Source organism: Hypanus sabinus, chromosome 10 (assembly GCF_030144855.1).
Source record: "Hypanus sabinus isolate sHypSab1 chromosome 10, sHypSab1.hap1, whole genome shotgun sequence".
Taxonomy (NCBI): Eukaryota; Metazoa; Chordata; class Chondrichthyes; order Myliobatiformes; family Dasyatidae; genus Hypanus; species Hypanus sabinus.
In genome coordinates this window covers 50,148,587-50,220,675 of record NC_082715.1, presented here as the reverse complement: position 1 = coordinate 50,220,675, position 72,089 = coordinate 50,148,587, and the positions used below count along the sequence as shown (strand labels likewise).

Genomic DNA, 72,089 nt, shown 5'->3' with positions numbered 1-72,089 from the left:
TGAACTGGACAGATTAATATTTATTTGAGATTAATATTTCTGCACAGAGTATGTGGGCCGAAGGATCCATTCCTGTGCTGTAGTGTTAGGCTATACGAGCATAAGATATTGAACAGAATTGGGTCATTTGGCCCATCAAGTCAGCTCCACCATTTTGTCTTGGTTGCTCCAATTTTCCTCTCAGCCCTAATCTCCTGCCTTCTCCCCATATTCCTCCATGCCCTGACCAATTATGAACATGCCAATCTCTGCTTAAAGTATACATAATGTTACATACCCCGTAACTGGGTGTCTGACCAGCAGAGAAAGAAGAATCCGTTGGAATCTGGTGGTACCAAACTAAAGGTGTTTATTAGTAAACTACACAATACAATATCAAAAATGCAAATATACATATAAAACAAGTTAGCAGTAATAAACCTAAAAGTGTAGGAATAATAATAATCAATAATTAACAAGCTCTATTGATGTCTAGGGGTAAATGAATTGTCATAGAAAAGTATAGAGTTCAGTTCATAAATGCTGAAGTAGTTATGGTTGTTTTATTGAAATCATTGGAGAGAGAGCGAGCGAGATGTAACAGCAACAGTTGTTGTAGGCAAACCTTTTTGTGGCTTTCTTAATCCGTCGTATCGTTGTGGTCATTCAGTTATGACCCCTCTGGTCTTCAGTTAGACCATTCTTCTGTGGTGGATTCGTCACTCTGGCATGAGTGGACACACACACAAGTCCCCACCGGCCCTGCTGTAACACTGTGAGCTTTGCTGACCAATCTCCTGGTTCGGTCTTCGAAGCCCCCAGCTTTCTGTGGGTTCCCAACACTCAGTCAGTGTCCACTGGTGTGTCTGAAGGGTATCTCTTCAGACCTGTCTTCTATTCCGACTCACGGGGTCTCAGCTAACCATCAACTCTGAATGACTGTGTCCATAAAATCAGGCCACTCCTGCTGTCTCCTGAGGAATGTTAACAAGCAAAGTAAAGTCCTTGCAGTGGAAGGTAAATAATCCAGGAAGAGTCATAATACAGTAAATCAACAGTCTCTCTCCCCCTCTTATCTGTAGCAGATGTTCTTGTCTGGGCTTTATCTCTCTCTCTCAATAGTAGCATAACTACAGCAATAGTTCATAGTTCTTGGGGGGGGGGGGAATGGTTAACTCTGCACCCCATTGACCATCAGGTCTGCTCATCACTCATAACAATAAAAACCTGGCCTCCACAGCTTTCTGTGATAAAGAATTCCACAGATTCACCGCTCACTCACCAGAGACTCAACATGCAAATTAACCTTTAGCGAATATTGCACAAGGACGATCAAATCCCTTTGCACCTCAGTTTTTTAATATATTTAAATAGTCAACCCTTTCATTTCTTCTACCAAAGTGAATAACCATACACTTCCGGACACTGCATTCCATCTGCCATTTCTTTGCCGTCCTCCAAATCTGTTGAAGTCCTTCTGTTGCCTCTCTACTTCCTCAAAACTACCCACCCCCCCACCTATCTTTACATCATCTGCAAACATTGCAACAAAGTCACCTATTCCATCATCCCTCTCATTGACAGATAACTTAAAAAGAATCAATCCCAACACAGACCCCTGAGGAAAACCACTACTCACCAGCAGCCAACCAGAAAAGTTTCCTTTTATTCCAACTCTGCTTCCTGCCAATTATTGACTACTTTATCCACGCTAGATTCTTTCCTGTAATACCATGGGCTCATAGCTTGTTAAGCAGCCTTATCAGTGGCACCTTGTCAAAGGCCTTCTGAAAAACCAAACACACAACCACAACCAATTCTTCTTTGTTTATCCTGCTTGTTATTTTTTTTCCAAAGCATTCCAACAGATTTGTTAGGCAAGATTTTCCCTTGAGCTGACTGCAGCCTATTTTATCATGTGACCCTGAGACCTCATCATTATAATTGACTCCAACATCTTCCCAACCACTAAGATCAGACTAACTGGCCTATAGTTTCCTTTCTTCTGCCTCTCTCCTTTCTTGAAGAGTGGAGTGATATTAGCAATTTTCCAGTTGTCTAGAACCATTCCAGAAACTAATGATTCTTGAAAGATCATTACCAATGCCTTCATAATCTCTTCAGCCATTACATTCAGAGCCCTGGGATGTACACCATCTAGTCCAGGTGACTTATTTACCTTCAGACCTTTCAGTTTCCCAAGGACCTTTTCTCTGGTTAGGGTAACTTCACACACATGCTTCATGCTCCCTGACACCTAGAACTTCCACCAAACTGCTGGTGACTTCCGTAGTGAAGACTGATGCAAAATATTTATTCAGTTCATCGGCTTTTTCATTGTCCCCCATTACTACCTCTCCAGCATCATTTTCCAGTGGTCCAATATCCACTCTCACCCCTCTTTTACACTTTATATGTCTGACAAAACTTTTGGTATCTGTTTAATATTATTGGCTGGCTTACTTTCATATTCCATCTTTACTTTCTTAATGACTTTTTTACTTCTGTTGGTTTTTAAAAGCTTCTGACGAACTTCCCACTAATTTTTGCTCTATTAAATGCCCTCTCTTAGGCTTTTATGTCGGCTTTGACTTCTCTTGTCAGCCACGATTGTGGCATCATGCCTTTAGAATAACTTTTCCTCTTTGGGATGTATAAATCCCATGCCTCCCAACTAGCTTCCAGAAATTCCAGTCATTGCTGCTCTGCCATCATCTCTGCCAGCATTCTTTTCCAATCAATTCTGGCCAACTCCTCTCATGCCTCTGTAATTCTCTTTATTCCATTGTATTACTGATACTTTAACATCAGAGTACTGTATCAGTACTTTAGGGAACTGAAGACTTTAGCTTCTTCTCAAATTTCAGACTGAACTTGATCATATTATGATCACTTGCCCCAAAGGATTCTTTTATCTTAAGCTCTCTAATCAACTTGGGTTCATTGCAAACAGCCAATCCAGAATAGTTGATCCTCTAGTGGGCTCAACTATGAGCTTCTCTAAAAAGCCATTTCATAGGTATTCTAGAAATACCCATCCTGTAATCTAGCACCAACCTATTTTCCCAATCTACATGCATATTGAAATACCCCATGACAATTGTAAAATTGCCCTTTTGGCATTCATTTTTTTATCCTTCATTGTAGTTTGTAGACCACATTTTTGCTACTGCTTGGGGATCTGTATACATCTCCCATCAATGTCTTTTTGCCTTTCTAGATCCTTAGCTCTATCCCTCAATGATTTGAACCTTTTGAACCCATGTCATCTTTTTCTAATGATTTGATTTAGTTTTTTACCAACAAAGTAACACCACTACCCCCCCACCCCCCAGCCTTCCTGCCTGTCCTTTCAATACAAAGTGTATCCTTGGACATTATGTTCCCATCTATAATCTTCTCTCAGCCATGATTCAGTAATGCCCACAATGTCATACCAGCCAATCCGCAACTGTGCTATGAGTTCATCTACCTTATTCCATATACATGCATTCAAATATAACATCTTGAGTCCTGTATTCACCTTCTGCAATTTTGTCCAGCTTTAATGTTGCAAGTCATCCTTTTGTCTGCATTTTGTCTGCAACGACCTCTCCTCACTACACAATCATCTACCTCATATTATCCACTATTATCTGCCTTTTCTACAATACTTCTTGCATTGAAATATGTGCAGCTCACCAGTCACACCATGCTTTTGATTCCTAGCTTTGAGGTCTTACCAACATCTACCTCCACAACCTCCTGAATGATTCAGAGTTCATCCAGTTCCAGCTCCAACTCCATAACATGGATTGTTAGAAGCTACAGCCAATGCACTTCTTGCAGTCGTAGTCGTCAGGGACACTGGAGGTCTCCCTACCTTCCTACAGCCCTCAAGAGGATCATTCTGCTATCCTGCCCAACATCTCTCCTGTCTTAGCTGAGCAGATGTAAAGAAAGAAAGGGAAAAAAATCTCCACTTTGAGCTTTTCTTTCTTTTCTCTGACTGAAGCCTTTCTTTGCAGAAGTCTCGTAGAGCTGAAGCCTCAAGATCACCATTCTGATTCTGTCCACTCAAACAATGGCCACTGCACTTTCCCCTGCCTTCCTTTAATTTGCTCTTGCTAATCAATCCCAAATGCCGATTGGTCACTGGTCAAAGCTCTTTCTCGCTGTAGCAACCTGCTGCTGCCTTTTGTACTTGGGCAGTGGACCTGATTGAAATCCCCACTAGGTTCTATGTTCTTTGACTTTTACCCGAAATCCTTGGAGCATTATTTCCCCATAAGGTCTGTATACCTAATTGAAAATCTACATCTTGGGGAATACATGGTATAAGTTGGCCAGTCATGCTTTTCCAAGACTTTAAATCGAGATTCTGCCTACTTAATGTAGAAACAAGGGTCCTGACATCTGCCCCAATTGATTGACATTGTTTCCCAAGTTAATTAAGAAAAAAAAAAGACCTTTAGAAGAACAGGTGAAGCATAATATTAAACTTGAAAGTTGATAAAGATTGTCACACCTTGTTCTGATACTTTAGAACCAGCATCTCTGTGGAAGATATTTTGACATTCTGCAAGTTACTATATGATTGCTATTCTCTTGAACCAGGTTACCTCATAATTTGCGCTGATGCTGTCTATAGATTTGCTGTGTTCCGTTCATCAGCACGTATAAATTGCTCAGATGGTCTGACTGGAATGAAAAAAAGAACGTGTAATGAAAATGGAAGGTTTGGAGAAGTGGAAGACTTTTGTGTTTCAGCTGAAGTCAACAAAATCCTGCAGGTAACATTGTAATTCAATCATTTATTTTCCCAGCAAGAAATAATCAACATGACCCCTGCAAGCTTTCTACTTGGGCAGAAAATACACAGGAACTCTTATAATTTTGCTGGTGCGGTTTCTGTATTGGGCTAATTTACCGACCCAAAATGAAATTACAATAACAAATAAAAGTCAAAATACATTTACTATCAAAATATGTATGCAGTATACAACCCTGAGATTCCACTTCCGGCAGGCAGTCAAGAAACAAAGTTTGAATTCCCTGGAAGTTAAGAAGCAATTATTTTGATGTCTTCAAAGTACACTGGGAAACTGGTCGGTCTAATTGGGAGGGTAAAACTTTCTCAGCCAGATGAAGGTTTTAAGGAAAAGAGATATTGTCTGAATATTTGAGACAGTCTAATAGAAAACATTTCAACACACAATGGGTGATAGAAGTTTGTAACAATCCTCCACACATGTCAAGTGTTGCCAAATCCAACTGTGACAGTACTCAGGAGATGAGAAGATATTTTATAGGGAAGTACACAATCAAGAGACAATTAAAGTAAGTATAAATAATTGTCCCATAATTTGAAGAGTTAAAGAGCCAAGGACACTGAAAGACTTGAAGAACACAGGAATATAGGAGCAGGGGTAGAACATCAGGTCAATCAACCCACTCCAGCATTTAACATGATCATAAACATAAGGAAATCGACAGATCCCCGAAATCCAACCTGTACACATAAAATGCTGGAGGAATTCAGCAGGCCAGGCCTCCTGCACTAAACCATTGACATTTTGGGACAAGACCCTTCATCAGGACTGGGAAAAAAAAGAGAAATCAGAGTAAGAAGGTGAGGGGAAGGGAACAAAAAAGTACGCGATAGGTGATAGGTGAGAGAGGGAGGGGGTGAAGTAAAGAGACGGTAGGTCGGTTGGTGAAAGAGATGGAGAAGGGGGAATCTGATAGGAAAGGATAGAAGTCCATGAGAGAAAGGGAATGGGGAGGAGCACCAGAGGGAAGCGATGGACAGGTAAGGAGATAAGGTGAGAGAGGGAAATTGGAATGGGGAATGGTCAATAAGCGGGGAGGGCCATTACCAGATGTTTCAGAAATCGATGTTCAGGACATCAGGAAGGAGCCTACCCAGACGGAATATAAGGTGTTGTTCCTCCAACCTGAGTGCAACAGTACAGGAGGCCATGGACTAGTACAGTCTTGACTGGCCTTCACTCCTCTCTCTGCCAGTTCGCTATACCTAACAATTTCTTGATCTATCAAATACTGATACACTTCTGTTTTAAACACTTCAGTGACACACTCTCTGCTGTGGCAGAGAACAATCCTGAAAATTCATCATCCCCTGAACAAAGAAATTACAAAATATCTCAGTTTAAAATGATCTGCCCCTTTTCTTCTAAACTCCTATCCCTCTATTTTCTATGACACTGCTGGTTTTTCCAATCCACTCTAACACACTTCCTCTGATATCATGGGCTTTTAATTTACAAACCAACCTCCCAAATTAAATTTTGTCAAGTGCCTTGCTCATTTCCAAATCCCTTTTAACAATGGAGGTGAATAAATGTTTGAAAATCTGGGGATGGAAAACTTTTTTATACAGCTTTGCTCTGAAATGCATTGCCAGGAGGTGAGGAGAACTCATATTTGGTTCCGGCTTTCAAAGAGGAATGGAGTAAGTATTTGAAGGTAAAAAAATTACAAAACAGAGGGGAAAGAGGAGATGGGAAAGCCTGGATTGCTGTAAAATGAACCAATGCAGTTTGATTAGGAGGGATGGTCACCTTCTGAGGTCCAATAATTGCCAGCCGTTACCCATTTAACTGAACAGAAGCGAGGGACTTACTGATTGCAGTTTGGTTATCAATAATCCTCTTGGATAGGGAGTCAAAACTTCCTTAGATTTTCCAGCACTTAGTCTGGGAAATCCATTTGATAGTACAAAGGAGCCCGATAAGGCATTTCCCCACTTCCCGGTCACTGTAATTTAGAAAGGATGCATAGGAAAGATCAATTAAAAGATTTCCAGAGGCAACATTTCTAGCCTGTCAACCTCTCTCCACTATGAATGGCTTAAGAAAATCACCTCATAATTTTCTGACCTCTGTAAGCCTATTTTAGTCAATCTTACCTCATATGGGCAACTGTCTCATCCCACAAAGCATATTATGTGGCACTGACTTCAAGGCAAGTGCATCGTCCCTTGGCTGTAAAGACAAAAATTGCAAAAGGATCTCCAGATATGATTTCACCAAAATCCAGAAAATTGCAGTAAGACTTCTCAATGTTTGCATTCCAATTACACCGCAATAACGCACAGTATACATGCAATATCTGCCACTCACGTTTTGCATTTCATACCAACACAACAGAATCCCTTTGAATACAAACATTCTCTGTTAATGTTTCAGGTCCAGAACCTCCAGAGGTGCTGCTTGAAGTGCTGAGCATCTCTGGCACTACTATCTGTCTTAAATCAGACATACATTCTCTGCATTTCATTTTCTTGTTTCCTAGCTTTTCACTGTGCTGACTTTTTCAGTTCTTTCTAAAAGCACACATAACCTGATATTTTCACATTATAGTCTTTCTGCCAACTTCTGAAGTGAATTGATACTGACATGAATTGTGAATAGTTGGGGATACAAGCATATGCATTTCATCAGTAATAGCCTGAAGAAGATTAACTTATTTCTGCATTTTGTCCCTTAGCAATCCTTTATGTTTCTGTTAGCCCATGTGAGTTTTTTGAAGCCTTACTTTATGTATAGCACATTGCCATATAGCTTTTGAAAATTCATGCAAATTACACAAGAATACCCTGAAAATAGGAGCTGGACTAGGTATCTCAACCCAGCTTTGATATTTAATATGATCATAGCTGATCTGCCTCTGTGCCAATTTCACATAAACTCAAATTACACAACTTTTCAGTGTATCAATTCCTTCTTTAAATGCTTCAGTAAAGTTGACTTCACAGCCCTCCAGAGTAGAGACTCATGGAGATTTACACTTGCAGCAAGATGAAACTACTACACATTTCAGTTTTAAATGGCATCCTCTTATTTGCAACTATGTACTCTTATACTAAACTCTCTACATGGTGGAATATCCACCCTGCCATGTTTCTGAATGCCAAAGAATGCAGATCCAACTTCTTTAAATGCTCGCAAACTGACAACCCTCTCATTCTGTAACATCATCTGTTTCCCACATCTATTCTGTTAGTTTTATCCCTAAAAACTGCTGATAAATTTGCCAAACAAGAATTCTCTTCATTAAGTCATGCTTGTACTGCCTCATCACATTACAATTATCTAGATGCCCTGTTAATGCACCTGTAAGTAAAGAATCTACAAGCAGGAACAGAAATAGTAATGTTGCATTTACAAAACAAACTGTCCAAATGTGATCCATAAAGTGGTGTTATGGGCTGAGATCCCTTTCAGAGTTTTCCAATTACTCTGATTACTCCTAAGTATTTTGCAATTGCAACACAAAAGGTATGGCAAATGAGCTGGAAAAGTATATGTTTATCACAGTTACAGTTTTTAAAACCTTCCATTTTCTGCCATAATGTGACATTATTGTCCTTCTAAATGTTTTTCTTGTGTATTCTAGTTAGCTCAAAATTCAACAGAAATTGCAAAGCAGCTTCCCACGTTGGTGAAATCGTTAGCCAACATTACAGAGAACGCAAACAATACAACACCTGGAAACCTGGCAGCCTCAATTAATATCCTCGAACTCTTTTCATCAACCACTGTAAAAAATGTGTCTGAATCTACAGTGGAGGTGAGAACTATGCATGGTAGAATTTAAGAGTCAAAGTAGACAAATGTAATCCAATTACTACAAAAACTTGCTAAAAAATGAAATAAGAATGGGTAAATGTCAAACTAATATGGAATATCCAAGTTTAAAAGAAAAATGTATAAACTACCATTATCTCTGCATATTACTTAGTCTGTTTCTGCAGTAACGAACCTCAAATATTAGCATTTGTTATTAATAATAGACAATAGACAATAGGTGCAGGAGTTGGCCATTCAGTCCTTCTAGCCAGCACTGCCATTCACTGTGATCATGGCTGAACATCCACAATCAGTACCCCGTTCCTGCCCTCTCCCCATATCCCTTGACCCCGCTATTTATAAAAGCTCTATCTAACTCTCACTTGAATACATCCAGAGACTTGGCCTCCACTGCCTTCTGGGGCAGAGCATTCCACATATCCACCACTCTCTGGGTGAAAAAGTTTTTCCGCATCTCTGTTCTAAATGGCCTACCCTTTATTCTTAAACTGTGGCCTCTAGTTCTGGACTCACCCATCAGCAGGAACATGCTTCCTGCCTCCAGCGTGTCCAATCCCTTAATATTCTTATATGTTTCAATCAGATCCCCTCTCATCCTTCTAAATTCCAGTGTATACAAGCCCAGTCGCTCCAATCTTTCAACATATGACAGTCCCGCCATTCCGGGAATTAACCTTGTGAACCTACGCTGCACTCCCTCAATAGCAAAAATGTCCTTCCTCAAATTTGGAGACCAAAACTGCACACAATACTCCAGGTGGGGTCTCACCAGGGCCCTGTACAGCTGCAGAAGGACCTCTTTACTCCTATACTCAATTCCTCTTGTTATAAAGGCCAGCATGCCATTAGCTTTCTTCACTGTCTGCTGTACCTGCATGCTTGCTTTCATTGACTGATGTACAAGAACACCTAGATCTCGTTGTACTTCCCCTTTTCCTAACTTGACTCTATTTAGATAGTAATCTGCCTCCCTGTTCTTGCCACCAAAGTGGATAACCTCACATTTATCCACATTTAACTGCATCTGCCATACATTTGCCCACTCACCCAACCTGTCCAAGCCACCCTACATTCTCATAACATCCTCCTGATATTTCACACTGCCACCCAGCTTTGTGTCATCAGCAAATTTGCTAATGTTACTTCTAATCCCTTCATCTAAATCATTAATGTATATTGTAAACAGCTGCGGTCCCAGCACCGAACCTTGCGGTACCCCACTGGTCACAGCCTGCCATTCCGAAAGGGACCCATTAATCGCTACACTTTGTTTCCTGTCAATTTTCAATCCATGTCAGTACTCTGCCCCCAATATCATGTGCCCTAATTTTGCCCACTAATCTCCTATGTGGGACTTTATCAAAATCTTTCTGGAAGTCCAGGTACACTACATCCACTGGCTCTCCCTTGTCCATTTTCATAATTACATTCTCAAAAAACTCCAGAAGATTAGTCAAGCATGATTTTCCCTTCATAAATCCATGCTGACTCGGACTGATCCTTCTACAGCTATCCAAATGTGTCGTAATTTCCTCTTTTATAATTGACTCCAGCATCTTTCCCACCACTGACGTCAGGCTGTTAATTCCCTGTTTTCTCTCTCCCTCCTTTCTTGAAAAGTGGGACAACATTAGCCACCCTCCAATCAGCAGGAACTGTTCCTGAATCTATAGAACATTGGAAAATGATTACCAATGCATCCACAATTTCTAGAGCCACCTCTTTAAGTACCCTGGGATGCAGACCATCAGGTCCCGGGGACATATAAGCCTTCAGACTCAACAGTCTATCCAACACCGTTTCTTGCCTAATATAAATTTCCTTCAGTTCATCCTTTACCCTACTTCCTTTGACCACTATTACATCTGGGAGATTGTTTGTGTCTTCCCTAGTGAAGACAGATCCAAAGTACTTGTTCAACTCATCTGCCATTTCCTTGTTCCCCATAATAAATTCACCAATTTCTGTCTTCAATAAAGAGAAAGCAAAACAAAATGGCAGCTGGAAATATTTCACCTCATTCATGTGCTTTTTAATCAATGCTCAGTGAGGTGGAAGTGGAAGTCAATAAATTAGGATTACTGAAAAATACACATTCAGAATGTTTGGCCATTGAAGTTCCTTACAACTGTCATTGAAGCAGAATGGCATGGTCTTGTTGGGACGAAAGGTCTTTTTCTATGCTGTAGTTTTTTTGACTCTAGGGATAGCATGGTTTGTTGAAAGGGGAATTCTTTAAGTAAGTAAAATAGGAGGACAGTTCTATTTGTCTTTCACATCTGGGAAGTAACTTGGGAAAATGGCTGACTTCTCTCATGTGCAATGCATGAAGAAACAATTGTACTTCTGAAAACATTCAGAGCAGGATTCCTACAGATATACTAGGGTTACAACTAAAAGTGGCACGAAGTATGCAAAGATATGTGAAGGATGAAAAATGAGGAAAGGAGCACCTGATACACAGTTGCCTAACCCATAAAAGCTGCATCCCTGACAATCGCCTTCTTCACTGAAACCAAAGGGTTTAAAGTGATTGGTGTCATGACCTACTCCTGAGATACAGCCTCTTTCTGCACCCCTTTATAAAGATGGCTCAAATGAATTTCTTAGATACACAGTCTACCATTCTCCAGACTTATTCAAGGCCCTATATAGGTGAAAGCAATAGTCAATATGATCATCTGGAAACTCTACATTTTACTTCAATTCTTCCATCTAATTTAAGGAATGGATGATGCGATATTACGTTGTGATCAAGGTACAATGATTCAGACTTTACTTCAAGCCATTCTGTCACATCTCCAGTAGACTTGTAGTTGGCCTAATGGCATAGATTTCTACACATCATTTATATCTCTATTTAGCACAAGTGGAATGGCAGTGGGGTAAGTAAATGTTAAGCCTGTCTGCAAAGAGAGAAACCGCATTAGCGGTGGACTAATCAATTCGAAGAGTGAAAGAGCTTTGCATAGGTTGGGAAGTAGAGTTTAATAAATGAATATCTTGCAGGGCTTGGCTCATTAGAATAGTGGGTATGACTGCGAGGCCAGTTTTCTGTACTGGGTGTCAGATGTGGGATGTCCGGGAGACTCCCAGCCTCCCTGATGGCCACACCTGCGCCAGGTACATCGAGCTGCAGCTCCTTACAGACCAAGTTGGGGAACTAGAGCTGCAGTTCAATGACCTTCAGTTTGTAAGGGAGAGGGAGGATGAGAGTGAAGAGGTGATAGACAGGAGCTGTAGGCAGGTAGTCACCCCGGGGCCACAGGAGACAGATAAGTGGGTGACTGTCAGGCAAGGGAAGGGAGGGTGTCAGGTAGTGGAGAGCACTCATGTGGCTGTCCCCCTTAACAATAAGTACTTCATTTTGGGTGCTGATGGGGGTGGATGACCTACCTGGGAGGAGCAATACTAGCACTGAGTCAGGCTCTGTGGCTCAGAAGGGTAGGGAACAGAAGAGGGCAGCAAAAACAAGAGACACTATTGTTAGGGGAACAGATAGGTGATTCTGTGGACATGAAAAAGAAACACGGATGGTAGTTTGCCTCCCAGGTGCCAGGGTTTGTGATGTTTCTGAGCGCCTCAACAATATCCTGAAATGGGAGGGTGAGCAGGCAGAGGTCGTGGTACATATTGCTACCAACGACATAGGTAGAAAAAGGGTGGATGTCCTGAAAACAGAATACAGGGAGTTAGGAAGGAAGCTGAGAAGTAGGATGTCAAAGGTTAGTAATTTTGGGTTTACTGCCTGTGCACACAACAGTGAGTACAGGAATAGAATGAGGTGGAGGATAAATGCATAACTGAGGGATTGGTGCAGGGGGCAAGGATTCAGATTTTTGTAACTTTGGGACCTCTTCTGGGGCAGGTGTGACCCGTACAAAAAGGATGGGTTACGCTTGAATCTGAGAGGGACCAATATCCTGGCGAGCAGGTTTCCTAACGCTATTGGGGAGAGTTTAAACTAGATTTGCAGGAGATTGAGAACCGGAGTGAAGAGGCATAGGATGCCGAGGTTGGAGCACAAGTACAGACGGCTTGTAGGGAGTTTGTGAGGAAGGATAGGCAGATGTTAGAGCAAAGATGCACTTAATCTGATGGTTTGAGATGTGCCTATTTTAATGCAAGGAATATCATAAACAAGGAAGATGAACTTAGAGCGTGGATCAATATGTGGAACTGTGACATTGTGGCCATTACAGAGACTTGGATGTCGCAGGAGCAGGAATGGCTGCTGAGTGTGCCAGGCTTTAGATGTTTCAAAAAAAAACAGAGAGGGATGCAAAAGAGGTGGGGGCATGGCATTGATAATTAGGGGTAGTGTCATGTCTGCAGAAAAGGAGTAAGTCATGGAGAGATTGTCTACTGAGTCAGTGTGGGTTGAAGTCAGAAACAGGAAAGGGGCAATAGATCTGCTGGTGTTTTTTATAGACCCCATCCCCACAATAGTAACAGAGATAATGAGGAACAGATAGGGAGGCAGATTCTAGAATGGTGCAATAATAACAAGGTTGTTGTGATGGGAGATTTTAACTTTCCTAACATTGATTTGCAACTCCTTAGCGAAAGATATCTAGATGGGGTGGAGTTTCTCAGGTGTGTTCAGGAAGGTTTCCTGATATAATACATAGATAAGCCAACTAGAGGAAAGGCTGTACTTGATCTGGTATTGGGAAATGAACCTGGTCAGGTGTCAGATCTCTTAGTGGGAGAGCATTTTGGAAATAGTGTTCACAATTCTGTCTCCTTCACCATAGCACTAGAGAGGGATAGGAGTGGACAATTTGGGAAAACATTTAATTGGGGTAGGGGGAAATAGGATGCTATTAGGCAGAAATGTGGGAGCATAAATAGGGAAATGCATGGCAGAAATGTGGCAAATGTTCTGGGAACATTTGCATGGAATTTTACATAGGTATGTTCCGTTGAGGCAGGAAAAGGATGGTAGGGTAAAAGAACCATGGTGTACAAAGAATGCAGAAAATCTAGTTAAGAAGAAAATAAGAGCTTATGAAAGATTCAAGAAACTAGGTACTGTTAGAGCTCTACAAAATTACAAGGTTACTAGGAAGGAGTTTAAGAATGGAATTAGGAGAGCCAGGAGGGGCCATAAAAAGGCCTTGGTCATGAGGATTAAGGAAAACCCCAAGGCATTCTACAAGAATGTGAAGAGCAAGAGGATGCTATGTGACGATAGGACCAATCAGGTGGGATAATGGAAATGTGTGCAAAGCATCAGAGGAGATAGTATATTGATTGGCTGCATCACAATCTGATATCAAAACACCAATTCCCTTGAATGGAAAATCCTACAAAAAGTAGTGGGTATGGACCAGTCCATCATGGGTAAAGCTCTCCCCACTACATAACACATCTGCATGGAGCACTGCTCCAGTACAGGAGAATCCATCATTAGAGATCTCCAGCACCCGGTCATGCCTTCTCCTCGTGATGCTATCAGGAAGAAGGTACAAGAGCCTTAGGACTCACACCAGCAGGTTCAGTAACAGTTAATACCCCTCAACCATCAGGCTCCTGAACCAAAGGGTATAATTTCACTCATCTTCACTTGCCCCATTATTGAAATGTTTCCACAATCTAGGGACTCACTTTTAAGCACTCTTCAACTCATGTTCTCAATAATTATCACTTTTATTTTTTATTATTTCTTCCTTTTTGTATTTGAACAGTTTGTTCCAGTATAGTTTGTTGTCTTTTGCATTCTGGTTGAATACACAATTTAGTCTGGTCTTTTGTTGATTGTTATTCTATTATGGATTTAATGCCTTCTCTCCATAATCTTTGATGTCTTGACTAATTAAGAAGCTATCAACCTCCGCTTCAAATGTGCTCAATGACTTGCCCTCCAGACCACCTGTGGCAATGAATTTTGCAGATTCATCACCCGCTGGCAAAGGAAATTCCTCATCTCTCTTCTAAATGGACATCCCTCTATTTAGAGGCTGTGCCTTCTGATCCTAGACTCATGCATTATGGGAAGCATCCTCTCCACATCCACTCTATCCAGATCTTTCTATATTAGATAGCTTTCAATGAGATTCCCCATCCCCATTGTTCTAAAATCCTGTGAGTGCAGGCCCAGAGCTAGAAAAGTCCCCATTTATTTCCACTCTTTGCCTCCCACCAGTTGTCCAATCTTTCATCCATGCTAGTATCTGTCCTGTAATATCATGGGCACTTATCTTGTTAAGCAGTCTCATGTGGTGCACCCTTTCAAAAGCCACCTGAAAATTCAAGTACACAACTTCCAACAATTCTCCTTCATCTGTCCTGCCTGCTTTTCCTCAAGGAATTTCAACAGATCTGTCAAACAAGATTTCCCCTTAAGAAAATAATGCTGACTTTGGTCCATTTTATCATGTGCCTTCAAGTCCCCCAAAACTTCATCCTTAATAATGGACACCACTATCTTCCCAACCACTGAAGTCAGGCTAACTGATCTTTAAATTGTCTTCTTGTGTCTCCCTTTCTTCTTAAAGAGTGAAATAATATTCACAATTTTCCATTCCTCTAGAACTATTCCAGAGGTAGTCCATCTACCTTCTGATCTTTCAGCTTCCCAAGCACTTTCTACTTAGTTATAGAAAGTACACTCATTTCTGCCCTGATGCTCTCAAATTTCTGGAATACTGCTAGTTTCTTCCACAGTGAAGACTGATGTAAAATACTTAATAAGTTCATTTGCCATTTCTTTGTTTCCCACATTACTACCTCCAGCATCATTTTCCTGAAGTCCAATATCCACTCTTGCCTCTCATTTACAATTTATAGTGTATTTGGGAAAAAAAAACCCTTTGGTATCCTCTTTTACATTATTTACTAGCTTACCTTCATATTTCATCTTTTCTCTCATTTGCCTTCTGTCGGCTTTTAAAAGCTTTTCAATCCTCTGACTTTAGTTTTATTAATTGCCCTCTCTTTTGCTTTTATACTCTCTGACTCCCCTTATCACCCATGGTTGCTGTATCCTCCCTTTAGAATACTTATTCTTCTTTGAGATGTATCTATCCTGCGCCTCCAAGTTGATGCCTGAAACTCCAGCTACTTCTGTTCTACCATCAATCCTGCTAGTGTCCCCTTCAAATCAGCTTTGGCCAGCTCCTCTCTCACACCTCTGTAATTCCCTTTACTCCACCGTAATACCAATACATCTGATTTTAGCTCCTCCTTCTCAAACTGCAGGGTGAATTCTATCAAAAGGTTCCTTTACCTTAAGCTCCCGAATGAAACCTGTGTCATTACATAACACCCAATCCAGAATTGTTCTTCACCTGGTGGGCTCAACCACAAGCTGCTCTAAATAGCTAACTCATAGGCTAACTCAAACAAGTTCCATCTGTCTGGATCTAGCATCAACGTGATTTTCTCAATCTACCTGCATATTGAAATTACCCACAGTTATCACAACATAGTCCTTTTTGCATGCCTTTTCTATTTATATCCCACAGCCTGGCTACTTTTCAGAGGCCTATATATAACTCCCATCAGAGTCTTATTACCTTTGCAATTTCTTAATCCTACCCACAAGATTTCTGCATCTTCCAATCCTATGCTATCTCTTTCTAAGCATTTGATTCCATTTTGCATCAACAGAGCCACTGCACCCCCTCTGCCACCTGCTTGTCCTTCCAAGATAATGTGGATCCTTGGATGTTCAGCTCCCAACTACAACCCTCTTTCAGCCACAACTCAGCAATGCTCATAACATCATACCTGCCAATTTCTAATTGCACTACGAGATCATCTACCTTATTCTGTATGCTGTGTGCATTGATATATAACACCTTCAGTCCAGCATTCATCAACCTTTTTGATTCTGTTCCTCTATTACACATCAATTCATCCCACCAACTCTCCCTATTATCCGCTTGTCCTTCCTCACAGTCTCACTACACATCACATCTACTTGTATACCGAACTCCCCCCATCTTCAGCCCTATCACTTCATTTCATATCCTCCTGCCACATTAGTTTAAATCTTCCCTGACAGCTCCAACAAACCTACCTGCAAGGATATTCATCTCCTTTGAGTTCAGGTGTAACCTATCCTATTTGTATAGGTCATACCTTCCTCAAAAGAAATCCCAGTGATCCAGAAATCTGAAACGCTGCCTCCTGATCCTCAGCAGTAGAATTATTTGTACTACCATCTTATTCCTGCCGTGACTAGCAAGTGGAACCTGGAGCCATCCAAAGATTGCTACCTTGGAGGTCCTGCTCTTCAGCTGCTTCTATAACCTGCTATTTTCACTGCACACTATTCACTATTCCCCTTTTCTACCTATGTCCATAAGACCACAAGATATAGGAGCAGAATTAGGCCATTTGACCCATCGACACTACTCCACTATTTCATCATGGCTGTTCCAATTTTCCTCTCAGCCCCAGTTTCCTACCATCTCCCCGTATCCCTTCATGCCCTGACCAATCAAGAATCTATCAACCTCTGCCTTAAATACACAAAAAGACCTGGCCTTCACAGCTGCCTGTGGCTAAGAATTCCACAAATTCATCACTCTCTGACAAAAGAAATTCCTCCTCATCTCCATTCTAAAAAGTACAGCCCTCTATTCTGAGGCCGTGTCCTCTGGTCTTTGACTTTCCAACCATCCACTCTATCGAGGCCTTTCACTATTCAAAAAGTTTCACTGAGGTCACCCCTCATTTTTCCAAATTCCAGTGAATACAGGCCCAGAGCCATCAAACACTCTTCATATGACAAGCCATTCAATCTTGGAATAATTTTTTTGAGCCTCCTTTGAGCCCCCTCCAGTTTCAGCACATTATTTCAAAGATAAGGGGCCCAAAATTGCTCACGATATTCCAAGTGAGGCCTTATTAGTGCTTTATAAAGTCTCAACGTTTCATCCTTGCTTTTACATAATAGTCTTCTTGCAGAGAATTATAACATTGCATTTGCCTTCCTCAGCACAGACTCAATCTGCAAAATCACTAGGAAATCCTTAACACGGACTCCTAAGTCCCTTCGCACCTCAGGTTTTTGTATTTTGTCTCCATTTAGAAAATAGCTAACCCTTCCATTTCTTCTGCCAAAGAGCATGACCATACACTTCCTGACATTGTACTCCATCTGTAATTTCTTTGCCCAATCTCTTAATCTGTCCTTTTATAGACGCTCTACTTCCTTAAAACTTCCTTATTTGCTCCTCCACCAATTTTTACTTTACTTTATTGTCACCAAACAATTGATACTAGAGCATACAATCATCACAGCGATACTTGATTTTCACATCATCTACAAACTTCACAACAAAGCCATAAATTTCACCATCCAAATTATTAATATATAATGTAAAAAGAATCGGAACCAACACAGATCCTTGTGGATCAGCACTAGTCACCAGCAGCCAACTAGAAAAGGTTCCCTTTATTCCCACACTTTGCCTCTTGCCAATCAGCCACTGCTTTATAAATGCTAGAATATTTCCTGAAATACCATGGGTTCGTAGCTTGTTAAGCAGCCACATGTGTAGCAACTTATCAAAGGCCTTCTTAAAATACAAGTACACAACATCAACCAATTCTCCTTTATCTATCCTGCTTGTTATTTCTTCAAATAATCCCTCCAGATTTGTCAGACAAGATTTTCCCTTGAAGAAACCATGCTGACCATGGACTATTTTATCACGTGCCTCCAAGTACTCTGAGACATCATCCTTAATAATCAACTCCCACATCTTCCCAGTCATTGAGTTCTCTCCCTTCTTGAAGAGGGGAGTGACATTTGTCATTTTCCACTCTTCAGGAATCATACCAGAATCTAGTGATTCTTGAAAGATCATTACTAATGCCTCTCCCATTACTTCAGCCACCTCCTTCAGAACCCTTGGGTGTACATCATCTGGTCCAGGTGATTTATCCACCCTCAGACCTTTCAGTTATCCAAGAACCTTCTCTCTAGTAATGGTAACTTCACATACATCATGACCCGTGACACTTGGAACATCCAGCATACTGTTGGTGTCTTCCACAGTGAAGACTGATGCAAAATACTTATACAGTTCATGGATCATTTCACTGCCCCCATTACTACCTCTCCAGCATCATTTTCCAGTGGTCTGATATCTACTCTAGCTGCTCTTTTACACTTTATGTATCTGTAGAAACTTTTGGTATCCTCTTTAATATTATTGGTTAGTTACTCTTGTATTCCACTTTACCTTCTTAATGACTTTTTTAGTTGTCTTCTGTTGGTTTTCAAATACTTCCCAATTACAAAACTTCCCACTAATATTTGCTCAATCATATGTCCCATTTTTGGCTTTTATGTTAGCTTTGACTTCTCATGTTAACCAGAGAAATATAGAAAACATAGAAAGAGAGGGTTGATTTTGCCATTGAATTCCTGTGACTAGTAGTATCCCATAGAAATATAGAAAACATAGAAAACCTACAGCACAATATAGGCCTTTCGGCCCACAAAGCTGTGCCGAATGTGTCCTTACCTTAGAACTACCTAGGCTTACCCATAGCCCTCTATTTTTCTAAGCTCCGTTTACATATCCAGGAGTCTCTTAAAAGACCTTATCATTTCCACCTCCATCACGGCTGCTGGCAGCCCATTCCATGCACTCACCATTGCATAAAACACTTAACTCTGACATCTTCTCTGTACCTACTTCCAAACACCTTAAAACTATGTCCTCTCGCACTGGCCATTTCAGCCCTGAAAAAAAGCCTATGACTATCCACATAATCAATACCTCTCATTATCTTGTACACCTCTATCAGGTCACCTCTCATCCTCTGTCACTCCCAGGAGAAAAGGCTGAGTTCATTCAACCTATTCTCATAAGGCATGCTCCCCAATCCAGGCATCCTTGTAAATCTCCTCTGCACCCTTTCCATGGTTTCCACGTCCTTCTTGTAGCGAGGCGACCAGAACTGAGCACAGTACTCCAAGTGGGGTCTGACCAGGGTCCTAAATAGCTGCAACATTACCTCTTGGCTCTTAAACTCAATCCCATGATTGATGAAGGCCAATGCACCATATGCCTTCTTAACCACAGAGAAAACCTGCGTAGCAGCCCTGAGTGTCCTTTGGACTTGGGCCCCAAGATCCCTCTGATTCTCCACACTGCCAAGAGTCTTACCATTAATACTATATTCTGCCATCATATTTGACCTACCAAAATGAACCACCTCACACATATCTGGGTTAAACTCCATCTGCCACTTCTCAGCCCAGTCTTGCATCCTATCAGTGTCCTGCTGTAACCTCTGACAGCCCTCCACTCTATCTACAACACCTCCAGCCTTTGTGTTATCAACAAATTTACTAACCCAACTCTCCACTTCCTCATCCAGGTCATTTATAAAATCACAAAGAGAAGGGGTCCCAGAACAGATCCCTGAGGCACACCACTGGTCACTGACCTCCATGCAGAGTATAACCCATCTACAACCACACTTTGCCTTCTGTGGGCAGGCCAGTTCTGGATCCACAAAGCAATGTCCCCTTGGATCCCAGCCTCCTTACTTTCTCAATAAGCCTTGCATGGGGTACCTTATCAAATGCCTTGCTGAAATCCATGCCCTCCTTCCTATATCAACTCCTTAGCTATGTATTAAGCTTATAATCTTCTAGTTCTGGCCTCACTAGCACATGGCATGGGTAGCAATCTTCAGATCAAATTCTGGAAGTCCTGCCTTTTAACTTAGCACCTAACTCCCTGAACTCCCAATACAGAATCTCGTCACTCGCCCTACTCATCCTAGACTCAGTGCTAGAGACCCGACCATTGTGATTTTCCTCTGATAGATCACCCCCCCCAACAATATCCAAAGTGATATACCTGTTGTTGAAGTGGATGGCCACAGTGATACTCTGCACTGGCTCCTTCACCCCTTTCCACTTCTTGACTATTACCCAGTTTCCTGTGTCCTGCGCCTTTGGTGTAACTACCTCTCTGTATGCCCTATCTATCACCCCTCAGCCTCCCAAATGATCCAGAGTTCATCCAGTTCCAGCTCCAACTCCTTAACGCGTTGAGGAGCTGGCTGAATTTCCTGCAATTATAGTCATCAGGGACAGTGGAGGTCTCCCTGCCTTCCCACATCCCACAAGAGGAGCATTCAGCTATCCTGCCTGGTATCTCTACTGTCCTGGCTGAGCAGATATAAAGAAGGGAAGGAGAAAACAAAAACTTAATTCTGAGCTTTTCCCTTCATTTGCTTTCCTTGACTGAAACCTCTATCCACTGGAGCCTCAAAGAGCGAAAGACTCAAGATCACCATTTTGACTCTGCCCATTCAGATGACAGCTACTACAATGAAGGCTGCTGTCCTTCACCCTGCCCTCCTTTAATTTGCTGTTGTTTATCAATCCCAAATGCTGACTGGTCACTGCTCAAAGCTCTTGTTCGCTGTAGCGACCTTTTTCTACTTGGGCAGTTGACCTGAGTGAAATCACCTCCTCTCAAAACTTCTGATGTCCAGACTGGCCGCTGGTCAAGGCTCTTATTGTCATTGTCATTGTCAGTGGTGCAACACACTATCCTGGCACCTTGCTCGTGCTTCCTAACTATCGAATTTCTGATCATTACCGCACCACCTCTTCCCTGCTGAGCCACAGTGCCGCTGGCCTGGCTGCTGCTGCTGTGCCCTAATAGGGTCATCCTCCCAGCAGTATCTAAAGGGTACATTTGTTGCTGAGTGAAATAGAATAGAAGGACGTATCTTTAGAACAGAGGTGAGGAAGAATTTCTTTAGCCAGAGGGGTCTGAATCTGTAGAATTCATTGCCACAGCTGTGGAGGCCAAGTCATTGGGTATATTTGAAGTGGAGGTTGATAGGTTTTTGATTAGTAAGGGCATCAAAGGTTGTGAGGAGAATGGAATGGCAGAGCTGACCCAATTGGGCAAATGATCTAATACTTCTCTTATGTTTTATGGCTTTATGATCATCCAAAACTGCATAGATTCTGGATAAAATCTGAGTACATGGTGATATATGCCATTAGCAAAGAAGCTGGAATCCATCATTTAGCAGTTTTAAAAAAGCAGATATTTAACCTTAGTACAATTAAACAGAATTGAAGTATTTTGTGAAAAGGGATTATGTTTGACTAATTCATTAGAGTACTTGGAGGATGAAAATAGCAGGAGGAATAGGCTAACTTGGGCAATACTGCAATTGGATATCCATTAAGCATTGACTGAGGTACAAAAGCTCCCCAGCACAAAATAGAGTTGGGGATAATACAATATCATGTTTTGTGTACCAAAGTGGATATCAACCTCCCTCTGGTGCTCCTTCTGCTTTCCTTTCTCCCATGGTCCAATGTCCTCTCCTATCAGATCCCTTCTTCTTCAGCTCTTTATTTCTTCCACTTAAGAGCACCCAACATATCACTTCATCCTCCCTCCCCCCACCCACCCACCTTTCCCCCATCTGGTTTCATGTGTTACCAGTCAGCTTGTACTCATTTCCCACTATTCTCCTTCTTATTCTGGCTTCTTCACACTTACAAGGTTCCACACGGTAAATTATTCAGAAGGTCAGAAGGCATGGGATCCAGGGAGGTTTGACCAGGTGGATTCAGAATTGGCTTGCCTGCAGAAGGCAGAGGGTCGTGGTGGAGGGAGTACATTCAGATTGGAGGGTTGTGACTAGTGGTGTCCCACAAGGATTAGTTCTGGGACCTCTACTTTTCATGATTTTTATTAACGACCTGGATGTGGGGGTAGGAGGGTGGGTTGGCAAGTTTGCAGACAACACAAAGGTTGGTGGTGTTGTGGATAGTGTAGAGGATTGTTGAAGGTTGCAGAGAGACATACATAGGATGCAGAAGTGGGCTGAGCAGTGGCAGATGGAGTTCAACCCGGAGAAGTGTGAGGTGGTACACTTTGGAAGGACAAACTCCAAGGCAGAGTACAAAGTAAATGGCAGGATACTTGGTAGTGTGGAGGAGCAGAGAGATCTGGGGATACATGTCCACAGATCCCTGAAAGTTGCCTCACAGGTAGATAGGGTAGTTAAGAAAGCTTATGGGGTGTTAGCTTTCATAAGTCGAGGGATAGAGTTTAAGAGTCGCAAGGTAATGATGCAGCTCTATAAAAGTGTGGTTAGGCCACACTTGGAGTACTGTGTCCAGTTCTGGTTGCCTCACTATAGGAAGAATGTGGAAGCATTGGAAAGGGTATACAGGAGATTTACTAGGATGCTGCCTGGTCTAGAGAGTATGCATTATGATCAGAGAATAAGGGAGCTAGGGCTTTTCTCTCTGGAGAGAAGGAGGATGAGAGGAGACATGACAGAGGTAGTATACAAGATATTAAGAGGAATAGATAGAGTGGACAGCCAGCAACTCTTCCCCAGGGCATCACTGCTCACTACAAGAGGACATGGCTTTAAGGTAAGGGGTGGGAAGTTCAAGGGGGATATTAGAGGAAGGTTTTTTACTCAGAGAGTGGTTGGTGTGTGGAATGCACTGCCTGAGTCAGTGGTGGAGGCAGATACACTAGCGAAGTTTAAGAGACTACTAGACAGGTATATGGAGGAATTTAAGGTGGAGGGTTATATGGGAGGCAGCATTTAAGGGTCTACACAACATTGTGGGCCGAAGGGCCTGTACTGTTCTATGTTCTTACTTTCCATTCCCGATGAAGGGTCTCAGGCTGAAACAGTGACTATGTTCCCCTCCATAGTTGCTGCCTGACCTGCTGAATTCATCCAGAATTTTGTGTGTGTTGCTCTCGATATATCAGCTCCTAAGACTACTTTGCCATTACAATGATGTAGATCATTCTTGTTTAACTGCAGTAACCTTTCACCACCTTGCTTATCAAGAATCTATCAACCTCTGCCTTAAAAATATTCAAAGGTTCTGCTTCCACTATCTGCCAAGGCAGAGAACTCTGAAGACAGATGACCCTCTGAAACAAAATGATGCCTTTCGTCTGCCTTGATAGGATGATCCCTGACCCTTGGTTCCAGTTTCTCCCACAAGAACAACTAATCTCTCTGATGCACCATCAATAACTCTCGGAGATAGGAGGTGAACGATAGGCTTTTATTAGCAGCAAAAGGGAGCACGGCATCTCAGAGACCGAGGGAGGAGCAGTGCCCCAATCGCCTTTATACAGGGGTCAGTGGGAGGAGCCACAGGAGCAGTCAGCAGAGGGGCGTGTCCAGACAGATATACATAGTTTACCATATTCACCACCCCCTTTGTTCTAAAAGAGAGTCCCCACGGGGCGAAGTTTCTTACAAGTATATTTACAGGTTAGGTCTATCAGGTGGTCGAATCTTTCACTGTGATCTACGTAGCACTGGCTGTGATTGCACAGGTGCCGGTGGTTGTGCTGGCTCCGGCCTGACTTGAGATGCCAGCCCGTTAGGCATCAGTGATCCCTCGTGTGTGCGAGGCGCCCGGTATGGGAGTGTCGTGAGGAGTCTGTGTAGGGCTTGGTGTGCACGGTGTCTCATGGGTATACACCTCGGTCGGTATGGGGTTCATAGTGTTCGGGGTAGGGGTCTGCTGCTCCTGCAGGCGCCAGGTCGCAGACAGAGACCGTGTCCTCCCACCCATCAGGTAAGACCACGTGGGCATACTGGGGGTTCGCATGAAGTAGGTGAATCCTCTCGACCAAAGGGGAGTATTTATTGTTCTTCGCATGTTTCCGGAGCAGCACTGGCCCTGGGGACGTCAGCCAAGCCAATAGGGTGGTCCCAGTGGCGGACTTCCTGGGAAAAGAAAAGTCACTCATGAGGGGTGGCATTGGTGGACGTGCATAACAGGGAGCGGATGGAGTGGAGAGTGTTGGGGAGGACCTCCTGCCACCGAGAGACCAGCAATCCCTTTGACCTAAGGGCTAAGAGTGTGGCCTTCCACACTGTGGCATTCTCCCTCTCCACCTGTCCATTCCCCCGGGGATTATAGCTCGTGGTCCTACTAGTAGCAATTCCCCTAGCCAGCAGGTACTGGCGCAGCTCGTCACTCATAAAGGAGGACCCTCTATCATTGTGGATATAGCAGGGATATCCGAACAGAGCAAAGAGCTGGCGCAGTGCTTTTATGGCAGTGGTATTGGGGCAGGGGATGGCAAAGGGGAACCACAAGTACTTGTCGATTATGTTGACAAAGTAGACATCATGGTCGGTGGAGGGAAGAGGGCCCTTAAAGTCGACACTCAGTCACTCAAAGGGGAAGGTGGCCTTGATAAGTTGCGCCTTTTCAGGACGGTAGAAGTGCGGTTTGCACTCAGCGCAGACTTGACAGTCCCTGGTCATCATCCTGATTTCCTCAAGGGAGTAAGGCAGGTTTCAGGCTTTCACGAAATGGAAAAGTCGGGTGACCCCCGGGTGGCAAAGATGTGCATGGAGGGCATATAGCCGGTCGAGCTGCGTGCTGGCACATGCTCCTTGGGATAGGGCATCTGGGGCTCATTGAGCCTTCCAGGCTGGTACAGGATGTCATAATTGTAGGTGGAAAGTTCTAATCTCCACCTCAAAATTTTATCATTTTTGATTTTGCCCCGCTGTTGGTTGCTGAACATGAACGCAACCGAGCGCTGGTCAGTCAGCAAGGTGAACCGTTTGCCGGTGAGATAGTGCCTCCAGTGCCTAATAGCTTCCACTATGGCCTGGGCTTCTTTCTCCACCGCGGAGTGCTGAATTTCAAGGCCTTGAAGGGTACGAGAGAAGAATGCTACCGGCCTTCCTGCCTGGTTGAGGGTAGCAGCCGGCGTGAAGTCGGTGGCGTCACTCTCTACTTGGAAGGGAATGGTCTCGTCCACCGCATGCATCGTTGCTTTGGCATTGTCCCCTTTAATGCGGCTGAAGGCTGCACGGGCCTTGGTTGAGAGTGGAAATGTGGTGGACTTGATCAGGGGGTGGGCCTTGTCTGTTTAGTGAGGGACCCATTGGGCGTAATAGGAAAAGAAGCCCAGGCACCATTTGAGGGCTCTGAGGATGGTGGGAAGAGGGAGATCCAACAGGGGGGCGCATACGGTCGGGATCAGGGCCAATGACGCCATTCTCCACGACATACTCAAGGATAGCAAGTCGGGTGGTTCCTAACACACACTTGTCCCTGTTATACGTAAGGTTAAGAGCTTTGGCCGCTTGGAAAAATCATTGGAGGTTGGTGTCATGATCCTGCCTGTCGTGACCACAGATGGTGATGTTATCCAGATATGGGAACGTGGCCTTCAATTGGCACTGGTCCACCATCCGGTCCATTTCCCTCTGGAAGGCAGAGACACCATTCGTGACACCGAAGGGGACGTGCAGGAAGTGATAGAGCCTGCCGCCCGCCTCGAAGGCGGTGTAGGGGCGGTCCTCCAGGTGGATGGGGAGCTGATGGTGTTATGTACCCCGTAACTGGGTCACTTACCAGCAAAGATAGAGAGGTCCATTGAAGTCTGATGGTACTATTTTTAACAGTACTTATTGATAAAAATACACAAAAATAATATCAATGCAAACATACAGATAATATACGCTGTCAATACTAAACGTAAAAGCGTGGGTATAATAATAATCAATAATGAATAGCTATCATTGTCTGATGGAAATATAAAAGTCACGTTAGTTCATTCAAGCTGCAGCTTTTTGGTTGGAGAGAAAGACGGATTAAAACTTGCCCATTCCTTTTATGATGTCAATCCTTCGAGAGTCGTTGGGAGTTGATTTCCCCATTGTTAGCTAAAAACTGTTCTTCCGTGGTAAAGGCCCACCGATTCCAGGGCAAATGGAAACGGATGCACGTGGCCTTCCCACCGGCTTTTGCTATTACGGGATCACTAGCGTTTCTTCTGGTGCGTCTGAGGGGCTGTTCCCACAGACCCTCTTTTATCCTGACTCACAGGGTCTCAGATGTCAATCAGGTTGGGGTGATGCAATCCCTCCACCAACCAGCCCACTTTGCCTGAGGGCTTCCACGAAGCACAGTATTTTAATACACAATTCCGTCTCCAAGAGACAATGGCCGTTTCCTGTAGCTTTATATCGCGGGGGGGGGGGGGGGGGGGTGGTCAAGACATTCCAAACGTCTCTCTCTCTATTTCCTGGGTCTCCTGACCCAAATCAATAGCGATCCTGTGATTCTCAAAAAGGAGGGGGCTACCCCGCACCCTTCGGCCCCTCATTTGTAACAATGGTAAGTGGATTTCAGGTCTATGTCGAGTACACCTTGTACTGAACTATCTGATTGACCATATCCGCGATGCGGGGTAGGGGGTACGCATCAAGCTGCGTGAACCTGTTGATGGTCAGGCTATAGTCCACGACCATTCTATTCTTCTGCCCTGTCCGAACAACGACCACCTGGGCCCTCCAAGGACTTGTGCTTGGCTCAATGATCCCCTCCCTGAGCAGCCGCTGCACCTCTGACTGAATGAAGGCCCTGTCCCCTGCGCTGTACCTCCTGCTTTTAGTTGCCACAGGTTTACAGTTGGGGGTCAGGTTGGCGAACAGCGGTGGGGGAGGGATCTTGAAGGTGGAGAGGCTGCAAGTGGTGTCAGTGGTGCGGCTGTTGGCATAGTGTTGGGTGGGATGTGCAAGTCTGTGTGTGTGTGGTCAGTAGTGGGGTATATGATGAAGTCCCACAGAACTGAGGATTTCTGACAGTGATTGGTGGGTGGGGCCCATCATACTCCATTGTCACACTTTTCAGGTGGCTCTGGAAGTTGAGCCCCAATAGCACAGGGGCACACAGCTGAGGCATGACCAGTAACACAAAGTTCCGATATTCTGTGCCCTGCACCACCAATGTCGCTACACAGCCCACCCGGATGTCTGTGGAATGCGACCGAGAAGTCACGGTGACCCTCTGGCTTACAGGCTGTGTCACAAGTCCGCAGCGTTGCACTGTGTCTGGGTGAATAAAACTCTCAGTGCTGCCCATGTCAAACAGGCAGCTAGTCCTGTGCCCCTCCACCAGGATGTCCATCATTGACCTTGCGAGCTGGTGTGGGGCGCTTTGGTCGAGGGTTACAGAGGCCAGAGTTGAATCGCCGTCTTGGTGCCCGGTAAGAACCCGTGGGTCGGAGGCAGGGCAAATTGGTGCCTACAAAGATGGCCGCCCCCATGCCTCGCACGTGGCACTGCTCGACCCCGCTCATGGTTTGGATTTACAGGCCTTGACAAAGTGGCCCTTCTTTCCGCAGCTGGAGCAGGTTGCTTCTCGGGCTGGGCAGCATTTTCGGGTGCATTTTGAGTTCGTAGAAGTAACACTGCGCGGACTTACGACTGGCAGCAGCCATGGTCGACTCACTGGCGGGTTGCAGGGACTTCACGGACCCGCAACTGCCGCAGTCGAGGTCAATTCGCAGGTGGGTTGCAGGGTCTGCAGCGTCCATGAGGCCGGCAGGAGATCGCACGCCTGGATAGCATCAGCGTTGTGCAGAGCGGCCTCCAGTGTGTCGGCCAGCTCGATCGCTGAATGTAAGGTAAGATCGGCGTGTTCCAGCAGCTGCTGGCGCACGTACACTGACCTGATCCCCGAAACGAAGGCATCTCTTACTAGGAGCTCCACATGCCGCTCCGCCGTCAGTCCCCTGCAGTTGCAGGCCCGCACGAGTGTCTGTAGGGCCCGGACAAATTCAGCACTCAACTCTCCAGCCCGCTGCCGCCGTGTTGCTAAGCAAAGTCTTGCGTAGACGGTGTTCACCGGCCGCCGGTATTGTCTTTTGAGGGCGTCCATCGCACCCTGGTAGTCAGTTTGGTCTCTGATCATGGAGTAGACCCTTGCACTGACTCTGGAGAGGAGAACCCTGTGCTTTGTGGCAGGGTCAGTCACGTGAATCTCCTCCAGGTATGATTCAAAGCATGCTAGCCAGAGTTTGAAAGTGTCGCCGGCTTCCTGGGATTGAGGGTCGAGATCCAATCTGTCGGGTCGTAAAATGCTCTCCATGTTTTAAAATTGATGCACCATCAATAACTCTCAGAGATGGGAAGTGAACAATAGGCTTTTATTAGCAGCAAAAGGGAGCATGGCATCTCGGAGACTGAGGGAGGAGCAGTGCCTGCAATCGCCTTTATACAGGGGTCTGTGGGAGGAGCCACAGGAGCAGTCAGCAGAGGGGCATGTCCAGACAGGTATACATGGTTTACCACACTCTTCTAAAATATTTCAAACCCCTTGAGTTTGTAAAGGTACTTCCAAATTTCTGCAAATGTACTGTGGAGAGCATTATAATTGGCTCCATCACCATCTGGTATGTTTGGGGGTTGGGGGGGTGGTGTTGATGTTGGGTAAGCTGCACAGGATTGAACTAAGCTTCAGTAAGTTGTAAACTCAGTCAGTTCCATCATGGCACTAACCTGCCCAGCATCCAGGACATCTTCAAGGATCAATGACCCAGAAAGGCAGTATCCATTGTTCGGGATCTCCATCACACAGGACATGCAGCTTACCTGTTATTCAACACTCCCAAGATCCTATCATTTACTGTACATGAACTACCTTTGGTTGCTCTCCTAAAATGGAATAGCTGAGAAACCATGGATTTGCTGTCATTAATTGATGGCTGTAAGTGTTAGCTCAGAAGATTAAGTGTCTTCTTCATTGAAAACCACCAAATGCAGATACTGGAAATCTGAAGTATTAACATAAAACCTTGGAAGTACTCAACAAGCCAGACAGCATCTGTGGGAAGAGATTGGAGCTGATGAAAGGCCTTTGATCTGAAGAATTAACATCTGCACTTTTTTTGATTTTCATCAGAGCCAATTTGCCATCTTGCAATTGTTCCTGATTTGCTCACATCTTATTTTGATACCTAGTAGTCTAGGGGTTAGAATGGAAAGAGTTACCTCTTCCAATCATCAAGTGGAAGGAAGACATGGGGAGTGGGTTACCCCAGTATTATTAAAGGTCAGCTATTCATTGGAATAAAATTGCCTGGCATGACAGTAACAAGTACTCATTCTTCTGAAGTTCTATTCATAATTTAAATAAACTCACAAGCACATTTAAAAGCATGGAACAAAGCATATAGATCATTACTAATAATTCACAGGTACACATCTAACTAATAGATGTCCATTATTGAATGAAAGTACCAAAACACTTTGTATTTTGTTTTCTTTGAATCCAATGCCTTCACATATCAAAGTTGCTATTAAATTTATTGATTTCATTCCAGCTGTACTATCTGAAGAATTATGTAAAGTCATTCAGCAGTCAAGATGGTAGTGGAATCTTTTATAAGTTCCATGAGAAAATTTACAGATACTGGAAATCCAAAGCAACACACACAAAACTGCTGGAGGATCTCAACAGGCCAGGCAGCATCTGTGGAAAAGAGTAAACCTTCAACATTTCGGCCAAGAAGACATCATCAGTCCTGAAACATCGACAGTTTACTCATTTCCATAGGTGCTGACTGACCTGCTGAGTTCCCCATCATTTTGTGTGTGTTGCTTTTTGTCATACTCAAACTGTTTCTATTTAGTTCCAAGAAGAATATAATTCACCTAATCAAATTTTCTCTTACATTTTCAGAACTTTCTTTCAACAGTAAATTCTCTGGTTGATGATTCTACATTTACAACCTGGACCTCAGTACAAAATGAAAAGTATGATTCCAGCTCTAAATTATTAAAGTCAGTAGAAGACTTTACCAGATTATTGTCACCAAAAAATCAAACGTTCAACATCATAAAACCAAATATTCAGCTGAAAGGCATCAAGGTTGCACCTGGCAAGAATTATGATATAGAATTCAGTGATATCAAAATCAAAAATAAGTCAACAACAAATGCTGTGTACATTGATAAAAATGATCTGGAGAAATTAACAAAGGACTCTCTTGTTATGAGCATTGCATTACCAACAATGAATGAGATCCTAAAAAAACCTCTAGATAACCTCGTATTGAATAGTCTTGTGATGTCAACAACTGCAGAAAATAAAGACATTACTATAAAGATGGACCTCATGCCATTAGACACCACACTTAATCTATCAAGTGCGCAATGTGTGTTTTGGAGATTGCAAACTGGAAAATGGGATTCACATGGATGCAATCCTGAAGTAAATGGAAGCTCTGTTATATGCACTTGTAACCATCTGACATCCTTTTCTCTCCTGATGTCCAAAAATATGAACCAACTGAAGAGTACCAGAAGTTTTAACACTATAACCAAGATTGCTCTTGGCATATCTGTGGCAAGTTTGATAATCGGCATTCTTATAGAAGCAATTGTATGGATGGATGTCACAAAAAATAAAACCTCACTTGCCCGACATATTGCAATTCTGAATATTGCACTGTCTCTCCTTGCTCTGGATATGCTTTTTATTGCACATGACTTTCTGAAACCAAAGAGCTTGAAATGTACGGCAGTCATTTTTTGCCTACACTTCTCCTTTCTTGCCTTGTTTTTTTGGATGCTCACTCTCGGCCTGCTACTTCTTTACCATTTAGTTTTTCTTCTCAAAGATTTCAGCAGATCATCTATGATGCTAATCTTATTTAGCCTGGGCTATGCATGTCCACTTGTAATTTCTGTCAGTGCGTTTGCTTATGCCCATATAAAGAAGGAATATACTGAAATGAACTCGTGCTGGATCAAAAAAAAGGTTTTCTACCTTAAGTTAATTTTTACATATTTGCCATTGGCCATTGTTGGAATCAACTTCCTCATTACGTTATTTGCCATAGTTAAGATATTGCGACCAAACATTGGAGAGAAGGCAGGAAGCAACATAAATGTGAGAAGTTCAGTCAAAAAAATTTTTAGATGCATTATAATTCTAACTCCACTCCTGGGACTTGGCTGGGTACTTGGATTCATGTTTCTGGATAAATTTCATCATGATGCTTTACGTTATTCATTTGATATTGTCAATGGGCTTCAGGTACGTATAATTTAATGTCTGTAACTCTTTTATGTTGCTGGTCAGATTTATGTAAGTTATGCTAGTAAAACATCACCAAGCAAACATGCTTTTCAGATGTAAAATATTGCAAGGCACTGGCTATGGGCGAAGCACAGGTAGATAGGACTAACTCACTGAGCAATAGGAAGTGTGGATGATTTGGGCTGAAAGGCCTGTTTTCATGCTGTATGACTCAATTACACTTTCCGTCCTTCTGTTTGGAGGATGTCTGCAGCATGTAAGAATTTCAGGTTGTATATTGTATACATTTCATGATATTAAATGGAACCATTAAATGGAGAGAATGGACAAGAACCTACCCAAGATACCTGCACAGGTGACATAGGATATTGCTTGCTCAAGAGTGCACTCCTTGAAACTAATCCCATAGACATTTTACCCAATAGATAAAATGATAGATAAATAGATAAATTTCATTTAAAAAAAGATTCTCACTGTAAAGGAGTGAGTTAACAACTAAATCTTGCCTTGGAAAGATTCTTCTAGTTGATTGATGTAATGTGAAGAGGGACAGGAGCTGGCCGAGTACAGGGAATGCTAGGTGCTCATGGAAAGCCACAGTATAGCTAAAGGCTCAACATTTCTATTTGAAAATGGAAGAGCAGGTTGGAACAATCAATTTATTCAAAAGGCCTGGACATAAGAAGTGAACATTTTCAATCAGATTTGAAAAAATAATGTTCACTACACAGCAGAAATTATTTCCTTTAAGCTATAGAACAGAGATAATCAATTAACTATCCTTCGGATGGAGATATTTCTGTTGCTAAGTCATCCTAGTATGCAATGCACTCTAGTCCAAGGCAAGGCCTTGCAGAATTCAGTTCAGGTTGGGGATGGTGAATGGTGGGTGTGAAGAGGTGATGTATACCCCGGGGATATTCAGAAGTATAGAGTGAGTGGCTTCACCATAGGATTTTACTGTAAATTAAGTGCTTCTCAGAGCAGTATTCTCATGAAAATACTGTTGTACTTAGAAAGAATGGATACTCAATAAAAGGAGCTAATTGATCTAATTAGATCACACATAAGATACCTCCAGCATCATACAGTGTTCCACGTGTAGGAACCTACAACAGCGATTAACTTATAGCAAGGTTGGGGGAACTCAGTTATTCAAAACATTTGGGAATTCAGCCTTCTTTTCCTTGTGGTGGTACTATTGGGTCTTTATGGTGCATCAAATGCCATCAGATCCACCCCATGGATCATAGAATGATGGAACACTTATGGCGTACAGAACAAGTCATATCTGTCTTGGTCAAAAAACCCAATCCCACCTTTCAGCAATTGCTGAAGAATCCTACAAATTATGGCAGTTCAGATACACATGCAAATCCCTTTTTCAGGTGATGATGGTTCCTGCCACTACTACCTTTTCAGGCAGTGAGCTCCAGATTTCCACTACCCATTTCCCCATCAATCCTTCTACTTATATGATTTTAAATCAATGCCCCTGGTCTTTCCTATTTATTCCACCTAGCTCCTCTTGATGTAAAGAGTATTATGCATTGGGCCTCCTCACATGGTGAGAACTCCATTGACAGCACTATTGGTTGCACTATTTTTATGTAATCTTTATCAGATTCAAAAACCTTCTTGGTTGGGATTTACAATAACTTGTACTTTTCATTCAATTTGGAAAGAAATATTGAGGGAAATGGTGCTCATGGTTTTAAAAGTTCAAAAATTGCATGTGTTTTAGATGTGAGATATCAATTTTGGGTATTAAAGAAAGGACTGAAATTCTAAAAACTGATTTTCAAACACTTTCATTGTTCATGAGAAAGTGGTGATGAGCTATCTACTTGAAACAGATTTTCACATGATAAACTCACATTTATTAGATTCCTTCAAGGAGGCCACTTTTCTTATTCAGCCAACGTCAGCTCAGAGAGCATTCTCAGTGGTTCCATTCCCACATACATTGTTCTCATACCTATTCTTTCTAACCCGCCCATCAACTTTCCCAAGATTCTTCTGCTATTGACCTGGCCCATGGGCAATGTACAGTGAATAGTTGACCTACCCATCAGTATGCCTTTAGGATGTAGGAAGAAATGTGTAGGAAATTCATGTGGTCAAAGAGAGCCTTGGTCTTGTTGCATGCTGATATGGTCTGCTTCATTCTCTGAGAGTTTACGGATGGAGCACCCACATTTCTGATCTTATGATTAAGCTGATTAAGTGCCATTGATTAAACAGCTGAAGATGACTGAATATGTGACATCTCCATTAAGTCTTCCAGTGATATGCATGGACTGGGATGATTGATGTCCTAAAACCACAATCATCTCTCTTTGTGTGAGCTATGAATCTGTCACATGGGATGTTTTTCACTCAATGCCCAATGGTTTCATTTTTGCTATGGCTCCTTGATGTCACATCAGGTCAAATGCTCTCTTGACGTTGAAGTTATTCATTGTTACCTCAGGTTCTTAGACCAAGCCTGTTTTGATACCTGTAAACTATGAGTCCTGGTGAGAACTAAATTGAGCATTGGATGAATGTAGCTGCACACAAGAAGTTTGACAGGACATAGCAGCTCATTAATTTGACATCTCATTGGCCTCTCTGACATTTATTCCACTTGAATATTTTGACTTAAGTGTGCACCATTTAAGAACAGAACCAGAGTACCTTGCCTTTGGCTAGATCCAAGTTGTATCCCATCCCAACATATCACTACTCCTTTGACATTGCTGAATCAAAATCTTCGAACTGTCTACCCAACAACCCTTTCATTACCTTCTCCAGAACCACAGAGGTTCAAGAAAGCATCTCAAGATCAATTAGGGATAAGCAATAGTGACAACCTTATCTTGAAAAATAACTTGAAGAAAGCAAACTGTACAAGCATTTTAATTCTGTCCGATATATTATGTGTTTGTTTATTTGTCTGAGCTTATGTTTCCTTTTTGTTTTGTTAGGGATTTTTTGTATTGATTTTTGGGATAATCACGGATGAAAAGGTAAACTACATTCATCACTTTAGCCAATTGTATCTGTTCGTCATATCACTTTAATGTTTTTGTTCTGTTGTTCTGTTAGGTACAAGAAGCTATGAAAAAACGAGCACTGTCAAAAACTCCCTCACAAAAGATGGTAAGATACTGTTTGATTTCCATCAATATAATGCTCCTTACATTCTAAAATCAATAGGTCAGGTCCTACTGGGCATAACCACTAGACTGGGACTACAGCAGGTGGTGAGGGAAAAACACACTTGACTTCATTCTCACCAACTGCCTGCGCTGGAAGCATCTGTCCATGACAGCGTTGGTAGAAGCGACCACTGCACAGTATTTGTGGGGACTAAATCTCGCCTCTACATTGAAGAAACCCTCCACTATGTTGTGTGGCACTACCACGGTGCTAAATGGGATAGACTTCGAACAGATCTAGCAGCCCAAGACTGGGCATCTATGAGGCTCTGTGAGCCATCAGCAGCAGCAGAATTGTACTCAACTGCAATCTGTAACCTCATGGCCCAGCATAACTCCCATTCTAACATTACCACCAGGCCAGGGGATCAACCCTGGTTCAATGAAGAGTGCAGGAGACCATACTGAGAACAACACCAGGCATACCTCAATATAAGGCGTCACCCTGGCAAAGCCACGATACACGACTACTTGCATGCCAAACACCATAAGCAGCAAGTAATAGACAGAGCTAAGTTGTCCCACAACCAACGGATCAGATCTAAGATCTGTAATCCTGCCACATCCAGCCGCGAATGGTGGTGGACAATCAAACATCTTACTGGAGGAGGAGGCTCCATAAATGTCCCCATCCTCAATGATAGAGGAGCCCAGCACTCCTGTCCAAAAGCTAAGGCTGATGCATTTGCAGCAATCTTCAGTCAGAAGTGCCAAGTAGATGATCCAACTCCAGAAGTCCCCAGCATCCCAGATGTCAGTATGCAGCCAATCTGATTCATCCCATGTGATATCAAGTAATGGCTGAGCACGGGAAACTGCGAAGACTTTGGGCCCAGACAAGATCCCGGCCATAGTTCTGAAGGTTTACGTTCCAGAACTTGCCGTGCCACAAGCCAAGCTGTTCCAGTACAGCTAGAACAGTGGCAATGTGGAAAATTGCCCAGGTATGTCCAGTACACAAGAAACAGGACAAGTCCAACCTGTCCAGTTACCGCCTTCTCAGCCAACTCTCAATAATCAGCAAAGTAATGAAAGGGGTCATCACAGTTCTATCATGAAGCACCTACTTGGCAATAACTTGCATATGGATGTCAAGTTTAGATTCCGTCAAGGCCACTCAGTTTCTGACTGCATCATCTCCTTGGTGCAAACATGGACCAAAGAGCTAAATACCAGAGGTGAAGTGAGAGTGATAGCCCTTGACTTCCAGGCAGCATTTGACCAAGTATGGCTCAAGGTCCCTAGCTAAAATTGAGTCAAAACCCTACGCTGGTTGGAATCATACCTGACACAAAGGAAGATGGTTGTAGTGGTTGGAGGTTAATCATCTTATCCTCAGGACATCACAGCAAGAGTTCCTCAGGGAAGTCTCCTAGGACCAATCATCTTCAGCTGCTTCTTCAATGACTTTCCTTCCATCATAAGGTCAGAAGCGGGGATGTTCGCAGATGTCTGCAAAATGTTCTGCACTATTCATGACTCCTCAGGTAGTGAAGCAGTTCATTCCCAAATGCAGCAGGACCTGAACAATATCCAGGTTTGGGTTGACAAGTGGCAAGTAACATTTGAGTCATGCAAGTGCCAGGCAATGACCATCTCCAACAAGAGAGGCTTTAACCATTGTCCCTTGATATTCAGTGGCATCACCATCACTGAATACCCTACTGTCAGCATCCTGGGGGTTACTGTTGACAGGAACCTGAACCTGAGATCCTTCATCAGGACTGACGAAGGAGGGTTCAGGGGCCCCATAAAGAAGTTGGGGGGAGCATGGAAAACCAATCAGAGGAAAGATCAGGGGGTGGAGGAGGGGAAGCAGGGAGGGCATAGGCAGGAGAGGTGAAGAAGGAATGTAAGGGGAAAACATAATGGGTAGTAGAAGAAGGCAGAATCATGAGAGAGTTGATAGGCAGCTAGAAGAGGTGGCAGAGAAAAAGTGGGATGGTGGAAGGGAGAGGGAGGGAATTACTGGAAGTTGGAGAATTCGATGTTCATACCAAGGGGCTGGAGATTACTCAGACGGGATATGAGGTGTTGCTCCTCCAACCTGAGTTTGGCCTCATCATGGCAGTAGAGGAGTCCATGTATGGACATATCTGAATGGGAATGTGAAGCAGAGTTGAAGTGGGTGGCAACCGGGAGATCCTGTCTGTTGTTGCAGACGGAGCGGAGGTGCTCGACAAAGCAGTCCCCCAATCTGCATTGGGTCTTACCGAGGAGGCTGCACCGGGAGCACCAGACGCAATAGATGACCCCAACATACTCACAAGTGAAGTTTTGCCTCATCTGGAAGGACTGTTTGGGGCCCTGAATGGTGGTAAGAGAGAAGGTATAGGGATAGGTATAGCACTTACGCTTGCAGGGGTAAGTACCAGGTGGGAGCCGCAACTGCCTGGTCCACACGTCCCTCCCCACAGATCTCCCACCTGGTACTTATCCCTAAGTTACAGAGAAAGGTTGAACAAGTTAGTTCTTTATTCATTGGAGCGTAGAAAGTTGTGCGGGGACTTGATAGAGGTATTTAAAATTATGAGGGGGATAGATAGAGTTGACGTGGATAGGCTTTTTCCATTGAGAGTAGGGGAGATTCAAATGAAAGGACACGAGTTGGGTGTTAAGGGGCAAAAGGTTAGGGGTAACACAAGGGGAAATTTCTTTACTCAGAGAGTGGTAGCTGTGTGGAATGAGCTTCCAGTAGAAGTGGTAGAGGCAGGTTCAATATTTTCATTTAAAGTAAAATTGGATAGGTATATAGACAGGAAAGGAATGGAGGGTTATGGGTTGAGTGCAGGTCAGTGGGACTAGGTGAGAGTAAGCGTTCGGCACTGATTAGAAGGGCCAAGATGGCCTGTTTCCGTGCTGTAATTGTTATATTAGAAAAAAATCAAGTTTGTCAGGAGAACTCAATACAGTATTGAAATTAATACGGTTTTGAAAAGGGAAGTCCCATTTGACCAACGTGTTAGAGATTTTTAAAGGAGTAATGTGTACTCTAAATAAAGGTGTTGGACGTAACATACTGATGTGGATTGAAGATTAGCAGAGAGCAAACAGAAAACACTGAATCACAGATCTTTCTCCATGCTTCTCAAGATATAATGTATGGGGTGCCACAGTAATTGGTACTGAAGCATTAAATCTTTGCAATTTATGGAGGTTTATTGGATGAAGGGATTGAAAAATAGTCAATGTACTGCTGACACATAGAAAGTTAGGGAAGTAAATAATGAAGAGGACATAAGGAATCTACAAAAGGACCTAGGTTGATTTTTAATTGTTCTAGAACTTTTGAGAAGGAAAAGGAGCAGAAAAATGCAGGCAATCTCTGGCATTATGAAGAATTACATTTCTAGAAAATTGTCCATGTCATGATTTTCCAGTATTCAAAGCCACATCTTCTAAGCATGTGTTAAGAAAAGAAACTGAGTTTGTGCTTATCCATTTGTGTTCTTCACATAAATTCCAGAAAGGAAAAATTCAGTTACCCAAAGTGGAAGTTGCATTTATCATCAATAAAGGAGGAAATAAATAGTTATACTTGCTAAGAGCCAATTTCACCTCTATTGTTTTGCTTTTTAGCTTCTTACAACGACCACTTCAACTTCAAGTTCAAATACTTACTGAGCATCTAGTCTGAGATATTGTCAAATAAAAGGTGAGTACAATGATATCAGCACACAACAAATTCAAATGTGGCAATGAAGAGAAAAAACTAAGGAAAAGAAACATAAATTTGCCACTGGCTATTTATTACATCCAGATGATCGTTTCCCTAGATGGCCAGCACTTTTGAGCGAAGTCAGTCTTAATCTAATTATTCAGATTTAAAATCTATGTACAAAGTCAATGATAATGTACACAAATAATTCCTAACATCTGCTATAAGCAAATATGCAAATTATACTTGCCTGTGCTAAATTGAGGAATTGATATCAACAGGTACTGAAAATTTCTTGGATGATTTCGAAAAGGATTTTGAAATAAAACTAAATATTTGTAATGATACAACAAAATGCACTGTGCAAGATAGTCTGTATGTGCCACAGAGGTACCTTGACTTTTATCACAAAGCCATTTTCTGCTTTCTTAAAGTTCCATTTGCTATTTTGCTATCCAATGTATCAGCAATAAATGCAAAGGAGCATCAAAAGAGGAAGATGATTAATGTTCTCTCCAGTCAACTGTTGCGTCTGATGGTACTTCAACCAAGTCATCAGATGCTGAACAACAAAATGCTGGAAGTACTCAGCCAGTTGGGAATTGTGCAGAAAAACAGTTTTAACTCATCACCCTTCATCAAAACCAAAGAAGGTTAGAGACAATAAAGATTTCAAGATGAAGGAAGAAGGGCTAGTGGTAGAAAAGACTAGTGGTAGTGGAGGAAGTAAAGTCCAGGTTGTTGTGGGAGATTGTGGGCTTACAGCAGACAGCTAACAACACTTTCTTCCATCTTGCTTACCATGAGTATTCTGTTCAGTTCTCTCAGCTCCTCCATTTCTGTGGCTATCACTTTCTACACCATTGCTTCTGGTACATCTTCCTTTTTCTCAATCATAGTTCCTTCCCAATCACAGCTGATAGTTCCTTCCCAATCACATCTGGATCAGAGCCACTTCCAGCTCTTCTGCTATCAAACCATCCTTTCCCTTTGGTCCTCTCTAACCCTTACACAAATCTCTCCAGCTTTAAACCTTAAGAATAGTTACTTCAAGTGCCAGGCTTCAGATGTTTCAGAAAGGACAGGGAGGGAAGCAAAACAGGTGGGGGCGTGGCACTGCCGATCAGAGATAGTGTCACGACTGCAGAAAAGGAGGAAGACGTGGAGGGACTATCTACGGAACCTCTACAGGAGGAAGGGGTCAATACTTCTCTGGGTGTTTCTATAGACTACCCAATGGTAACAGGGACATTGAGGAACAGATAAGGAGACAAATTCTGAAAAGGTGTAATTTTTGGATTAGAGAGCATGCCTTAAGAGAATGTATTGAGTGAATTTGGGCTTTTCTCCTTGGAGTGGTGAAGGATGAGAAGTGACCTGATAGAGGTGTATATGATGATGAGAGGCATTGATCATGTGGATAGTCAGAGGCTTTTTCCCCAGGGCTGAAATGGTTGCCACAAGAGGACACAGGTTTAAGGTGTTTAGAAGTAGGTACAGAGGAGCTGTTAGGGGTCAGATTTTTTTATTTTTTATATAAACGCAGAAACTGGTGAGTGCCTGGAAAGGGCTGCCAGCAACAGCGGTGGAGGCGGATACGATAGAGACTTTTAAGAGACTTTTGGATGGGTACATGGAGCTTAGGAAAGTAGAGGGCTATGGGTAAGCCTAGTAATTCCTAAAGTAGGGGCATATTCGGCACAGCTTTATGGGCTGAAGGGCCTGTATTGTTTTGAAGATTTTATATGTTTCTAATAATAACAGGGTTGTTGTGGTGGGAGATTTTAATTTCCCAAATATCAATTGGCATGTCACTAGAGCAAGGGGTTTAGATGGGGTGGAGTTTGTTTGGGTGCTCAGGAAGGTTTTTTGACACAATATGTAGATACGCCTACAAGAGGAGAGGCTGTACTTGATCTGATATTGGGAAAAGAACCTGGTCAGGTGTCAGATCTCTTAGTGGGAGAGCATTTTGGAGATAGTAATCACAATTCTATCTCCCTTCCCATAGCATTGGAGAGGGATAGAAACAGACAAGTTAGGAAAGTGCTTAATTGGAGTAAGGTGAAATATCAGGCTATCAAGCAGGAACTTGGAAGAATAAATTGGGAACAGATGTTCCCAGGGAAATGTTTGGAAGAAATGTGGCAAATGTTCAGGGGATATTTGTGTGGAGTTCTGCATAGATACATTCCAATGAGACTGGGAAGTTATGGAAGAGTACAGGAACCATGGTGTACAAAGGATGTTGTAAATCTAGTCAAAAAGAAGAGCATACAAAAGATTCAAAAAACAAGGTAATGATAGAGATCTAGAAGATTATAAGGCTAGCAGGAAGGAGCTTAAGAAAGAAATTAGGAGAGCCAGAAGGGGTCATGAGAAGGCCTTGGTGGACAGGATTAAGGGAAAACCCCAAGGCATTCTATAAGTATGTGAAGAGCAAGAGGATAAGACGTAAGAGAATAGGACCAATCAAGTGTGACAGTGGAAAAGTGTGTATAGGAACAGGAGGAGATCGCAAAAGTAATTAATAGGTACTTTGCTTCAGTACTTACTATGGGAAAGGATCTTGGCGATTGTAGGTATGACTTACAGTGGACCAAAAAGTTTGAGCAGGTTGGTATTAACAAAGGGGATGTACTGGAACTTTTGGAAAGCATTAAGTTAGATAAGTCACCGGGATCAGATGAGATGTACCCCAGTCTACTGTGGGAGGTGAGGGAGAAGATTGCTGAGCCTCTGGTGATGAACTTTGCATCATGAATGGGGTGGGGACAGGTTCCAGAGTACTGGAGAGGTGCGGATGTTGTTCCATTATTCAAGAAACGGAGTAGAGATCACCCAGGAAATTATAGACCAGTGAGTCTTACCTCAGTGGTTGGTAAGTTCATGGATAAGATCCCGAGAGGCAGTATTTATGAACATTGGAGCAGCATAATATGATTAGGAATAGTCAGTATGGCTTTGTGAAAGGCAGGTCATGCCTTACGAGCCTGATTGAATTTTTTGAGGATGTGACGAAGGAAGAGCAGTAGATGTAGTGTATATGGATTTCAGCAAGGCATTTGACAAGGTACCCCATGCAAGGCTTATTGAGAAAGTAAGGAGGCATGGGATCCAAGAGGACATTGCTTTGTGGATCCAGAGCTGGCTTGCCCACAAAAGGCAAAGAGTGGTTGTAGATGGGTCATATTCTGCATGGAGGTCAGTGACCAGTGGTGTGCCTCAAGGATCTGTTCTGGGATCCCTACTCTTTGTGATTTTTATAAATGACCTGGATGAGGAAGTGGAGGGATGAGTTAGTAAATTTGCTGATGACACAAAGGTTGGGGGTGTTGTGAATAGTGTGGAGGGCTGTCAGAGGTTACAGCGGGGCATTGATAAGATGCAAAACTGGGCTGAGAAGTGGCAGATGGAGTTCAACCCAGATATGTGTGAGGTGGTTCATTTTGGTAGGTCAGATACGATGGCAGAATATGGTATTAATGGTAAGACTCTTGATAGTGTGGAGGATCAGAGGAATCTTGGGGTCTGAGTTCATAGGACACTCAAAGCTGCCGCGCAGGTTGACTCTGTAGTTAAGAAAGTATATGGTGCATTGGCCTTCATCAATCGTGGGATTGAGTTTAGGAGCCGAGAGGTAATGTTGCAGCTTTATAGGACCCTGGTCAGAGTCAACTTGGAGTACTGTGATCATTTCTGGTCACCTCACTAATAGGAAGATGTGGAAACCATAGAAAGGGTGAAGAGGAGATTTACAAGGATGTTGCCTAGATTGGGGAGCATGCCTTATGAGAATAGGTTGAGTGAACTCTGCCTTTTTTCCTTGGAGTGATGGATGAGAGGTGACCTGATAGAGGTGTACAAGATGATGGGAGGCATTGATCATGTGGATAGTCAGAGGCTTTTTCCCTGTGCTGAAATGGCTAGCATGGGAGGACACAGTTTTCAGGTGCTGGGGAGTAGATACAGAGGAGATGTCAGGGGTAAGTTTTTTTACTCAGAGTGGTGAGTGCACGGAATGGGCTGCCGGCAGCAGTGGTGGAGGCGGATGTGATAGGGTCTTTTAAATGGCCCCTGGATAAGTACATGGAGCTTAGAAAAATAGAGTGCTATAAGTATCCCTCTGTGTTTTAATTTTTAGGTCTGGTGAAGGAACATTCACCTAAACTGTTAATTAATTTTCTACCCACAGATGCCATCTAACCTCTTCAATATTTCCAGAAGCCATATTTTGCTTGAGTCTTTTTTTTTTAAAAAAAAAGGGATACAAAGAGGAAAGAGCTGGAAATACTCAACAAGTCAGGTAGCATCCATGGAATTAGAAATGGAGCCAATATGTTAGGCTGTCAATATAAGTTTTATTGCATATTTTCAACATCTACAATTTATTTGCTCTCTCTTTTATTTAGTTTTTGGCAGAGGACAGGCAACAGGTTCCTGAAGGACTTTCGGGAGTGTTGGGTTGGATGGATTAAACACAAGGATGAGCCAAGTTCAGACAATGCTGCAGAGGCCCGTGATATATTTTTTCAGAAGCCAATGGAATCACTTCTGCTCATTTCTGCTCTGAAATATATCACATTTCAGATGTAATTCTAGATATTTCTGACCTGATCTGAACTGAACTGACCTTATCTGACTGGAACTTTGGTTAAAAGAACAATCATATTCCCAGTAATTACTAATAGTGTGACTTTAGGAAGAATCTTCCTGCTTACTTCAAACCAGGGCTTTGGCCATTCAAGGATATGTCTCCTTGGATGCCACAGTTGTCCCACCATCACATTACAAAAGTAACATTTGGTGTTTTATGTCCTTACAAACTTATTGAAGAACTTAAGGAATAAATTAGTGTTGAATATTATAAACCTGCTCCACCAATGAATAAAAACACATTGACAGTTAGTTGTATTAGTCCAAAAGAAGACACAAAACTGGAAATTGAATCACATTGTTAAACACTTTAGGATTGAAACTTCTAAGTTCAGGTATCTAATACTGCAGTGTTCTACTCGACTACTAATTGTTCTCTGCTTCTGTTTCCCACCAAACTTACAGGATTGCTTAAGAAATCACTTAATATTTGAACCTTGGAGTTCAAAGTGCATTGCAGGATCAGAATCAAGAAACAAACATATATTTTTGGTGAAGTCACTCAGCTCTCCAAATGCAATAGCATCACTATTTCAGGGGAGGATGGAGATAACTGGACAGCCCACCACTACCTTCTTTTCAGGGTTTCTGAGTGTCTTCTACTATCATTCTTTTGAAAAGTTCTTATATTGAATTTTTGCAAATACAAAATATTCAATTGTATACATAAGCAGGTAGATGAAAATGCAAATAAAAACTAAGGATATAAAAAAAATTAAGTTAATTTCAATTTCATTAAATATTAAAGCTGTATTTGCTACCATGGCCAAGTGTTCGGCAATGGATTTGATGAATTTCTATTTAAAAGATCACAGATTTCTGCTACTGAATTTTGCTATTATGTTATTGACCAGTTGCTTTAGTTTAAATATAATACTGCTTTAATTAATATATTAGTTTTGATATTTTTCAGCTCATCTGTGTTTTGGAATCAAAGATCACTTTATGTGTATTTTTCTGAAGCTGACCTCTCCATAGTGAAGAAACTAGTAATTACAGAAGGGAGAGGGAATTGGATGTACAGTCAATATCATGAATAATGAATAGCATAGAGATAGGACTTCAATTCTAAATGTAACCTTCTGTCAAATTTAGCATGTGATTTCAATATCATTTTCATTGTAACTTTTCTGACATAATACAAGCAAGTGGGGATTCTGTAATTAAAATAAACTGAAGTTGGTTAAGTTAATGACCAAAAAAGTATATATTTTGCTTAAATGAGTTGATTAATATATTCTTATGTTTCATTATGTTCCATCCATTGGTAATGATTGTGCTCTATTCATGAATTAATGTTACTTTAATGGATTAAAAATAAAATTCATTTTCACCATCCTTATGTCAGTGTAAATGAAAGAGAACAATTGACTAAAAGACAAAATATTGCAACAGGAATTCAGATATTGCACTTGACAGCTGCAAAGTTTTGCTCAGTTTCTAATTCAAGCTGCAGCAATTGAAACTCAGCATTAACTGAAGCCAGTTCAATTAATCTAAATATTAATAGAAACAAAGCTTTGAGAACTCAAGAGTTCTGACCAGCAGAAACCAGCTGGAAGATAGAGACAGTAACAAGCAAGTACATTGATGTCAATGTCTGGACTTACTTCAATTCGGCTAAAGCTGGTCATGAGAGTGTGCCAGCTAAAATGTGCAGTGTGCTCCTATGAAGCCCCATTCTGGTCTGTGGGGCTGCGATCTTACACCACTGAGACACCAACCAGCAAAATCCAGCTTGGCTGAAGAAGATCCCATTCATCTTCAATTCACAGGAGAGGGGCCAAGCATTACAAGAGATTTCTATGCTCCAAAATGTCACCCCTGAAATCTAATCTGAAAGAACCTGGAAGCCTTCTGTCACCCATTGTTCAGGAGGGAAAATATTAGGAAATATAATCCGAGATATGCAAACATATTTAAAACACATGCAAGTTAGGAGTAGCTAGTACAATTTTCAAATGCATTAAGTAATATTTTTCACTTTTATTTCCTGATATAACAACTGGTTTTAAACTTTATTAAAATAACTTTGTAAATGAAACTTAAACTCTCATCGCATTATGTTAAATGCACAAGCCACTTCTCCTCGTGATTCATAGTTCTTCAAAATTGCAGGATGAAGTGATTTACTTGCTGAGTGGATTTCAGAGGAAGTTTGATTTTAGATAAAGTTTTTCAAGAGATAGTAAACAGAAACAACAGAATCAGCATGGCAACATAAAATGTAACCTTGGGGGGGGGGGGGGGGGGATGGTGTTCCTAACAGCCTGAGAAGAAGTATTGAGATGAACCCCATTTTCTAACTCTCACTTTATGATTCTATCACTGTCAATTACAAGCTCTCCCAGGTACTTTTACAAAATGATGAGGTTTTCTGCCTTAAGTCCCTTTCAAACTTCAAACTGAGTTCCAAACTTGCACCATCCTTTTGGTAAAAAAAAATAGATTTTTCTCAGCTCCTCAGCAACATTTCTGCAAATTGTTCAAAAGAAAGTAAGAGTTGATTTAATTGCATAGTACTGGTTTATTATTGTCATAAGTAGTGACATAACAGTGCAAAGCTTTTATTGGTGTGCTATCCAGACAGATTATAGAACAGTACAACACAGTACAGGCCCTTCAGTCCCTCATGTTGTGATCATCTCTTAACTTATTCCAAGATCAATCTATCCCTTCCCTCCCACACCACCTTCCATTTTTCTTTCATCCACATGCCGCAGAGCTTTTTTAATACCCCTAATGCATCTACCTTTGCCAGTACCCCTGGTAGTGCATTCCAAGTACTCACTACACTCTGACATCCCCACTATACTTTCCTCCAGTCATCATAGAATTATGCCCTCTCATCTTAGCCATTTCCACCCTGGCAAAAATATACTGATTGCCCACTTTATAAATGCCTCCTACAATCTTATACACCTCGATCAAGTCATCTTTCATCCTCCTTTTTTTCAGGGGAAAGCCCAAGTTTGGTCAACCTTTCTTCATAAGACATGCTCTCTAATTCAGGCACCATCCTCATAAATCTCCTCTGCACTGTCTCCAAAGCATTCACATCCTTCCTATACAGTAATGAGATGACCAGAATTGAACACGATACTCCAAATGTGGTCTAAGCAGAGTTTTATAGACTTGTAACATTATCTTATGGCTCTTAAAGTCAGTCCTCCAACTAATGAAGGCCAACACGCCATATACCTTCGTAAACAACCAATCATCTTGCATGACAACTTGGAGCAATCAATGGAAATGGACATCAAGATTCCTCTGTTTCTCCACACTGCTAAGAATCCTGCCATTAACCCTGCAATCTACCTTTAAGATATTGTACTCTCATGCTTACATATGTAAGTGCCTATATTGAGGTAGTGAAAAGAAAAACTGAATGAATTATATAGTGCTGTAGTTACTGAGGAAGTACAGCACAGGCAGTATAGGTAGACAAATAAAGTGCACACAACATGAGGGGACAGAATGGAAGAACAAATTTCATCTTTTAGCATATGAGAGTTCCATACAAGGTTATGATAACAGTGCAGTGGAGGAAGATCTTGAGTCTGATAAAGTTCACAAAGTTCAAAGTAAATTTATTATCAAAGTATGTATGTGTCACCATATAGAACCCCGAGATTCATTTTGTTGCAAGCATACTCAAATAAATTCATAATAGAATAATAACCACAATGGAATCAATGGAAGATCCCACCAACTTGGGCTTTCAGACATTGTGCAAAAGGCAACAAATTGTGCAAATACAAAAGAAAGAAATAACAAATAAATACACAAACAAATAAATAAGCAATAAATATCTAGAACATGAAATCGAGAGTCCTTGAAGATGTTCATAGGTTGTGGGAATATTTCAATGATGGGGCAAGTGAATATGAGTGAATTTATCCCCACTGGTTCAAGGCCCTGATGGTTCAAGGGTAATAACTGTTCCTAAACCTGGTGGTATGAGCTCTGTGCCTTCTTCCTGATGGCATCAACAAGACAGCATGACCCGGGTGGTGGGAATCCCTGATGATGGATGCTGCTTTCCTGCGACAATGCTTTGTGTTGATAAGCTCAATGGTGGGGAGGCCTTTACCCATGATGGAATAGGCCATATCCACTACTTTTTGTGGGATTTTCCATTCAACGGAATTGGTGTTTCCATACTAGGCTGTGATTCAATATACTCTCCACTACACTTCCATAGAAGTTCATCAAAGTTTTAGATGTCATGTCTTAATCTTTGCAAAATCCTAAGAAAATAAAGGTGCTGCCATGCTTTCTCTGTAAATCCACTAATGTGCTGGGCCAGTAGAGGTTCTCGTAAATGATTACACCAAGGAATTTTAAATTACTCTCTCCACCTCTGATCCTCTGATGAAGACTGTCATGGACCTTTGGTTTCCTCCTTGTGAAGTCCATAATCAGCTACTTGGCCTTGCTGAGTAAGAGACTGTTGTTGTGGCACCACTCAGCCAGATTTTCAATCTCCACCTTGCATCACCACCTTCGATTCGGCCTACAACAGTGTTGTTGTAAGCAAACCTGGCACAGTGCTCAGCTACACAGTGTAAAGTGAGGTGAGCAGGGGGCGATAAGCACATAGCCTCATGGGGCGTCTGTGTTGATGGATTCTGATAGTGCATGATTTCAAGCATTTGTATCTCCTCCCTGATGGGAAAGCTGGGAAGAGAGAGTGACAATGGTCAGAGGGGTCTTAGGTTACGTTGGATGATTTCCTGGGGCAGTGGGAAGTGGAGGGCAGGCTGCATTCACAAGCCTCAGTAGTTCGTATGTCATGGGTTGTGGTGCCTTTGGATAGAATGTCATTGCTTCCCATAATTAAATCTTCCTACACCATCCCTTGTTCCTTTGAAAACAAAATCCCAAAATTGCCACTCTGATTACTTACTTTTTCTACCTGTCCTTTGAAACCGGGCCGGTGCTATCACTTCTCTCCTAGAGTATGGTGACTCCCCTCAGTCAGTTGTAAGTGGTCAATTCCTGGAACTCCCTATCCAGGATCACCACTACCTTCAGATCTGGAGGTAGACAATAAAAGCTGCCCACACCTGCAAAAGCTGCATCCTTGAAATGAACAAATATAAGTACCATACAAATTATATTTGCTGTGGCCTTAATGATATTTATAAATTTAGAACTATAGAACACTACAGCACAGAAAACAGCCCATTTGGCCCTTCTAGTCTGTGCTGAAACTTTATTCCACTAGTCCCATTGACCTGCACCCAGTCCATAACCCTCCAGACCTCCCCCATCCATGTGCCTATCCAATTTATTCTTAAAACTTAAGAGTAAGCCTGCATTTACCAAGTTGGATGGTAGCTCATTCCACACTCCCATCACTCTCTGAGTGAAGTTCTCACTAATGTTCACCCAAACCTTTCCCCTTTCAACCTAAAGCCATGTCCTCTCATATTTATCTCTCCCAATCCAAGTGGGAAGAGCCTACTTGCATTTACTCTGTCTATACCCCTCATAATTTTGTAAATCTCTATCAACTCCTCCTTCATTCTTCTACGCTCCAAGGAATAAAGTCCTAACCCATTCAATCTTTCCCTGTAACTCAACTCCTGAAGACCCAGCAACATCCTAGTAAATCTTCTCTGCACTCTTTCAATCTTACTGATATCCTTCCTTAGTTAAGTGACCAGAACTGCACACAATACTCCAAATTTGGCCTCACCAATGTCTTATACTACCTCACCATAACATCCCAACTCCTATACTCAATACTTTGACTTATGAATGCCAGGATGCCAAAAGCCTTCTTTACAACCCTGTCTACCCGTGATGCCACTTTCAGGGAATTATGGATCTGAACTCCCAGATGCCTTTGTTCCTCCCCACTCCTCAGTGTCCTACCATTTACTGTGTATGTCCTACCTTGATTTGTCCTTCCAAGATGCAACACCTCACACTTGTCTGCATTGAATTCCATCTGCCATTTTCTGGCCTATTTTCCCAGTTGGTCGAGATCCCTCTGCAAGCTTTGAAAGCCTTCCTCACTGTCCACAACACCTCCAACCTTAGTGTCATCAGCAAACTTGCTGATCCTATTTACCACATTATCATCTAGTTCACTGATATAGACAACAAACAACAATGGTCCCAGTACAGATCCCTGAGACACACCACTAGTCACAGGCCTCCAATCTGAGAAGCAAACATCCACTACCACTCTCTGTCTTCTCCCACACGGCCAATTTCAAATCCAGTTTACAACCTCTCCATGGATACCTAGTGTCTGAACCTTCTGAACTAACCTTCCGTGTGGGATCTTGACAAATGCCTTAATGAAGTCCATGTATACAATATCCACAGCCTTTCCTTCATCTGCTTTCTTGGTAACATCCTCGAAAAACTCTACAAGATTTGTTAAACATAATCTACCACACACAAAGCCATGCTGACTATCCTTAGTCAGCCCTTGGCTGTCCAAATACTTGTGTATCCGATTTCTCAGAACACCTTCCATTAATTTACCTACTAGTGATGTCAGGCTCACTGGCCTATAATTACCTGGTTTACTTTTGGAGCCTTTTTTAAACAACAGAACAACATGAGCTACCCTCCAATCCTCCAGCACCGCACCCGTGGCTAAAGACATTTTAAATATTTCTACCAGAACCCCTGCAAATTCTACACTAGTCTCTCTCAAGGTCTGAGGAAATATCATGTCAGGCCTGGAGGATTTATCTACCTTTATTTGCAGTAAGGCAGCAAGCACCTCCTCCTCTTTAATCTCTAAATGTTCCATGACACTACTTCTTGTTTCCCTTCCTTCCCATATATGCTATGCCAGTTTCCTGAGTAAATATTGATGCAAAATAATAGTTTAAGATCTCCCCCATCTCGTGAGGCTCCATACATAGACAACCACTCTGATCTTCTAGGGGACCAATTTTGTCCCTTACTATCCTTTTACTCTTAATATACTTGTAAAAACTCTTTGGGTTTACCTTCACATTATCTGCCAAAGCAACCTCATGTCTTCTTTTTGCCTTCCTGATTTCCTTCTTTAGTATTTTCTTACATTTTCTATACTTTTCAAGTACCTCATTTGTTGCCTATACCTGCTATACACCTCTCCCTTTTTCTTAACCAGATCACCAATATCCCTTGAAAACCAAGGTTCCCTATGCCTGTTAACTTTGCCTTTAATCCTGGCAGGAACATGCAAACTCTGCACTCTCAAAATTTTGCCTTTGAAGGTCTTCCACTTACTGAACACATCCTTGCCAGAAAACAACTTATCCCAATCCACTCTTCCTAGATCCTTTCTCATTTCCACAAAATTGGCCCTTCACCAATTTAGAACATCAGCTTGAGGACCAGACCTATCCTTATCCATAATTAACTTGAAACTAATGACATTATGGTTACTGGACCCAAAATGTATGCCTACACATAATTCTGACACCTGACCTGTCTGGTTCCCTAATAGGAGATCAAGTATTGCATCCTCTCTCATAGATACCTCTATATATTGTTTTAGAAAACTTTCCTGAACACATTTGACAAACTCCAAGCCATCTAACCCTTTCCCAGTCAATATGTGGAAAGTTAAAATCCCCTACTATTACAACTTTCTGTTTCTTACATCGGTCTGCTATCTCTCTACAGATTTGCTCCTCCAATTCTCTCTGACTTTGGGGTGGTCTATAATACAACGTTGTTAGTGTGGTCACACCTTTCCCATTCTTCAGTTCCACCCATATGGCCTCTACAGATAAGCCCTCTGGGGTGTCCTGTCTATGCACAGCTGTGATATTTTCCCTGACTAGTAATGCCACTCCTCCCCCTTTCATACCTCCTCCTCTATCACGTCTGCAACAGCGGAACCCCGGAACATTAAGCTGCCAGTCCTGCCCCTCCTGCAACTAAGTCTCACTAATAGCAATAATGTTGTAATCCCACGTGCCAATCCACGCCCTAAACTCATTTGCCTTCCCTACAATACTCCTTGCATTGAAATAGATGCACCTGAGAACATACCTATCACAAACAAACCTTTGATTTCTGTCTATACTTGCAGTCCTCGCATGACCTTTATCCTCCTCCACCTCACTACTTGCCCTAACAGTCTGGTTCCCCTCCCCCTGCAAATCTAGTTTAAACCCACCCGGAGTAGCACTAGCAAATCTACCTGCAAAGACGTTAGTGTCCCTCCAGTTCAGGTGCAAACCATCCCATCAGAACAGGTCCCACTTTCCCTGGAACAAAGCCCAATTGTCCAGAAACATGAAGCTCTCCCTCCTGCACCATTTCCTTAGCCACGTATTTAGCTGTATTATCTTCTTATTTCTAGCTTCACTAGCATGTGGCATGGGTAGCAATCCTGAGATTGCAACCCTGGAGGTCCTGTCTTTCAACTTGGCAGCTAATTCCCTAAACTCTCTTTTGCAGGACCTCCTCCTCCTTCCTATCCATGCCACCGGTCCCCATATGGACCACGACATCTGGCTGCTCATCCTCCCTCTTGAGAATACTGAGAACTCTATCCGAGATATCTCGGACCCTGGCACCAGGGAGGCAACAGATCATCCAGGATTCTCGATTGCTCCCACAGAACCTTTTATCTGTTCCTGTAACTATCAAATTCCCCATCACTGCTGCTCTCCTCTTTTCCCGCACTCAAACGCATCTCTCCCATTTCCCGCACATGTGCCCTCACCCCATCCACCCGCCACCCCACTCAGGATAGGGTTCCCCTTGTCCTTACCTACCACCCCACCAGCCTCCAGGTCCAACATATAATTCTCCATAACTTCCGCCACCTCCAACGGGATCCCACTACCAAATACATTTTTCCCTCCCCCCCCCCCCACCTTTCTGCTTTTCGCAGGGATCGCTCCCTACGTGACTCCCTTGTCCACTCATTCCCCCATCCCTTCCCACCAATCTCCCTCCTGGCACTTATCCTTGTAAACGGAACAAGTGCTACACCTGCCCTTACACTTCCTCCCTCACCACCACTCAGGACCCCAGACAGTCCTTCCAGGTGAGGTGACACTTCACCTGTGAGTCGGCTGGTGTGGTATACTGTGTCTAGTGCTCCCGGTGTGGCCTTTTATATATTGGTGAGACCCAATGCAGACTGGGAGACCATTTCGCTGAACACCTACGCTCGGTCCGCCAGAAAAAGCAGGATCTCCCAGTGGCCACACATTTTAATTCCACTTCCCATTCCCATTCTGATATGTCTATCCATGGCCTCCTCTATCGTCAAAATGAATCCAAACTCAGGTTGGAGGAACAACACCTTATATACCGGCTGAGTAGCCTCCAACCTGATGGCATGAACATTGACTTCTCTAACTTCCATTAATGCCCCTCCTCCACTTCTTACCCCATCCCTGACATATTTAATTGTTTGCCTGTTCTCCATCTCCCTCTGGTGCTCCCCTCCCCCTTTCTTTCTCCTGAGGCCTCCCGTCCCATGATCCTTTGCCTTCTCCAGCTCTGTATCACTTTCGCTAATCACCTTTCCAGCTCTTAGCTTCATCCCACCCCCTCCGGTCTTCTCCTATCATTTCGCATTTCCCCCTCCCCCCACTACTTTCAAATCTCTTACTATCTTTCCTTTCGGTTAGTCCTGACGAAGGGTCTCGGCCCGAAACGTTGACAGTACTTCTCCCTATAGATGTTGCCTGGCCTGCTGTGTTCCACTAGCATTTTGTGTGTGTTGTTGTTTGAATTTCCAGCACCTGCAGATTTCCTCGTGTTTGCTCTCCTCTTTTCCCTCCTTCTTTTCTGAGCTGAGAGTCCAGTCTCGGTGCCAGAGACACAACCACTGCAATTTGTCCCTGGAAGGCCGTCCCCACCAACAGTATCCAAAACGGTATACTTATTGTTGATGGGAACGGCCACAGGGGTGCTCTGCTCTTCCTGTCTAATCCCCTTCCCTCTCCTGACAGTCACCTAGCTGTCTGCCTCCTGACTTTTAGGGGTGACTATCTCCCTGAAACTCCTGTCTGTTTCTGCCTCTGCCTCACGAATGATCCGGTTCATCCAGCTCCCTAACTCGGTTTGTAAGGAGCTGCAGCTGGATGCACCTTTTACAGGTGTAGTCATCAGGGACATTTGTGCTGTCCCTGACTTCCCACATACTGCAAACAGAGCACTCGACTGCTCTAACTGCTGCCTCCATTACCCACTCCTAAGTTAATTAAATTAATTAAAGGAGCTTACCCAGCCTTACCTCACTGGGAGCAAGCTCGTCCTCAGCCTCTGCTCGCCGAAGCCTCTTGAGCCAAAGCCTCGAAGCTCCACTCCTACCCTGAGCCACTCACACACTGGCCGCTCCTCTTCAGTTACCCCTCCTTTTATTTGTCCCTCCCAATTATCTCAAGTACTCACTCCCTCTAATAAACTAATCAACACTCTGTTTAACTCTTCAGTTGCCCCCCACACTCCTTTTAAAGCACTTTCACCTCAGCTCCTCGGCTGCTTCCCAGCACTCTGCGCTCTCCCGAGCCCCTCTCTCCTCCTCCTCCTGCTGTGATGGTCCCGTGATCACAATAAGTTTCAATTCATTTTTTTTTCCAATTTCTGTACCTTGGCCTAGACCTTGAGACAAAATAAATTTAACTAAACAAACTTCAGTAACCTTAATAATCCTGGCTGAATTACTTTGAAGGAATAAACCTTGAGAACTTTATTCAGCATTTATTTTATTTTAGTTTGTTTAGGGATACAATGTGGAACAAGCCCTTCTGGCCCAATGAACCACACTACTCCGCAACCCAAGCTTAATCATGGGATAATTTACAATGACTAATTACCTACTAACTAGTACGTCTTTGTACTGTGGGAGGAAACCAGAGCACTCGGATGAAACCCACATTCTCATGGGGAAAACATACTAACTCCTTACAGACGGCACCAGAATTGAACTCAGAACTCCGGAACACCCAAACTATAATAGCATTTAAACTTTTTTTAAAAAATTATAAACTATATTAATCATGCTCAATAAATTAATTCTTGATTGCTTTAAATTCTAGACAGCATCGACCCCATCCATTAACCTTTCCTCAAATAATGCAGGGATCAATCTGGTGAACTTTTGCTGCATGCCCTCAGCAACCTTCACCTCCAAAATACCAGGATAAATTTCCTCAGGTATCCTGATATGCTATAACAATCTCTTTGACCCCCATACCACCAGGCAGGAAGCACTTGTGGCATCAGGACAAGGACATGGGAAACAATTTCTTCCTCCATGAAACTACTGAACTCTCTCCATCGCCACCCAGCTCTCACCACATTTCAAATGCCAGTAGCATTATACCGTTTACTTTTTTTAATGCACCTTACTACCAGTTAGTTTATTTGTGGTAATATTACCGTATGTGTTGAGTGTGAATTATATGTATATCTTTGGTCTCATTTGCCAGTACTGTATACATGTACGCAGTTGAAATGACAATAAGCTTGAACTTGAACTTGGGTCTGGTATGGCATTTTGAATGTAAGAAGCTGCAGTGGAGAGTGGATTCTGCCCAGTAAATCATAGACACTTCCCCCCACCCCCACCAGGAGGTGCTACCTGAAGAAGCCAACATTTATTAGCAAAGATTGCCATCATCCAGGCTATGCCAGCTTTTCTCAGCTAGCACTGGGCAAGAGGCCTAGAAACCTGAAGACCTGCACAACCATATTCAAGAACAGTTACTTCCCTTCAATTATTGTGCTTGAACCAACCCGCAAAACCCTAATCGCCATATTTTAGCAATGCCATGACCACTTTAATTACCATGCTCTAAAACAGACTGTTTCAGTTCTAATGATATGATTCATTTTATAATTTTCTTGTGAATGATGCTGTGTGCCTAGAAGTCAAGTCTCTTTGAATGTTTAAATCCAAGCCTTGAACATTTATCAACCATGCAACATACTGGTTATGCTAAACTGAATGCAAAACTAGGGAAGTTATGCATCAGTTACATAGGGCATGGGTGAGAGTGCATCTGGTGTATAGTGTACAGTGTTTGTCACCTCCTTTCAGGAAGGGTGACAATCCAGTGGAATCAGTTCACAGTGGATTTACTCGACAAGTACCTGGAATGAGGGTTCCTCATCAAGAAGGCATGTAACCACTGAAGTTTAAGACAGTGAAAGGGGATATGAATAAAATAGGAATGCAATTTAAGGTTACAATCAGACAAATTGCAACTAACAGCAGAAATTGTTGGTTCTGATACCAAGAGGGTGAAGTTATCTGACATTATGATATTCTGATATTCAATTATGAAGGCTATCCACCTGTAATATTAATGTTTTTTTTAATCTCCACAGAACTTTCCAACATTCTTTCTTTAAGGTTCAGGGTCACCTACATCCCTGATCTAACATGCCTTTTTGTTGGTTTTCTCTCTCACTATCTTTCTTCATTAGGCAATTAGACAGATTGCTTCATCAATATAGAAAACATATTGGCAACCTTGACCATACTCTATCAAAGATATTCTATTTGGTTTATCTTAGTCCCCCAATTTTAGCAACTTAAAACTAGCTTGTGTTCTCTTTACCCTATTGAAAAGAAACTTAAACTCTGTTTTTCTCTTCAGAGAGACTGTCTGACCTGAATTTTTTTTTAATTTGTAAGACCTGTGGTCAGCCAGACCACTGGGTTAAGAGAAAAAAAGTGAATTTAAAACCACCCCACCAGATTCTGATCTGTGAACTAGAGTAAAGATAATGCTGTTTGGGAGTTTGTATGAATAATCTCTCTCACACACAATGTAATCTTTCCTTCCGTCTCTTATTATTTATCTAAGTTGATGCCAATACTTTTTCATAATTCTGCAAAACTTTGGTTGGTATGACTGATATTCAGTCCCATCATTTTCCAGGCTCCAATTTTTCAGTTTATCCTCTTTGCACTACCATCAGCTTCCTCTTCTAGATACTGTAGTACAGTACAAAGGGCAAAGGAATAAAGTACTGAAGAATGATGATGAGGTTAAGAACCAGGTTTGTCGGGGTTTTATCCACAGTTTCCCACAAAGAAACTATGCATATTCCCCAGCCCTTACAAACAATTGCAGATGAGAGTAAATTATGTTAAAATTTTTAAAAAATTGTTATTTTCTTTTAGGTGTTTAATTATTTCTATCTGTAGTAAGTGTTTGTAAGGTAATTGCTTAATAAAGAATTAAATATAATGTATCTTTTTTAGTTTAAAAATGTTTTCTGAATTTCACTGCGAATAGATTTTAACTGCTTTGAATATCATAGATGGTGTTGTCAGTTCGTCACAGTTTGCTAAAAGGTGTCGTGCATAGGGATATAGTATTCATATTACGGAATTGCATCACATCACATTAACGAATATATGCCATTCTTCCACATGCAAATAAGTTTTTTTCTAATATCCTGCTGAACACAACCCACAGAGGTTCCATTGTAAAATTCAAGGTTACAGTCCACAGATAATCACGTAAACCGGTAGATTGTTTAAATCTGTACTTGTTTAGTACATCTATTGTGAGAGGAGTAGTGAAGGATTGAGCACAGCAGAGAAGAACCTACAGTCCTTACAGAAATTGTAAGTAAAAATTATTGGTTTTTAAATAACATTAAGAAATTAAGGCACTTAATTGACGAGGAGGTATAATTTTAAGGTGACTACAGGATATGATCGGGGAGAGTCAAAAGCATGTTTTTTTTAAATATCGGTGGGTGTGTGAAACGTTCTACCAGGGATGGTGGCAAATAGCATTAAAAGATTGACAGATGGGTGGGTAGATAATAGAAAACTGGAGGGCTAAATGGGGGTGAAGAGTTAGGTTGATCTTAGAGTAGGTCTGATAATTCTGTTGAAAAGTTCACAGTTAAATTATTTTATTCTTGTACAGAAGGAACGTTCATGTATATTTTCCTAAAATCTCAATCTTTAAATAAAAATCCTCACCACAGCATATCCTGCATTGGAATATAATCTTATTACTCATAAAAATGGGTGAATTATAGAGTTGTAAAAACATTATGGTCTCGCAGCCCAGTAGAATTGTGGTTAGCACAACACTTCACGGTACAGGTGACCCAGGTCCAATTCCCACTGCTGCCTTTTGTATATACTTTCTACGATCACTTGGGTTTTGTCCAGGTGCACTGGTTTCCTCTAACAGTCCAAAGACATACCAGTCTATCGGTCAATTGGTCATTGTAAATTGTCCTGTGGGTAGGTGAGCGGTGAGTTGGGGGATTGCTAGGAGGTGCGGCTCGAAGGGGCAGCAGGACTTGCTCTGGACTGAATCTCAATCAACCAATCAATAAATAGCAGCCTATAACATCTATGTTGGCTGAGTAAAAGTTTTCCAGGCTGATCCCACCTTTTTTTTTAAAAAAACTTTTTTTATTGCATTTTTAAATGGTTACAAAGTATGAAAAAACAATGTATATAACCCATACCCCCTCCCCTTAACCCCTCCCCCCTAACTGCCCTATAGAAAAAAAAAAGAAAGAAAGAAAGAAAGAAAGAAAGAAAGAATGCCTGGTTGTTGGAAGATCTCCACATGCTCCATGGAATTCGTAATAACTTTAATATGTATATTTATTTCTTTCCCCTAATAACCAATTGTTTCATCTTCAGAGCATCTATATATTTAATCCTGTCTTTTGTAAATAAGGGCTCCAAATTTTCAAAAATGTTTCATATTTATCTCTTAAATTATAAGTAATTTTTTCTAATGGAATACAACCATAGATTTCTTTCTTCCAAGAATCTATACTTAAATGTGTATCCGATTTCCAAGTAACTGCAATAGCTTTTTTGGCTACTGCCAGTGCAATTTTTATAAATTCTTTCTGATACTTATTTAGTTTGAGTTTCGGTTTTATCCCTTCAAAATCACCTAGTAAAAATAATATTGGATTATGAGGAAATTGTGTCCTGTAATTTGTTCCAGTAAAAGTCTTAAATTTGTCCAAAAAGGTTGAATTTTAGAGCAAGACCATGTCGAATGTAAAAAAGTACCAGTTTCCTGGTTACATCGGAAACACTGATCCGATAAATTTGGATTAAATTTTTTTATTTTTTGTGGTGTAATATATAATTGATGTAGAAAATTATACTGCACTAATCTTAACCGAACATTTATTGTATTTGTCATACTATCAAGACATAGTCTTGACCAATTTGTTTCTTCAATTTTAATATTCAAATCACTTTCCCATTTTTGTCTTGACTTATGGACTCCTTGCTTAATTACCTGTCTTTGAATCAAATTATACATGCAAGATATAAATTTTTTGATATTTCCTTTTTGAATTAAAATTTCTATTTCATTAGATTTCGGCAATAACATTGTTTGACCTAATTTTTCTCTTAAATAAGCCCTTAATTGAAAGTAACAAAATAAAGTGTTGTTTGATATTTTATATTTATTCTTTAATTGATCAAATGACATTAATATACCTCCTTCAAAACAATTCCCTATATATCTAATCCCATTTTGAATCCAATTATATAAAAGTTGATTGTCCATTGTGAAAGGAATAAGTCTATTTTGAATTAAAGATCTCTTTGCTAATAAAGATTTTTTTATCTCATCATCAACATTTATCTTATTCCATAAATCAATCAACTGATCCCACCTTTAAGCACTATTTGTAAGCCTGCTGGTCACAGGTTAAGTATAGACCCGGAGATCTCATACCATCTTTACCATCCTTTCATGCTTTGCATCTGGACACATAACATTCCCTGAATCCATCCTTCTAGTCCTTCTACCAGTTACTTTAAATCAATGCCTCCTATTGTTTTTACACCATTGCCAAGGGAAAGGTTTTAAACCCTACGTAATATTATACACTTCCACTCAGAACCAACCCTGCCCACAAAGAATTTTATAACATTATTATTAAGATTAAGTATTTCTAGCAAAACTTTTATTTATTTACTTATTTCCCATGTGAAGCTGATATAAGAATTATTCCTTATTTTGAAGATGGAGTATCAAATGCTACAGATAGAAGCACTGAGCAATTGTTCAGGTACACTATAGTGAAGTTCCTTCTATTCTGCTCAAGTAATATCTGACTCTACAAGAACATCTCACATCACTGCACTAGAATATGATTTTTGCCTCCAACTCTAAATATCAGTTGGCTTTTCTAAATGATTGTTAATTTCTGGGAGTTCATTTTGCCAAGGCCCAATGACAACCTCGATTTTTCAGACTTGGCAGTATTTGTTCAGGCTACAGTTAATATTTCCATACAGTTGCGATGGGTTCCAGGCAAGCAGGGACTAAATGAGACAGAATCAGAGGAGAGAATAGAAAAGAATCTCTGTAAGACGGTGGAAAATGTAAAGCAGTCGGTAATAATCCAAAATAGTTGAATTCAACATTGCATGGAGTGCTGTAAAATGCAGCAACATTTCTCCAAGCGTCAGTGAGCTAAACTGAAGCAGGTCTGCAGGCCAAGCATGGGCGGTGGATGGGATGGTCAGGGCTCAGAGAATAGATGAGGTGACAGTGTGACACGGTGAGTAGAGCCTCACACAGCTCTGATCAGTCTTAACTCCTGGTGCTGTGACTGCGCTAATTTCCTTTCACTTTCCAATTCTGCACTAGCCTGTAGGTTTTGGGTTCTCGTTAAAATTACTGATGGTTAGGTGAATCGTAGGAAAATTGGGAAGAGTTCATGGGAATGGATTGACATTGATGAAGCAGTAGTTTGGACCTAGGCCACTGCACTGAGAAATGTGGTGGCATCCAGTCCAGTATAATCATGTTTCTTTGTGAGTGGGATGACTCTTAAACATTGGAGAATTATTCCTTTAAATTCTATTAACCTCAGTGATGTTCTTGGGATATCTCTCAATAGGTTTGTTAATTCCACAATCTGTGAGGTCCTGCCTGGGCGTCAATAGTAGCCATTTTTGCCTCTTTCCTGCATTTGGAACATGGCCCTAATGAGGTCTGAGGCCAAGTAGACCAGGCAGAACCTCATCTAAACATCTGTAACCTGATTATTGGTGAGTAACTTCAGTTTCTGTTTGATAGCATGGTACATGGAAATTTCCAGCAGATGGTGGAATAGATGACTTTGTTACTAAGTTTGCAGATGTTACGAAGATTAGTAGAGGGGCAGGTAGTGTTGAGGAAACAGGTAGGCTGCAGAACATAGAACGTAGAAATCTGCAGCACATTACAGGCCCTTCAGCCCACTATGTTGTGCTGACCATGTAACCTACTCTAGAAACTGCCTAGAATTACTCTACTGCATAGCCCTCTATTTTGCTAAGCTCCATGTACCTATCTGAGAGTCTATCCACCTCCACCACTGTTGCTGGCAGTGCATTCTACACACCCACCACTCCCTGTGTGAAAAACTTATCCCTGACATGCCCTCTGTACCTACTTCCAAGCACCTCAAAACTGTGCTCCCTTGTGTTAGCCATTCAGCCAAAAGCCTCTGGCTATCCACACGATCAGTGCCTCTCATCATCTAATACACCACTATCAGGTCACCTCTCATCCTCCTTCGCTCCAAGGGAAAAAGGCCAAGTTCACTCAACCTATTCTGATAGGGCATGCTCTCCAATCCAGGCAATATCCATGTAAATCTCCTCTGCACCTTTCCTATAGTATCCACATCCTTTCTGTAGTGAGGTGACCACAGTACTGCAAGTGAAGTCTGACCAAGGTCTTATCTAGCTGGCATATTACCTCATGGCTCCTGGACAGAAGGACCTTGCCTCAAGGACAGGCAGATTAGGAGATTCGGCAAGAGAGTGGCAAATGAAACACGATATTGGAAAATGTATGGTCATGTACTTTGGTAGTAGAAATAAATGTGCAGACTATTTTCTAAATGGAGAGAAAATCTAAAAATCTGAGATACAAAGGGACTTGAGAGTCTTTGTGCAGAACACCCTAAAGGTTAACTTGCAGTTAGAGTAGGTGGTGAGGAAGGCAAATGCAATGTTAGCATTCATTTCGAGAGGTCTGGAAAACAAGTGCAGGAATGTAAAACTGAGGCTTTATAAGGCACTGGTGAGGTTTATCCTTGAGTATTGCGAGCAGTTTTGGGCTCCTCATCTAAGAAGAGATGTGCTGGCATTGAAGAGGGTTCAGAGAAGATTCACAAGGATGATTTCAGGAATGAAAGGATTATCATACGAGGAATGTTTGATAGCTCTAGGTCTGTTTTCGCTGGAATTTAGAAGAATGGGGGGGGGTGGATCTCATTGAAACCTTTCGAATGTTGAAAGGCCTGGACAAAGTAGATGTGGAAAGGATGTTTCCCCATGGTGGGAGAGTCTAGGACAAGTGGGCACAGCCTGAAGATAGAGGGACATCCATTTAAAGCAGAAATGTGAAGAAATTTCCTTAGCCACAGGGTGGTGAACTTGAGGAATTTATTACCACAGGCAGCTGTGGAGGCCAGATCATTGGGTGTATTTAACACAGAGCTTGATCAGTTCTTGATTGGACATGGTTATGGGGAGAAGACCGGGAGTGGGGCTGAGGAGGGAAAAAAAAGGATCAGCCATGATTGAATGGCGGAGAAGACTCAATGGCCTGATTCTGCTCCTATGTCTTATGACCTTATGTTGTCAGAGAGATGATAGACAGAGTTTATTCCAGGCAAGTGTGTGATGTTGCACTTTCAGAGATTAAGTGTAAAAGGACAGCACACAATTAGTGACAGGACTCTTAATCATTAACACAGTTGATGTACAGCGGGAATTTCAGGTCCAAGTCCATAGCTTCATGAAAGTGGCTGCACAAGTCAATAGGGTGGTGTGATAGCCTTTATTAGCTGAGCCATTGAGTTCAAGTATCAAGAAATGTTGTTGCAGCTTTATAAATCCCTGGTTAGGATGCATCTGCAGTATTGCATCCATTTCTGGTCTCCACTTTACAGAAAGAATGTGTAGACTGTAAAGGATGCAGGAGAAGTTTACCAGGATGATGCCTGGATTAGAGAGCAGGTGCTATAAGGAAAGGATGGTAAACTGGGGTTGTTTCCTCTGGAGTGGCAAAGGCTGAAGTGAGACCTGATAGGTTTATAAAGTATTTATTATGATCCAGACATTTCTAGCAAACCATTGCTTAGTGATAACAGTAGGGCAGAAGCTGTATTGAGTTTTGTGGTTTGAGTTCTCTGGCTTTTGTATTTTCTGCCTGATGAGAGAGGAAAGAAGAGAGAATAACCAGAGTAGGAGGAGTTCTTGATTATGTTGGCTGCTTTCCCAAGACAGCAGCAAGAGGAGATGGAGTCACTGGAGGGGAGGTCAGTTCATCAAGTTCAAGTTAACCATTCAGCCATACATGAATAAGCCGAATAAAACAGTGTTCCTTCGGGGCCAAGGTGCAAAACATATACAGCACAATATAGTACATACAAGACAGCAAGCAAACATACAGTGATGCAAAAAAAATGTATGTGTAGCCCAAGTCCCTGAGTGACATGTCCCACAAACTAATGGTGCATGGGTGCCACCAGTAATAAAAACAGTCACCAGCAGTCAACAGATGAATGCGTGCGCGCACACACGCGCGTGCAATCCAGCTAGTCACTCCATTGATCAAACACTGGAGGGCAGCACTGAGGGAGAGGCCAACCCCAACTGAGTATGAAAGCCCTGCTACATTGCCTTTCCTGGTCTGCAGCAACAGTCAAGCCCACAGCATGGGGCGCAGTCCCCACTACGACCAAGGCCATACAGCTCCCCTCCTGTCTGTTGCACCAACAAATACAGGAAACAGGCCTGACGAATCTTACGTTATCAAAGTCCAACAGAGTCTTGTGATGACAAGGGAAATGTCTGAGACAATCACCCGCCATTCTACTGCATGCCACCTTCACGCACCAACTCTGATGCCTTCAATACCTTCCTGTAGCAGCCTGCAGGTGGATTGGACAGGCTAGATGCAGGAAGATTGTTTCCGATGTTGGGGAAGTCCAGAACGAGGGGTCACAGTTTAAGGATAAAGGGGAAGCCTTTTAGGATCGAGATGAGGAAAAACTTCTTCACACAGAGAGTGGTGAATCTGTGGAATTCTCTGCCACAGGAAACAGTTGAGGCCGGTTCATTGGCTATATTTAAGAGGAAGTTAAATATGGCCCTTGTGGCTAAAGGGATCAGGGTTACGGAGAGAAAGCAGGTACAGGGTTCTGAGTTGGATGATCAGCCATGATCATACTGAATGGCGGTGCAGACTCAAAGAGCCGAATGGCCTGCTCCTGCACCTATTTTCTATGTTTCTATGTAACATGGCCTATGCCAAGTACAGCTCATCTGCCAAGGAGCAGCTCACTGAAGGGGTAGGCCTGCAGTACAAAAAAATTCTTTAAGTCCAGCATTGTCTTGTGATTGCAAATAAAGACAAAAACACCTTTGGTTGGCCTGCAGGAGGTCATGGCATCTGAGCGCACCGCCATCCATGTTTATATTGAATGGTGGAGAACATGAGGGCAATGAATAGCTCATTTCTGTTTCTATATTCCTTCAATGTTCCTTTCTGAGAAGGTAAGTTTTAATCCCAAGGTCTACAATGAAGTTATCATACCTTGCATGTATTTCCGCAGTCTTGCTCATCTGGACTTAATACGCTGCTTAATTTCCACATTGCATACATGTAAGGAATTCGTCTGTTTTGGAAAAGCTATTCAATGTATGTTTCAGATCATTTTAGCATTGGTGGTGATGAAGGAGTGAGGGAATTTTTGCATCTGAAATGCCAAATGTCTACAATATTCAATTCTGCACCAACAGCTCATGGATCCCAAGTTTTAAACTGCAAGCTCTATTTTTTACAGTGATCATAGAGTCATAGAATGGTGCAGCAGAGAAGAAGGCCCTTGTGTTCCAGCTCATCCAAAATGATCTCACTATCCAATTTTTTAGCATTAATCCATATCACCTTGAAGTCTCCCTTTCTAAGTACCTGTCTAATTAGACATAGCAATTGTACCTGCCTTTGCTCACTCTCCTAGCCCCTCGGATATCCTCCACCCACCGTGTGGAAAGTTTACCCTCGGACTTCTTTCAGATTTCTCCCTTTTCACTTTAAGCCTGTGCCCTCTGGCTTTAGACTTGTCTGCCTTGAGAAAAGCATTCTGACCATCCAATCCATTCCCCTCATACTATAAAACTCCCTAAGTTCACCCATCATCCTCTATATCCCACTGAGAATAAACTTAGTCTATTCAACTCTCCTGATAACTACAGTCCTCCATTCCTGGCAATATCCAAATGAACTTCTTCTGCACTCGTGCACTCAAAATAAAGACAAAACTTTATTTTGATAACATTTATGTGACAGTCACACCTATCAACAACGTCATGATTAACTACATTTGTGAGAGTCGGCAATGTAAAGACTAGATGAAGAAACCTATATCCTTGTATTGGTTACTTCCACGCAGCCAAGTCTAGAGGTCAGGCAGAACAGTCGCTGGTGGTACAACTGAGCCACTTTTGGTAATGGATAACAAAGATTTCTCAGAATGATACACAAAGCAGAAGGAGCAATGATGCACCCCAGGTTTCTTTGCACTTTAAAACCAAAAGACCCTGCAGTTCAGGGATTCCCAACAGAGCATTTGCCTTCTTAACAACATTGCCAACCTGCACAGCAGCTTTGAGTGTCCTATGGGCACAGACCCCAAGATCTCTTTGATCCTCCAACTGCTAAGATTCTTACCATTAATACTATATTCTGCCATCATATTTGACCTACCAAAATGAACCACTTCACACATCTGGGTTGAACTCCATCTGCCACTTCTCAGTCCAGTTTTACATCCTGTCAATGTCCCGCTGTAACCTCTGACAGCCCTCCATATTATCCACAACACCCCCAACTTTTGTGTCATCAGCAAACTTACAAACCCACCCTTCTACTTCCTCATCCAGGTCATTTATAAAAGCCACGGGGGGAAGGGGTGGTCCCAGAACAAATGCCTGTGGAATACCACCGGTCACTGACCTCCATGCAGGATATGAACCATCTACTGCCACTCTTTGCCTTTTGTGGGCAAGCCAATTATCTGACCATCCTGCTGACTATCCCTCTCCAAATGCTCATAAATCTTGCCTCTTAGGAGCTTCTCCAAAAACTTGCCCACCACTGACGTAAGACTTTCTGGTTTATAATTTCCTGAATGGTTCCAGAAGACTGGAAAATTGCTAATGTCACTCCACTCCAAGAAGGGAGAGAGGCAGAAGAAGGGAAACTATAGGCCAGTTAGTCTGACCTCAGTGACTGGCAAGATGTTGGAGTTAATTATAATGATAACAATTACTGTATAAAGACTTCTATAATTTCCTGGGTCATCTCTTCTCCCTTTCTTGAACAAGGGAACAACATCCGCAATCCTCCAATCCTCCAGCACCTCTCCCATCCTCATTGATGATGCAAAGATCATCTCCAGAGGCACAGCAATTTCCACCCTTGCTTCCCACAGAAGCCTGGGTTACATCCCGTCTGGTCACGGGGACTTATCCAACTTGACACTTTCCAAAAGCTTCAGCATATCCTCTTCCTTAATATCTACATGCTCAAGCTTTTCAGTCTGCTGCAAGTCATCACTACGATTGCCAAGATTATTTTCCATAGTGAATACTGAAGTAATGTATTCATTATGTACCTCTGCTATCTCATCTGGTTCCACACACTTTTCCAATGTCACACTTGATTGGTCCTATTCTCTCATGTCTTATCCTCTTGCTCTTCACATACTTGTAGAATGCCTTAGGGTTTTCCTTAATCCTGTCCACCAAAGCCTTCTCACGGCCCCTTCTGGCTCTCTTAATTTCTTTCTTAAGCTCCTTCCTAGTAGCCTTATGACATTCTAGATCTCTATCATTACTTAGTTTTTTTTTTAAAACCTTCTGTAAGCTCTTCTTTTCTTCTTGACTAGATTTACAACAGCCTTTGCACAACATGGTTGCTGTACCCTACTATCCTTTCCCTGTCTTATTGGAATGTACCTATGCAGAATCCCATGTAAATATCCCCTGAACATTTGCCACATTTCTTCCGTACATTCCCCTGAGAACATCAGTTTCCAATTTATGCTTCCAAGTTCCTGCCTGATAGCCTCATATTTCCCCCTACTCCAATTAAACGTTTACCTAACTTGTCTGTCCCTATCCCTCTCCAATGCTATGGTAAAAGAGATAGAATTGTGATCACTACCTCCAAAGTGCTCTCCCACTGAGAGATCTGACACCTGACCAGGTTCATTTCCCAATACCAGATCAAGTACAACCTCTCCTCTTGTAGGCTTATCTACATATTGTGTCAGGAAACCTTCCTGACCACATCTAACAAACTTCACCTCATCCAAACCTCTTCCTCTAAGGAGATGCCAGTCAATATTAGGAAAGTTCAAATCACCCATCGCACCATTCCAGAATCTGCCTCCCTATCTGTTCCTCAATGTCCTTGCTACTATTGTGGGATCTATAAAAACACCCAGTAGAGTTATTGCCCCTTTCTGTATCTGATCTCGACCCACACTGACTCAGTAGACCATGCCTCCATCCTTTTCTGCAACCTTGACATTATCCGATTAGCAAATCCATGTCCCCATCTCATTTGCCTCCCCTGAGGTCTTTGAAACATCTAAAGCCTGGCACACTCAGCAGCAATTCCTGCCCCTGAGACATCCAAGTCTCTGTACCACTTCTACAGGCCACCCCTTCCTCAGAAAAGGTTCTAATGATCCAAGAATCTGAAACCCTGCCCTCTGCACCATCTCCTCAGCCACTCATTCATCTGTGCTATCTTCCTGTTCTGTCCTTCCCTAGCTTGTTGCACCCGGATTAATCCAGAGATTACCACTTTCGAGATCCTGCTCTTTAGCCTCTTCCTAACTCCCTACACCTACTGCACAGGACCTCTACACCCCCCCCCCCCATGCCTATGTCACTGGTACCAACAAGTACCACAACCTTTGGCTGCCCACCCTCCCCTTCGAGAATATTCTACAACCCCTCAGATATCCTGGCTCCTAGCACCTGGGAGGCAAAACACTATTCTGGTGTTCCTTTTACTGCCACAGAATTTCCTCTCTGTCCCCCTAACTATCGAGTCCCCATGACTATTGCTGCACCTGGTTTCACCCTACCCTCTGAGTCTCAGAGCTGACCACAGTGCTGCTGCTGCCGCCTTGCCCAGAGAGGTCATCCCCCTCATCAGTATCCGAAGGGGTCTACCTGTTGCTGAGGGGAATGGCCCCGGGGTCCCTGCCCTGACTTCTTTCTCCCTTTACCTCTCACGGTGTTCACCCATTTCCTCCATGAATTCTGCACTCTGGGTGTAACCAACTGCTCAAAAGTCTTAGCTATCAATTGCTCTGCCTCCTGGATGATCCTATCCAGCTCCAGCTACTTAAAGCCCTCTTTCAGGGGCTGGGGTTGGCTGCATTCCTCACAGGTGTAAACATCAGGGAGACATCAAGTTCCATGAGTTCCACAATCGGACAGGAGGAGCATTCCACTGCCATATCTGTTGTTCTGCCCGCACTGTACTATGGTCAACCAAGACCAAATCAGCAATAACAAAAGGAAAAGCCTACCCTTCTTACCTGTTTCTTTGGCCTCAGCCAAAGCCACTCGTCAAAGCCTTCAAGGTCCCACTCTGACTCTAGCCCCCACTCTGATGATCGCCACTCCACTAGACCCTATCTGACTTTTATGGTTTAAAAAAAAAATCAGAAAAACCCCTACACAAGGAGAAAGAACACATTGCTTTTGGTGGTGCTCCCCCTTTCTTCCGCTGCCACCGATGTCTCTGACACTTCCCACACCTGCGCACTAGCTACTGTTCTTAAGAAAAACCGGCACGCAAGGAGAAAGAACTCAGTGCGTTTGGTGTGGTTTGGTCTGCCTTCCGCTGTCATCAACTTTTGACAGATTCACAATCCACATCATTATGACCTTGCACCTTATTGTCGATTTACACTGCACGTTTTCTGTAGCTATTACACTCTATTCTGCATTCTGTTAGTTAATCCCTGAATGTACTGTGAAATGAATTGATCTGTATGAATATGAGGCAATATAAGCTTTTCATTGTACTTCAAAACATATGACAAAAATAAACAGTGCCAATTGCTAGCTTTATTTGTTCAGTGGAAAATCGCAGGTGATATTAAACAAAGGATATGCTGGCGATTTTGGAAAATGTCAATTTGGATAAATTACTGACACCGGACGGGATGTACCCCAGGCTATTGTAGGAGGCGAGGGAGGAGATTGCTGAGCCTCTGGCAATGATCTTTGCATCATCAATGGGGATGGGAGAGATTCCGGAGGATTGGAGGGTTGTGGATATTGTTCTATTATTCAAGAAAGGGAGTAGAGATAGCCCACAAAATTATAGACCAGTGAGTCTTATGTTGGTAAGTTGATGGAGAAGATCTTGAGAGGCAGGATTTATGAATATTTGCAGAGGCATAATATGATTAGGATAAGTCGGCATGGCTTTGTCAAAGACAGATCGTGCCTTATGAGCCTGATCAAATTTTTTGAGGATGTGACTAAACACATTGATGATGGTAGAGCAGTAGATGTAGTGTCTATGGATTTCAGCAAGGCATTTCACAAGATCCCCCATGTAAGGCTTATTGAGAAAGTAAGGAGGCATGGGATCCAAGGGGACATTGCTTTGTGGATCCAGAATTGGCTTGCCCACAGAAGGCAAAGAGTATTTGTAGATGGGTCGTATTCTGCATGGAGGTCAGTGACCAGTGGTGTGCCTCAGGGATCTGTTCTGGGACCCCTACTCTTCATGATTTTTATAAATGACCTGGATGAAGAAGTGGAGGGATGGGTTAGTAAATTTGCTGATGACACAAAGGTTGTCGGTGTTGTGGACAGTGTGGAGGGCTGACAGAGGTTACAGTGGGACATTGATAGGATGCAAAAATAGGTTGAGAAGTGGCAGATAGAGTTCAACCCAGATAAGTGTGAGGTGGTTCATTTTGGTAGGTCAAATATGATGACAGAATATAGTATTAATGGTAAAACTCTTGGCAGTGTGGAGGATCAGAGGGATCCTGGGGTCTGAGTCCATAGGACACTCAAGTCTGCTGCGCAGGTTGACTCTGTGGTTAAGAAAGCGTACAGTGCATTGGGCTTCATCAATTGTGGGATTGAGTTTAAGAGCCGAGAGGTAATGTTGCAGTTATATAGGATGCTGGTCAAACCCCACTTGGAGTACCGTCTTCAGTTCTGGTCACCTCACTACAAGAAGGATGTGGAAATCATAGAAAGGGTGCAGAGATTTACAAAAATGTAACCCCGATTGGGAAGCATGCCTTATGATAATAGGTTGAGTGAAGTCAGCTTCTTTTCCTTGGAGTGATGGAGGATGAGGGGTGACTTGATAGAGGTGTATAAGATGATGAGAGGCATTGATCGTGTGAATAGTCAGAGGCTTTTTCCCAGGGCTGAAATGGCTAGCATGAGGAGGCACAGTTTTAGGGTGCTTGGAAGTAGGCACAGAGGACATATCGGGGTAAGTTTTTTTACTCAGAGAGTGATGAGTGCGTGGAATGGGCTGCTGACGATAGTGGGGGAGGCGGATACGATAGGGTTTTTTTTTTAAAGAGACTCCTGGACAGGTACATGGAGCTCAGAAAAATAGAGGGCTATGAGTAACCCTAGGTAATTTCTCAGGTAAGGACATGTTTGGCACAGCTTTGTGGGCCAAAGGGCCTGTATTGTGCTGTAGGTTTTTCTATGTTTCTATGAACGGTGTGTTCCTGAGCTGTATTATTCTGTGATCTGTGTTCTTAGAGAAGTTGCAGTTCTTTCAAGGAAATGCAAATAAAAGATCTACTGTTTTACATTTGTTGCTGAATTTACTGTCACTCTGCTTCCAGGGCACTCAATTTCAGGATAAGAAGATCCACAGTCAGTTTACCTCGGGGCTTGTTCTGTATTCCAACCAGTGTGCCGCCCACACCACCTTAACCTTCTTCTCTAATTTTCTCTTTATCTCCAGGCGATTAGAAACATCTAACGGAATAAAATAAGGATGTCTTAACGCTTATAAATTATAGCACTAATAATTTGCAACGAACAGCTAAAGGAAAATCATTAACTCCATATTAACTTAGTCCCCTTAATGTTTTTCTTTACTCTAGACAAAGATTGAAGTGCTGGAAATGATGCTCTATATAATCTTTGCCTTTTGGCTTTTGCTGTCCTTTTCTGATTCAATGGCAGAAGCAAATCAATGTTCTTCAGCTCAGCCATCAATGGTAAGATAACACAGTTTTTAATATAGATTTCGGTGAAACTCAGTGAAGATTAAGGGTTGCTTTATCCAGCATCCTTGCTCCAACTGCCAGATCAGCCAGGATCTCTCAGTGGCCAAGCATTTTAATTTGATTTCCAATTCCCACACCAACATATCTGTCTTCAGCCTCCCCTACTTCCACGTTGAGGTTAGACACAGACAAGAGGAACAGCATCTCATATTCCACTTTTGTAGTCTCCAACCTGATAGCATGAGCATTGATTCCTCCGAGCTCCCTTAATCTCATTCTACTCTGTCCCTTTTTCACTCTTATCTCACTGGCCTCATTACTGCATTTCTTTAGTCTCCACTGCCCTCTCACAGATTCTCCCTCCAATTTTCCCCTTTACCTTCTTTCCTTTATTCCACAGTCCAATGTCCTCTCCTTCTGCTCTTTGTCACTTCCACCTATCACTTGCCAGCTTCTAACTGCATTCTTACTTTAACGCTTCCCTCACCTGCCTATCATATTCCAACCTGGAACCACCCATCACCCACCAGTTCCTAATCCACCCTCCACCACCTTTTTTCTACTGTCTATCTCGCCTTTTTTTCTCTCCAGTCCAGATGAACAGTCTTGACCCAAAATGTTGACTGTACAGTCTCTCCAAAGGTGCTGCCCGACCTGTTGAGTTCCTCCAGCACTTTGTGTGTTTCTTCTGTAGCAGTTAAACAGCAGCATTTGTTGTAAAATACTCTCCAATACTTCTACCTCTAAATTTGTGGTCTGCTGTCTCTTGGCCAATGACTGTATTCAAGTGTTGGACCAGGAAGCGGAAAGCTGTGGACTATAGGGACATGAATTACAGAGAGGATAGTAGAGGTGAATCTAGCCCACTTTCGATTAGAATAACTAATTTATATACAAATTTATTGATAATCCCAGAAATAGACCTAATAATATTAGCTCCTAACAGCAATGAAGATCCATCTTCACCACTTTTTGGATATCGTCCTTGTGACCTTCCTTCCCTGAGCACTAATCATTATTGGTCTGATCAAAGCAGCACTGTTAAATATCCATATTTAGCAGAGCAAGGGCACATTTTGAATATCAGAGGTACATCAGAGGTTCCAGAGATGTTTCATAGATGACACTAGTTCTGGTCTAACTATCGCTGCCCACTATGTTGGTTAAGGCTAACCAGATTGAAGCATTTGATATACGTAGATTCTAGTCAAACCACCTCTCCTCACTATGTTAGTCAATGCTCCATCAGTGTTAGGTGTTTGCCACACTTAGATGTTATAATATGACTGATTCTAGTCTAATTACTACTCCTCAATAACCATGAGGTATCACAAATGGAACTTCCCGGTGCCCAAACATTTTAATTCTAATGCTCGTTCCCTTCTGGCATGTTGGTCCACGGCCTCCTCTTATGTCTAGATGAGGCCATACTCAAAGTGGAGGAGCAACACTTAAATTCCATTGGGTAGACTTCAACCTGATGGCATGAATATCAATTTCTCCTTCAGGTAAAAAAAACCTCTCCCCCTCCCCTCCATTCCCCACTCTGGCTTTAACCTCTTCTCACCTGCCTATCACTTCCCGGTGGGTCCCCTCCCCTTCCCTTTCTTCTATGGTCCTCTCTCCTCTCCTATCAGATTCTTCCTTCTCCAGCCCTTTATCTTTTCCACCCAACTGGCTTCACCTATCACCTTCTAGAAATATTCCTTCCCTACCCCCGTCTTTTTATTCTAGTGTCTTCCCTCTTCCTTTTCAGTCCTGAAGAATTTTGGACCAAAATGTTGACTGTTTATTCATTTCCATAGATGCTGCCTGACCTGCTGAGCTCTCCAGCATTTTGTATGTGTTCCTACCCACTGTGTTGGTCAAGA

The 72,089-nt window shown here is 42.4% G+C and overlaps 1 long non-coding RNA gene across 1 annotated transcript; it reads left to right on the top strand.

The window, feature by feature from the left end:
* The first annotated feature begins 34,531 nt into the window (after nucleotides 1-34,531).
* On the top strand, nucleotides 34,532-43,628 carry LOC132400287 (uncharacterized). Its single transcript, XR_009514211.1, has 3 exons — nucleotides 34,532-34,572; nucleotides 38,211-38,286; nucleotides 43,351-43,628. It is a non-coding gene; the product is annotated as an uncharacterized LOC132400287 (long non-coding RNA).
* Nucleotides 43,629-72,089: the final 28,461 nt, after the last annotated feature.